The sequence below is a fragment of the Heptranchias perlo genome, unplaced genomic scaffold, assembly GCF_035084215.1.
Source record: "Heptranchias perlo isolate sHepPer1 unplaced genomic scaffold, sHepPer1.hap1 HAP1_SCAFFOLD_54, whole genome shotgun sequence".
Taxonomy (NCBI): domain Eukaryota; kingdom Metazoa; phylum Chordata; class Chondrichthyes; order Hexanchiformes; family Hexanchidae; genus Heptranchias; species Heptranchias perlo.
The window spans coordinates 5,590,835-5,662,923 of record NW_027139559.1 but is presented as its reverse complement, the minus strand read 5'-3'; the positions used below and the strand labels follow the sequence as shown (position 1 = coordinate 5,662,923).

The 72,089-nt window shown below is 43.5% G+C and overlaps 1 protein-coding gene and 2 non-coding genes across 3 annotated transcripts; all 3 read left to right on the top strand.

Moving 5' to 3' along the window:
- The first annotated feature begins 39,381 nt into the window (after nucleotides 1-39,381).
- trnar-ucg (transfer RNA arginine (anticodon UCG)) lies at nucleotides 39,382-39,470 on the top strand. The gene is given in 2 exon segments: nucleotides 39,382-39,418; nucleotides 39,435-39,470. It is a non-coding gene; the product is annotated as a tRNA-Arg (tRNA).
- Nucleotides 39,471-43,109: 3,639 nt separating this feature from the next.
- On the top strand, nucleotides 43,110-43,182 carry trnat-ugu (transfer RNA threonine (anticodon UGU)). Its single transcript has one exon. It is a non-coding gene; the product is annotated as a tRNA-Thr (tRNA).
- Nucleotides 43,183-47,333: 4,151 nt separating this feature from the next.
- LOC137315194 (uncharacterized) lies at nucleotides 47,334-68,187 on the top strand. The gene is made up of 5 exons (XM_067980073.1): nucleotides 47,334-47,559; nucleotides 53,606-53,729; nucleotides 55,002-55,156; nucleotides 64,355-64,522; nucleotides 67,256-68,187. Exons 1-5 carry the CDS (start codon nucleotides 47,334-47,336, stop codon nucleotides 68,185-68,187), a joined length of 1,605 nt encoding a protein of 534 aa, XP_067836174.1.
- Nucleotides 68,188-72,089: the final 3,902 nt, after the last annotated feature.

The following is a 72,089-nucleotide window of genomic DNA, read 5'->3' as shown; positions in this document are numbered from 1 at the left end:
TTGTTTCGTCGTTGTGAGTGTTTTACTTCCTTGGTTACTGAATGATGAAAGATGTTCTGAAATATACCTGTATTGTGTGTGAGATGTTTTCTATTAACATCCGTTCATGTTGATAAAACGATATCACCATAGCCACACCTGCGGTTACTCAGCAATTTCTACTGAACAACACTGGTATAGAGCGTGGTCGAGTGTACTGAGCCCAGACATTGAGGCTCCAGTATTGTCAGGGCGCTATTCGACTTTCGTCACTAACAAACTTTCCATAGACACAGAGGGATTGGAGGCTGCTATTACATAAATATCACAGCCAAACAAACACACTCACACATTGTATATACACATTAGAGGTTGTGCAATAGTGGGGGCACTAGTTAATGTTCTTTAAATGAGGCGGCACGTGTTGGGGTTGTATGTTAGAGTGGAGCACTATTTACCGTTGTGTTTTAGTGAGGTGCGCATTGTAACAATTCAACACATGCAAAACACAAAAACTTATTTAAGCTTTGACTGACTCGGTAAACATGTTCGGATTTCCTTCAGTCTGAAGCACAAAGTTTTCGGTTGATTAATGGCGAATAGACTAATTATTCATCTTCTTCAAAGAGTTTGCTGATGTTCTCGTAATTAATACAGTAAACTGATTTGTAAACGTGAATTCTCCGAAACGGGAATCGAAACCGCATCCCGCACTGAAAACGTTTACAGACCGCTCTCCTCTTCTGAGTTGTTCCTATAATAATTTAAAGAGCTGAGTTTGCGCAGTGTAATGTTTAGCACTCTCGCCTAATACACGAAAAGTCCCTGGTTTGAAATTGCGTTGAATTATTTTGAAAACTTTCCTCATTAAAGACGCAAAATTTCAAAAGTTGAAGAATCCATGTTGAGGTTAAATATGAATAAAATACAATATCTCACAGCCCCGGTGTATTCTTTCTTTCTCTGTACAGTACTACTCAGACAACCACCACACAGATACCGGCAGTGTCTCTCCCTCACTCCCAATCCTTGCCCTGACGATGTCGAAAACCCCTCTCAAAGCTGCACATTCAGTTGATTTGTGAGAGATCATTAATGGAACCTGCAGCGATGCCTCTGTTAATAACAATAGGTTTTAACCGCATTTCATCAGCGGCAACAAAGCCATCAGTTTTTCGCTGTTCCCCATCTCCCGGAGTGAGTGAAACCGCAAGAAGCAGCAACATTGAGGCCGCCTGTCCCGCCCCGCTCTCTTCAATCACCCACTGCCGGTAGAAAGCAGCGAATGCAGCCTCGCATTCCTGCCCCTCCCTGGGAAACAAGATGCCACGGTCCAGTCAAACCTCCCAATGCACCGAGCACATGGGCAGGAAATTTTGGGGAGATTGTATCCCAGTCACTCAGCCCACCGGAAGCATTTAACGAAGTCCGGAATGAGTGAACATTTATTTGGGTTTTAACCTGGAAATTAGAGAATGTGACCACTGCAGCCAGGAGTCTGGAGTCTGAGGCGCTGCGTTCACGTCACGTGGAGACGTGGGTTCCAATCCCAGTCCTGACGTACAGTCCTTTGCAAAGACGGAACTATTTTTGATGCATTCGGCTGGAGGGGTTTTTCGGTCTTGTTGATTTGATCCTTCCAGAAAACCAACCCGACCTGTATCCGAATCCTAACCAGGGAAACTGCTGCAATTTTCCTGCAAACAAACCGACCAACGCTGCCCTTCCTGCTTCTCCCTTTGAAATTGAGGTCACTTTCGCCCCAGACAAGCTGCTCAAACAAAATGACATTTACTGTAAGAACACGAAAGACTTGTTCAGAGAATGAAAGCACCAAGTGCGGGGAGGGATGAACATGGAATGGACAGTGAGGGGAAATACTATCACAAGCTGCTGGTGGAACTGTGTCCATTTCTAAAACCCACCTACCTGATCAACGCATCTCATTGGAAAGGTGCAAGGCATCGCCGGCCTCTCAGGCCTCATTTGAAGCAAGTGACACTCACATTTTCTGCCAGTTTCACCTGCCACCTCCTTCTGCTTCTGGCTGTTATTTTCCTCCAGCTTCCTCTGTTCCTCCAGATGCCGGGGAACTAGATGTTCGAAGCAAATACTGCGGCTGAAAAATAAACCTTTACCAGGAAAGCAGGGAGAGGGGAAGAAAGATGTTGGGCATTGAGAGACGATGGATTTTGCAGATGCCAGGATAAATAGACACATAGATCTCATCTCCCTGCCTCTCTCAGCTGCTGAAAATCTTAATGCTCAAGAGATGTTCTCACTGCCCCAGGCCCATTCTCCCGAGTCACACTGTACCTCCGATCCTGCACACGTTGCTTAGCTTTGAAACTGTCCATCACCCCTGTGCTCGCTCACCTACATTGGCTCCCGGTCCGTCTTTGCCTCGATTTTAAAATTCTCATCCTTGTGTTCAGATCCCTGCATGGCCTCGCCTCTCCCTATCGATGTAACCTCCCACAGCCCTACAACCCTCCAAGACCACTGAGTTTCTCAAATTATGGCCTCTTGTGCACTCCTTATTTTAATCGTTCCACCATTGGCGATCTTGCCTTCAGCTGCCTGGGCCCATACTCTGGAATACCCGACTTAAACCCCTCCGCCTCTCTCTCCTCCTTTATGACGCTCCTTCAAACCGACCTTTTTTGACAAAGTTTTAGTTCACCTGTCTGAATATCTGCTTTTTTGGATCTGTGTCAAATTTAACCTGATTACGCTCCTGTAAAGCGCAGTGGGACATTTAATTATGTTAAAGGCGCGATATAAATGCAAGTTGTTGTATATTGTAAGGTCTCCCACCATTTAAAGAAGTCAGGATATATCAGTAAGCTTAGTAACTCCGAAGCATCTATTGCTGCGCCCGATTCACCGTTTCCATCACCAGCCCAGGTGCACCGTCTCGAGAGGATGTATATGGTGAGACTGAGGGTATCTCACTGGGTGAAGCACCGAGCACCAGTGAGCAGGGGGAGCTCGAAATAATTATGATAATTACTGTTACACAAACTTTGAACAGCCCATACCTTAAACAATGCCCCAATATAAAACCAATCGCCACCTGCTGGAGTGACTCCAGTAGCGCAATCGGTTAGCGCGCGGTATTTATATCACAGTGTCTCAGGCTCGAGAAATGTCGAAGTTGTGAATTCGAGTCTCACCTAGAGCAGTTTCACCTTTTGCTTCTGAACATTTCCACCGGAGTTCAAGGTGCAGCTGGTGTGTTCCACAAAGCATCGCCTTCTTGGTGATCTCATGTGGGCACTTCGGGTCCTCTGGCCGGCCGTCTTGCAATAGCAGGTGTGAGTTTAGTTGTTCACAGGCGGGAGAGGGGGCGATTGCCGACAGCATGAAATGGGAAAGGAGGCGGCACGAGATCTTTAAATCTAAAGAACCGAACACACAATTCATCTTTTCGTGAAACCCTAACCCTAAATGCCCACATGAGAACACGAAGAAGGAAATGCTTTATGGAACAGACCAGTTGTACCTTGAACTCCGGTGGAAATGTTCAGAAGCAAAACGTTAAACTGCTCCAGGTGAATCTCGAAATCACAACTTCGGTATTTCTCGAGCCTGATGCTATTATATAAATACCGCGCGCTTACCGATTGCGCCACTCGAGATGGTCTCATCAAACACTCACATTTTCGGCATGTGAGACTGCATGTTCTTTCAGACAGGTTTCCGAGTGGACACATGCAGGCAACTGCTGCATGGGCAGGTCGATTTCTTGCCTGCCTTACAGGAAGCTGGGTTTCGATTACCAGCCAATGCAGGAGCATTTTCATTCTGCATTCATAACATCGCGTGAATTGGGATAAATTCATATTCAGCTTCAATCTGCACAACATCTGGAGATATTTTCTTTTCTCCACGTTAGATGCATCCACAAAACCTCGGCTTCTACGGGCAAAGGGTGGGAGACGTGTGGAACGCACTTCTGCAGACGGTAGTTGATGTAACTCACTTGTGAATGGTAAATCTGAGTTTGATCGATTTCTGTGAAACAATGGTATTAAGGCTAAGGCGGGGACATGGAGTTAGGTCACAGGTCCACCATGATCTCATTGAATGGTGGAACAGGCTCGGCGGGGTAAATGCCACTGCCACTTGCTGCCTCCCGATTTGCGCCACCTTTTCCTTCAAGAAAGCAGGACGTGTGTTTCGCTGATGTGCCTGTCATATTTGAATAGCTGCCAGTTTGTGTGACCTGTGAGTTGTGGGTGGGCGGCTTGCAACAGTGGTAATGTGTGAGGGTGAGAGAAAGCCTCTCCTTCGAAGAGTTGAGTACTAATGGAAGAGTTTGTTGGGATATGGGAGATGGTGGGTGTATTGCGTGGTGCAGTCCATAGGAGAAGCCACTTGAGAGTGGACCTCACTCACCTTGACGACTGATGTCCGAGCATTGAACTTCTTCCTGCACTGCTTCCATGTTCATGAAGCTGTGCGCCTGGCATTGACATCGTCCCCCGCTGCCTCCCGCTGCCTTTTTGATATATGTCTGGAGGACCTCTTGCACCACCCCCCACTCCCTCCCGCTCTGCGGATATAGGATGTCACTCCTTCTTCAACCTTTTGGAAGAAGATCTCTCAGCATCAGCAGAGAACCTTGGTGCATGGACTCTCCAGACCTGGTACCAACTCAGATCGGCAGATTGGTGAGGTCTGTCGTGCAGATTGGAGGATGTGGGATTTCGGAGTGCACAGCCTTTATTCAATGTTTAAACATCAGTGTGCAAACATAGGGATGCAACCTGCATCTGTGTTTTACGTGTGCAATGGCTGATCTCCGTTCGGACTCGGTGCAGACAGTAGCCTGTTATTTTTTGAGCAAATAAGATGTACCAGCTGCCTTTAAGAAATTTCGAAGAACCATCCTGCGTTTCAGAGATTGAGCTCCCCTGGTGGTGGAAAGTGTGAATTGCATTGATTCCACGTGTCAGGCCCGGAATGGAACGCTGATGGGAGCTTGTTCCTCGGTCCAGCTGAACCTTGCCTGTGCAAGTGTCATTGGGCGCGGTTAATAGCGCATTCCGCTACCTGCACCCAAAAACGGCTCTTATCCATTTTTTTCCCACAACATTCCTGCTGTTTATATTCATTATCCTGCAGAATATTAAATACTGTTCTCAACATCTTATATTCCTGACAGGAACTTGGAAGGGGGAAGAAGTTGTCGTGGGCCATCTAGGGACCAATGACGGCGGGAAGATAAGGGAGGAGCTCCTGCTGAAGGATTATCAGAAGTTAGGAACTAAATGAAAAAACAGGACCTCAGAGAGGTAATCTCGGGATTGTTATCGAGCAACGTGATAATTGGCACAGGGACAGGCAGATCAGGAAGGTGAATACGTGGCTGAAGGACTGGTGTGGGAAGGAAGAGTTCCATTTCATGCAATGCTGTCATCAGTACTGGGACAGTTTGGAGCTGTACCGCTAGGACGCAATGGGACCAATGTCCTAGCGGAAAGGATAAAAGGGTTTGTGGATAGGACCTTAAACGGGGAGAGATCTCGTGAAAATAATATAAGTCTGAAGATAAAAGAAATAGGATATGAGATTAAAGGGAAGAACACGGAAAGGAACTAAACAGTCACGGAACAAATACAGGTAAAGAATATCAGTACAAACTGACTGTTAAAAATGAAGCGAGAGGGAGCAAATATTAAAAACAAATTATGTTGCCTGTACAGCATTGTGTACAGCATCCAAAACAAAACGGGGGTACTGGAGGCAGTAATTCGAAGCGAGGAGCCAGATGCTATCGGGATAATTGAAACATGGCTGCAGAAAGAACAGAACTGGCAGTTAAATATTTCAGGATATGACGTATTTAGAAAGGATTGAGAGGGAAGGGTTAGCTGTACTAATTAGAGACAATATAATGGCAATAGAAAAAAGGGACATGAATAATATTAGGATAGAAAGGGAATCCATGTGGGTTGAGGCAAAGAATAAGAAGTGATCGACCACGGTAATAGATATATTCTACAGACTACCTAATAATGGAAGGCAAGTGGAGGAAGAAATAGGTCGACAAATCGATGAAATGAGTAAAAAACACTGAATAATAATCATCGGAGTTTCCAACTACCCCAAAATAAACTGGCAAGAAGAGGTCGGCAAAGGGGGAAGGGAGATGGAATTTTTACAGTATGTACAGGACTCCTTTCTTACTCAGAATGTGAGAAGCCCAACAAGAGAGGAATCACTGCTGGATCTAGTAATGGGAAATGAACAGGAGTAGGTAAGAGAGGGACGCATCGTGGAACATGTTGGCAATAGCGATCATAACATAATAAGGTGTAAAATAATGATTGAAAAAAACGTAAGTAAGAAAAAGACCAAAGTAATACATTGGAAAAAAGCGAATTTTGAGGGGATGAGAATGGAACGAGGGAAGTTAAACTTAAAAAAAGTTGAAAGACAAAGAGATAGAACAAAATTGGGAAATATTTAAAATGGTGATCAATAGAGTTCAGGAGAAAGATTTTCCTCCAAAAAAACAAAATAAATCCAGCCGCTAATGAAATATTTTGGATGAATAAGGAGCTGAAGATGAAATAGAAACTGCAGAAAAAGGCATATTCCAAGTTTACAGACAATAAAGGAAAGGTTGACTAAGGGGAATAAGAAGAGGTTCGGAAAGATGTCAAAAAACAACTCACAAAGCAAAGATGAACTACGAAATTAAAAGTATGAAGGACTATAAAAATAAATATTTAAAGTATTCTACAAACACGTAAATAACAAAAGAAAAATCAGGATAGGGATAGGGCTACTAAGGGATGCGCGAGATCAGCTCACAGGTAATGACAGTGAAATGGCAGAAATATTGAACAGTTACTTTTCCTCAGTATTTACCAGGGAGACTAATAAAGTGGGTATGATATCAGATGAACAGAACAAAATCGATGTAAAGACATTTAAAGTAAAAAGTAAGGTGTGGGGGTGTGTGGGGGGGGGGATAATAGCTAAACAATTCAAACATGGAGAGGATGAAACCATTGATCCAGATGGATTGCATCCACATATTTTAAAAGATGTTAGAGAAGAGATAGCAGAGGAACTATTACACATTTATAAAAATCATTAGAAAAGGGAATAGTGCCAGAGGACTGGCGGACAGCTAATGTTCTTCCTGTATTTAAAAAGACAGATAGAACAAGTTCATTGAACTACAGACCAGTTCGCTTAACTTCCCTTGCAGGAAAGTTAATGGAATCTTTACTCACAGATGTAATAGGAAAAACATCTGGAAAACGAAAATATAATACGGAGTATTCAGAACAGATTTCAGAATGGAAAATCATGCTTGATCAACCTTATTGAATTCTTTGAAGAAGTAACAGAAATCGTAGACACAGGCAACGCAGTAGATGTAATATATTTGGTTTTTCAAAAGGCCTTTGATAAGGTACCACCTTGTAAACTCATGAGTAAGGTCAGAGCATGTGGAGTTAGGGTACAGGTAGCAGGGTGGACAGCAAACTGGCTGCAAAACCCAAAACAGAGAGTAGGTGTTAAGGGTAGCTACTCAGACTAGCAAAGTGTGGGAAGTGGTATTTCACAGGGATCAGTGCTGGGATCATTGTTGTTCACAATTTACATGAAAGATTTGGACTCGCGAATCGGAAGTACAATTTCAAAATTTGCAGATGACAACTAATTAGGAGGTGTAGTTAATACAAATTAAGAATGCGTCAATATGAAAGAAGACATTAATAAACTTGCAGAATGGGGGTTTAATTGGCAAATTAATTTAAATATTGAAAAGTGTGAGGTGGTGGACTTTGGTATGTAGATTAAGGAGGCCACATATTTCTTGAATAATAAGGGAATAAATGGGGCACTGGAGCAAAGGGATCTCCGGGTGCAGACACACAAATCACTAAAAGTAGCGATGCAGGTGATTAAAGCCATAAAAAGACAAACCAAGCACAGGGCTTTATTTCTAGAGCGAACATGCTAAAAGAAGAGTGAAGACATGGAATGAACAACATCAACAAAATGAAAGCAAGAGACAGATACAATCGGAGTGTTCAATCACTTCTGCTCCGGGTTTAACATTATTTGCTGACGACTGACTATCAGTGATTGCGTGGTCAAAAGGATAAGGCGTCTGACTTCGGCTTTAATGGTGCTGTTAGCACAAAGTCTTCTTTCAACCCAGGTCGTTTCTCACACTGGGAGATAAAGTGCCCTACATGGCCTGGAACATTTTTACACCCAATCATTTATAAGAGTCCCTGGCCTGATGTAACGGAAATACATTAAAAATCGACACAAAAAAAAACAGCACTTACTTTTCTGAAACGCCATAGACCGCCCAGAATTGCTTCACATAAAATGAATTATATCTTAATTATCATATTATCATGGTAAGCACAGCACAGGAGGAAGCCATTTTGCCCATTTTACCAACGTCAGCTCTTCGAATGAGCTATCCAATTAGTCCCATTCCTGTCCCCTGCTCTTTCCCCACAGCTCTGTAAATTTTTAGTGATTGCTGTGCTCAATTGTCTCTGTGGCTCAATTGTTCAGCGTACTTATTTATTAATTAAATGGTTGGCGGTTCCGACCCACCCAGGGACAGGGACTTTTGGTTTGTATATTTATTTGTGAGGTTCACCATCTGTCACTTTCACCTTTCCAATGTGTCTTTTGGCTGCAATATTTTCCTGAGCACAGGGTGCACATTTAAAGTTCCACGAAGCAATTTGATGACTATTTCTGTACCAGATTATACAGCTCATATGATGTTGGTGAGAGGGGGGATCTGTTTAAGTAATGGGTGAATTGAAATTAAAATTCAGGTTATAGTTTAACATACAGCTTTAAAACTTGAAAATAAATTGCAAGTTCAGGAACAGTTAACAGAAACCGGAAGTTCAGTAACAGTTAACAGAAACTGCAAGTTCATTAACAGTTAACAGAAACTGCAAGTTCAGCAACAGTTAACAGAAACTGTAAGTCAGTGGCAGTTAGCCGTTAATCAGCTGTAGGTGATTGTCTGAATAGAGGGTAATTATTGTGAGCTGGAAGCTGATTGAATAGTTGTAACTGCTGTTCTCAAAAGGTGCATCAAGTTAAAGGTGTCCGCTGAAGCACAGAGGGAATTGAGTGGATTGTGAACAGAGTGGTAACGTGGGAATTTATTGAGAGGGGGCATCAGGTGTGGAGGGGGAAAGACAGTGAACAGGGAGGAAGATCTCTGAGAGACCGGGAATAAAAAGGGTAGGTTAATCGGGTTAAGTAAACAGTAAGTAAATTAATAATAATGGAGTGTCCAAAGGGAGATTAGAAAAACAAACTGAATTCAATTGACAGGAGCTGAGACCAATTGCCTGCAATTCTGGCGCCATGTGGAAACTTCAGGGCGTTTCATGTGTCCTGGAGGGCCCAATGTGCAGGAAATGCCTCCAGTTCCTCGTGCTCAAGCTGAGGGTTTCTGAGCTTGAGGGGCAGCTGGAGTCACTGCAGAGCAGAATGGAGGCTGAAGATTTCATGGATCGTACGTTCCAGGAGGTGGTCACCCCGCAGCCACAGAGAGTTCAGGATAGCAAATTGGTGGCCATCCGAAAGGGTAGGAAGAGGCAGGCAGTGCAGAAATCTGCTGGGCGTGTATCACTGCTAAACCGGTGTTCATCACTGGATGCCAGTGAGGGTGATGACTCCTCGAAGGAGAGCAGTCCTGCGCATTGCACCATGGGACAAAGGACTGCACAGGGGAACACAGTGACGTGTAGAAATGCAGTAGTCATTTGGGATTCGATAGTAAGGGGCACAGACAGGCGTTTCATTGACCGTCGCCGTGAGTCCCTCTTGGTGTGTTGCCTCTCTGGTGCCAGAGTGAAGGGTGTGGAACATTCTGCGGGGGGAAGCGTAACAGCCAGATATCGTGGTCCATGTGGGTACCAACGACAAAGGAAAGAAAAGGCATGGGGTCCTGCGGCTAGAATTTCAGGAGCTCGGAGGAAGTTAAAAAGCAGGAGCTCAACATTAGTAACATTTGGATTACTCCCAGTGCAACACGCGAGTGAGTCGAGAAATAGGAAGATAAGACAGGGTAATGTGTGACTAAAGACATGTGCAAGAGGGAGAGTTTCTGATTCTTGGGGCATTGAGACCAGTTCTGGGAGAGGGGGAACATTTTCAAGCTGGATGGTTTGTACCGCAAACGAGCTGGGACCAATGAACATATGGGAAGGTTCACAAGTGGTGGGGGGATTTGATCTATTTTGGAAGGGGGTTGGGCACCAGGATGTAGCATTAGAAAGGAGAAACGAGGTGCACAAATGATTGAAGAGAGAGAGAGATAGCACTAGAGTAAGAAATAGCACATTATTAGGTGGGATCAGACTAAGAAAGAAGACGAGAAGGTTGAAGATAGGTATAGAGTGGATGTGTGTAAACCCACGAAGCGTAGGAAATTAGGTTGGTGAGCTGCAGGCGCAAATATTCACATGGGAATATGAAATGGAAGAAGTAACAGAGGCCTGGCTCAAAAAAGTGCAGGAATGTGTACTAAATATTCCTCGATACAAGGTTTTCAGGAAAGACAAGAAAGATGTTTGTAGGGGGAGGTAGTGGCGGGGGTGGCAGCATTGATTACGGAGAATATTGCAGCGCTGGAGAGAGAGGATGTCCTTGAGGGATCAAGGACAAAGTCTATTTCGTTAGAGTTAAGAAACAATATCGGTGTCATTGCATTACTGAGTTTATTCTATAGGCCACCAATTAGTGGGGAGGATATAGAGGAGTGAATTTGCAGGGAAATTACGGAGATGTGCAAGGACTGTAGAGCAGTGATAAGAGGGACTTCAACTATCCAAAAATAGAATGGAATATTAATAGTGCATAGAACAAAGAGGGGGAGGAATTTCTGAATTGTGTTCAGGAGAGCTTTCTTGATCAGTATGTTTATGGCCCAACAAAGAATGAGGCATTGCTAGATCTGGTTCTGGGGAATGAGATGTTCCAAGTGGAGTAAGTGACACGGGGAGGGAAATTTAGGGAACAGTCATCATGGAATCATAAGGTTCAGGTTAGTTGTAGAAAGTGACAAGGAACAATCAAACGCAAGATTACTTAGCAGGAGATGGGCTAGAGTAAAAATACATAATTGGAGGAGGGCCAATTTCAGTGGGTTCAGAACGGACCTTGACCGAGTAAATTGGAATCAAAGATTGGAAGGCGAAACTATAATCAAACAATGAGCCGCCTTTAAAGAGGACGTGGTTCGGGTACCGTCTAAATACATTCCCACGAGGAGGAAAGCTGGGCAACCAAAGCCAGAGATTCCCGGATAACGAAAGAGGTAGAGAGTAAGATGAAGCATAAACAGGGGGCTTATGAGAGATGTCAGGTTGATAATACAAGTCCGAACCAGGGTGAATATAGAAAGTGCAGCGGAGATGTGAAAAGGGAAATAACTATGGAAAACAGAGAGTATGAGAATAGACTGGCGGTAAACATAAAAGTGAATTCAAAAGTCTTCTGTCGGCATGTAAATAATAAACGGACAGTGAGAGGCGGGGTGGGACTGATTAAGGACCAAAAAGGAGATCTACTCATGGAGGCAGTGGGCATAGCTGAGTTAGTAGATGCGTACTTTGCAACTGTCTTTACCAAGAAAGAAGATGCTGCCAAAGTCACAGTAAGTGAAGAGGTAGTTGAGATTCTGGATGGGCTGAAAAATGACAAAGAGGAGGTACTCGAAAGGCTGGCTGTCCTTAAAGTAGATATGTCACCCGGTCCAGGGTGGACATTGCAGAGGTGCTGGCCATAATCTTGCAATCCTCCTTATATATGGGAGTGATGCCAGAGGACTGGAGAATTGCAAATGCTACACCATTGTTTAAAAGAGAGCGTAAGGATAAACTCGGCAACTACAGGCCAGTCAGTTTAACCTCGGTCGTGGGGAAGCTTTTAGAAATGATAAAATGGGACAAAATTAATAGTGACTTGGACAAGTGTGGATTAATAAAGGAAACCCAGCACGGATTTGATCAAGGCAAATCGTGTTTAAATAAATTGATTTCGTTTTTGATGAGGCAACAGAGAGGGTTGATGAGGGGAATGCATTTGATATTGTGAATATGGACTTCCACAGGGTGTTTGATTCAGTGCCATATCATAGGCTTGTCACCAAATTTGAGCAAATGGAATGAGATGCGCAGTGGCCAGAGAGATAAGAAATAGATCACGTGATAGGAAACGGAGAGACGTGGTGAGTGGTTGTTTTTCAGACTAGAGGAAGGTATATAATGGTGTTCCCCAGAGCACCGTACGACTTTTTTGGATACATATTAATGACTTGGACTTGGGTGTACAGAGCACAATGTCAAAACCTGCAAATTACACAAAAATTGGAAGCGTAGTGAAGAGTGAGGTGGATAGTATATGACTTCAGGAGGACATCGACAGGCTGGTGGAATGGGCGGACGTATGGTAAATTAAATTTAATGTCGAGAAGTGCGAAGTGATATATTTTCGCAGGAAGAACGAGGAGAGGCAATAAAAAACTAAATGATACAATTCTAGGCGGGGGGGATGTGCAGGAACAGTGCGATTTTGGGGTATATGTTTAGAAATCTTTGAAGGCGGCAGGACAGGTTGAGAAAGTGTTTAAAAAAGCCTACGGAATCCTGGGCTTTGTAAATAGAGGCATAGAGTGCAAAAGCAAGGAAGTTAGGTTGAGCGTTTATAAAACACTGCTTCGGCCACAACTGGAGTATTGTGTCCAATTCTGGGCACTGCACTTCAGGAAAGAAGTGAAGACATTGGACAGGGTGCAGAAGCGATTTACTGGAATGGTTCCAGCGATGAAGGACTTCAGTTACGTGGATAGACTGGAGAAGCTGCGGTTGTTCTCCTTATAGCAGAGGAGGTTAAGAGGAGATTTGATAGAAGTGTTCAAAATCATGAAGGGTTTAGATAATGTAAAGAAAGAGAAACTGTTCATATTGGCGGAAAGTTCGAGAAACAGAAGACGCAGATCGAAGGTGATTGGCAAAAGAACCAAAGGCGACAGGAGGAAAAACGTGTTTATGCAATGAGTAGTTATGACCTGGAATGAGATGCCTGAAAGTGTGATCGAAGCAGATTCAATTGTGGCCTTCAAAAATGAATTGGATAAATACTTGCAGTGGAAAAAAACGTGCAGGGCTACGGGAAAAGAACGGGCCAATAGGACTAATCGGATTGCTCTTGCAAAGAGCCGGCACGGGCTGGATGGGTCGAATGGCCTCCTTCTGTGCTGTAACCTTTCTATGATGACATGATTCTATTAACGTTACAAACTATTGAATCTGCTTCCACCACCCTTTCTGGCAATTCCAGATCATAACAACTCCTGGCTTAAAAAGTCACCTCACTTCCCCGATGCTTCTTGTGCCAATTATCTGAGAATTTTGATTCATCTTTCAGACTAACGAAACAAGGACTAAGAACTAACGTCATTACAAAATGAAGGAAACTATATTACATCAACAGACTTCAAGTTCGTCAGACTAACTCTTTCGTTACAACACCAGCAATTGGGAGGGTTGCGAGCTGCAGTGTGGATCAGATTTTTCTGTGTTCCTCCATTCGTACAAGTGTACATAGGTCGCTGTCCCTATTCTTGTTCCTTTCTGCACTGCAGGCTGCATTTTTCCAATGGTCAATGTCACGCTGCCTTGGTCCCTACCACTGATGTAAAAAGGGCAGGTCTACAAGAGTAGGAGAATCTATCCACGCTGAATGGGAAATGTGAGGTTATTCACTTTGGGAGGAAGAACAAAAAAGAAGAATATTTTTAAATGGTGAAACATATTTAATTTTGGTGTTCAGGGAGGTATGTGTGTCCTCGGACAAGAAACACAGAGTTAGCATGCAGGAACATCAAGCAATTAGGAGGGCAAACTAAATGTTGGCCTTTATTGCAAGGTTGTAACAATTGCAGCAATACTTCCTTATAGTGAGGAAATCTTGCTACAGATGTACTGGGCTTTGTTGAGACCACATTGGGAGTACAATGCACAGTTTCGTTCTCACTTTCTCAGGAAGGATATACTTGCCTTTAGAGGCGGTGTAACGAAGGTCCACTAGATTGATTCCTGGGATGAGAGAGTTCTGCGATGAGGAGAGGTTGAATAAAATGGGCCTATTTTCTCTGTAGTTTAGAAGAATGAGATGTGATCTCATTGAAATATATAAGATTCTGAAGGAGCTTGACAGGGTAAATGCTGAGAGGTTGTTTCCCCTGGCTGGAGAGTGTAGAACTAATGGGCATAGTCTCAGAATAAGGGGTCGGCCATTTAAGACTGAGAAGAGGAGAAATTTCTTCACTCAGAGGGTTGTGAATCTTTGGAATTCTGTACTCCAAAGGGCTGTGGATGCTTAGTGTTTCAGTATATTCAAGGCTGAGATTGATAGATTTCTGGACACTAGGGTTCTCATGGGATATTGGGATCAGGCAGGAAAATGGAGTTGAGGTCGATGTTCAACCATGATCTTAATGAGTGGCGGAGCAGGCTCGAAGGGCCGCATGGCCTATTCCTGTTCGGATTTCAGATGTTCTGTATGCATGATCTGGGTAAAGGTAACACTGGAAAACATTTTCAGGTTTGAAGGCACTTCGGGCAACAATGTCCCTGGAACCGAATTAAAAATCACCGTAGTGGTACGTGGGGATGTCAGACAAGACATATTTTTTGCGGCTCTGCCTCACTGGAGAAGCACTGACCAAGTTGTGACCACCCGCTGCTGGCCTTGTATTATTGATGCCATACAACACTGCAGGGGACATGCGCCAATCTGCTTTGAGCAGATGCATCAAACAAGCCCCTGACTGGGGTTTGTCAGAGGAAATGTCTCAGAGTCATAGAATCTTATAGTTCAGATTTCCACCCAAGTACATACTATGGATGATTGCATTGGCATCATGGCTTCGACTGAAACTTGGCTCAAGGTTGGCGACACCTTCGGACTAAAGTAACAGGTGTTGACTATTCACCCCCTCGAGCCGTTCTTTTAGATTCTGGCTGATCTCCATCGTAACTCCATTTAACCGCCTTTGATCCAAATCCCAATGTCGTAACTGGCGAGCGTGTCCTGACAGTATTTGACTGGGTGAACTTCCTCCATTTGATGCACCACTTCGAAGAACGAACTACAGACAGTCTCTATCTTGGCACAATCTCTGGGGGTTGCACAGACTTCATTTCCTCTCCAAAGGTCTTTTTTCAGAATGAGGGTGTGTGAATTTTGATGACTATGACAACGGTGATGAGGAGGTGGCGGAATAGGGTGAAAATCCTCACTGGTCCCAGGTGATGGTCAATAAGATGATGTTGGTGATGACGCTGAAAAGATGTGAGAAGCCAATGGGTGATTTTTGACTTAAAATGGTATCACAGCCGCGCTCGTGAGGGATTTAAACTCGTATTTCAATCAGTGAAAATACCGAAGCGAAAATCAAGTCTCCTAAACCGACACGCACTGCTCCACGAGGATCCTCTTTTCACTGATTAGCGGTTGAGGAGATTATGGATTCTACCTGCAGACAAGGAGTTGCTGATGGACATGTTCGGGCTGGAGTGGGGGCCAGTGGATGGCGGAAGGCAACGGTCTGGAGATTGGGACAGATGGGAGACGTGTATAGGTGGGACGTGGAGTTGAAGCGACTGGAAGTGGAGGATAGGTTGGCCTTGGTGTTGGGGCAGCTTGGAGTGGTGGGGAAGTGTGAGGTGGAGGTGACGCAGCTGGAAATGAATGATGGGTTGGGGTTGGGTTGGAGTTGATGGAAGTGACGCGGAGTGTGGAATAGCACAGGGGCGGCAGGTAACGGTGGATAAAGTGGAGGTGGAGGAACAGATGTTGGTGACTATTCATTGAACAGGGTGAACGAGAGGCGTCAGGTGGACTCGACTCATTCTCTAACACTGTAACTACAGCGGAATTGCCTGATGGTCCCTACTCCTGTAAAATCGGCTGTGTCTGCCGAAAGCTGGACCATTGTTCATCTATAATTCCGCGACAGCGCTTTCTAACTCCTCCACCCCTCGACTTCTCTTTAGCAGAACTTCAGCACGTGGAATCCTACTTGCTCAAACCTGTGCAGCAAGTGTCTCAGCTTTATCTCTTTTCTCTACCTTTATATTTAACTCTTTCTCTGCCTTCCCCTTCTCATCGTGTACTTCCATCGCCCTATCCTCTTGTAGCTGTTTATTTCATTCCTTCAATCTTTCTCACTCCTTTCTGAGACCATTATTTGACTCGGATCTCAGCCACGAGCAGCAATGCAATTTTGGTCCTAACCTTCCTCGAGATCTGCAGAATGTCCTTTTTAATGACCTATGCTAACTCAATCAGGGACTCTGTCTTTCCCAGAAGATCACTGATCGTTAGAGATGTCTCGCCATGATGCACCGAGTACTTATCTATATATTCGCCCAGATCCTCCATATTCCGCAATCAGCTTGAAATGGGTCTGACGAGAGATGACCCGACCCAAATCAGACATTCAAATACCCAATGAATTCCAGCCCAGACAGCTCGCCAGTTAGGTTGGGTTTGTGGGACAGTCTTTGATCTTTATCATTAGTCCAAATTCGGGGGCTAGTAAATACTGTGACGTATGGTTAATATATTTTCTTCATCAATTCGATGATAAAACCCATCTTATACCTGGTCCTGTTCATAATCTTGCATTCCCACACACTCTCCAGATCACCTGGTCTTATGGCAATAACATTTCTCATCTGTTCCTATCAACTGTTAGTGAATAATGTCTGTCATACACGAGGCCCTGTCCTCGTCCTGTACGTGACCTCCTACAGCTGCAGCAAAACTAGTTGGAGTGTGTTTGTTTTACATTAGGAAATGCTCATTTGCGCCATCTGAGAAAGAGCGACTTGTATTTATTCCGCGCCTTTCACGACCGCAGGTTGTTCGAAATCACTTTTCAGCTAATGAAGTACTTTGAAGTGTAGTCATTGCGGTGCTAATGTAGGAAACGCGGCAGCTAATTTGTGCACAACAAGAGCCCACAGACAGCAACGTGACAATGATCATGTTTTTCAGTGATGTTGGTTGAGTGATAAATATTGTCCAGGACTCTCCACTGTTCTTCTTCGTTATAGCCCGGTGGGATCAATCAAGTCCACCTGAGAGGTTTAGCGTGTCAGTCAAAAGACAGCAATTCTTGACAGAGCAGCACTCCTCAGTACTGACCCTCCGACAGTGCAGCTCTCCCTCAGTACTGGCCCTCCGACAGTGCAGCACTCCCTCAGTTCTGCCCCTCCGACAGTGCAGCGCTCCCTCAGCACTGACCCTCCGACAGTGCAGCTCTCCCTCAGCACTGACCCTCCGACAGAGCAGCACTCCTCAGCACTGACCCTCCGACAGTGCAGCGCTCCCTCAGTTCTGCCCCTCCGACAGTGCAGCGCTCCCTCAGCACTGACCCTCCGACAGTGCAGCACTGCCTCACTACTGACCCTCCGACAGTGCAGCGCTCCCTCAGTACTGACACTCCGACAGTGCAGCACTCCCTCAGTACTGACCCTCCGACAGTGCAGCTCTCCCTCAGTTCTGCCCCTCCGACAGTGCAGCGCTCCCTCAGTACTGACACTCCGACAGTGCGGCGGGGACGATCGATCGGGTCGGGTGGAACATGAACCAGGATTGAATTCTGAAGCTAGAAATTCTTCCATTCCTCTCAACGTTTAATGAATTTAACAATTATAGTAATGGGATATTTCACCACATTCTTCAACTGCTCTCTGAATTTACTCTGGGTCACTGCATAAATACAAGTGTTTGTGCAGCAACTCAGGAGTTGGAGCATGAATCCAATTTCTAGTCCAAAAAGAGGTGGTTCTAAAGACATATAACCAAGATACCACGTTCGCTGAGCTATAGAGCACATCATAAACATCGCCCATAACAGGATGAAATTCCCCGAGATAACAAACATTAAAATGATGGATTTCCTTCGGCTCACCATCTCTGGGTCTCTGGGACTCTCCCCACTGTCGTGTCCCCGGAGTCTCCTGCGGGCTCTGCTGGCCACTAAAATGTGTCTGACGGTGAAAGCATTGAGCAGCAGAATCAGAACAAACGGGACACACGGGGTGAGAATATAATGAAGGAGTTCGATTGCTGTCCATAATCCTGAAGTCTTAACACGGACGCTCACATAACAAAACCAGGGGTTATTATACATCGTGTACCAAGGTTGATACATAAAGTACCAGAAAATGTTCTTTAAACAGGACAGCACACTCACTGTTCCGAGAATCACAGCCGCCGTTTTCTCGGTGCAATATTTAGTTTTCAGTTTCTGGCAACAAATGGCCACAAATCGATCAAAGGTGAAACTTACGGTGAACCAGACAGAACAGTCTGTGGCTGCGTACAGCAGGACGGCGTGAATATTACACACGGGAATTGATCGCACAATGCTTATTTGATGAGCAATCGGAATCTGCCTCAATATCAGATCGATGATAACGACCAGTAGATCCGCCGCTGCCATGGCTACCAGATAGCGAGTGACACATTTAGAGAGTCCGCACGTTCCTTGACACAGAATCTTGATCGGCACTAAGTTAACTGGTAAGAAGAGAAACAAACAGACACATTAGGAGCAGGATGAGAGCGAAATCAGAGGTTTGATTGAGTTGGGGTGAAATTTCCAGACTTGTTATTGCTTCCAATCATGGAATTGAATAACTTTCATTGTGAACAGGCTTTCAGCTGGAGACAGGAATTACAATGAAAACTAGAACTAACTGCTCAGTAATAAATTGTAAAACGAATCCGGGAGTGGGATTAAATCATGGAAACATAACACTAGGTGTAAAATAAACTGTTAATTAAACCGGACATTGCTTGAACTTCAACTCAAATCGGAAACTTCAAGTCAACTGAATGTAAAATATTTATTGAGAAACATTTAAAAACTCTTTCCAATCACAGAATCTTCAATCGACGTACAAATAATGTTCACTTTAAATAATCTAATGATATGACCAATCATGTTTTGAGAAGGGTCCACGTCCAAACTGGTGACTTCCCTCTTCTCTCCACAGATACTCGGGGTATTTATACCGACAGGTGCTGGTGTACAACGTACAATGTGGAATCGGCCGCCCATTATACACCTCGAGTCAATGGATGGGAGACCAGCCGTGGTGTACAATGTACAATGGGGAATCGGCCGCCCTTTACACACCCGAAGTCAATGGATGGGAGACCGGCCGTGGTGAAAATGTACAATGTGGAATCGGCCGCCCTTTATACACCCGAAGTCAAAGGATGGTAAACAGGCAGTAGTGTATAATGTGCGTAGAAACATAGAAATATAGAAAATAGGAGCGAGAGTTGGCCATTCGGCCCTTCGGGCCTGCTTCGTCATTCAAAATGATCATGGCTTATCGTCTAACTCAGTACCCTGTTCCCGCTTTTTCCTCATATCCCTTGATCCCTTTAGCATTAAGAAATATATCCATCTCCTTCTTGAATACATGTAATGAATTAGCCTGCACTGCCTTCCGTGGTAGAGAATTCCACAGGTTCACCAACCTCTGAGTGAAGAAATTTGTCCTCTTCTCTGTTCTAAATGGCATACCTCGTATCCTGAGACTGTGACCCCTGGTTCTGGACTCCCCAGCCATTGGGAAAATCCTCCCTGCATCAAGTCTGTCAAGTCCTGTTAGAATTTTATATGTTTCGATGAGATCACCTCTCATTCTTCTAAACTCGAGTGAATATAGGCCAAGTCGACCCAATCTCTCCTCATACCTCAGTCCTGCCATCCCAGGAATCAGTCTGGTAAACCTTCCTTGCACTCCTTCGATGGCAAGGACATCATTCTTTATAAAAGGAGACCATAACTGCACACAATACTCCAGATGTGGTCTCACCGAGGCCCTGTGGAACTGCAGTAAGACATTCCTGCTCCTGTACTCAAATCCTCTTGCAATGAAGACCAACATACCTTCCGCCTTCCGAACTGCTTGCTGCACCTGAATGCTCGCTTTTAGCGATTGGTGCACAAGGACACCCAGGTCTCATTGCAACTCCCCTTTTCCCAATCTATCACCGTTCAGATAATCATCTGCCTTTCTGTTTTTACAAAAAAAGTGGATAAGCTCACATTTATCCACGTTATACTGCAGCTGCCATGTTCTTGCCCACTCACCCAACTTGTCTAAATCACACTGGAGCCTCTTTCCATCTTCCTCACAGTTCACATTCCACCCCAGCTGTTTGCCATCTGCAAACTTGGAAATGTTACAATGAGTTCCCTCATCCAAATCATTGATATATGTTGTTTATAGCTGGGGCCCAAGCACTGATCCCTGCGGTACCCCACTAGAAACTGCCTGCCACCCGGAAAAAGACCCGTTTATTCCTACTTTCTGTTGAATGGAATCAGCCGCCCTTTATACTCCCCGAGTCAATGGATGGCAATCCGGCCGTGGTGTATAATGTACAATGTGGAATCGGCCGCCGCTTAAACACCGAGTCAATGGGTGGGAGACCGGCCGTGGTGTATAGTGTACAATGTGGAATCGGCTGTCCTTTCGACACCCAGAGTCAATGGATGGGAAACAGGCCGTGGTGTATAATGTACAATGTGGAATCGGCCGCCCTTCATACACCCCGAGTCAATGGATGGGAGACAGGCCGTGGTGTATAATGAACAATGTGCAATCAGCCGCCCTTTAAACAACCCGAGTCAATGGGGAGAGACAGGCCGTGGAGAATAATGAGCGCTAATTCCAATCACCCTTTTTAGAACATCGCAAATGATTCACATTATAACCAGCTGTGTGAATGCAGATTTCGTTCTTTGTATTTAATAATAAAATGAATATAATTTACCACCTTGGGGTTTAACAAAGTATCTGAACCCGACTAGATCAGTTCTAATCTGTACTCCTTTAACAGTTGGTGAGAGTTGATTCATTATCTGAACCCGACTCGAGCAGTTATAATCTGGAGTCCTGGAACCCTTGGTGAGATTTGATTCAGTATCTGAACACGACTAGATCAGTTTTATCCTGAATTCCTCTAACTGTTGGTTCCATATGTTTAAGTGCCTGGACCCGACTCGAGCAGTTATAATCTGGAGTCCTGTAACCCTTGGTGAGATTTGATTCAGTATCTGAACACGACTCGATCAGTTCTAATCTGGAGTCCTGTCACAGTTGGTGAGATTTGATTCAGTGTCTGAACCCGACTAGATCATTTCAAACCTGGAGTCCTGTAACTGTTGGTGAGATTTGGTTAAGTGCCTGTACCAGACTAGACTAGTTATAATCTGGAGTCCTGCTAATGTTGGTGAGATGTGATTAATTATCTGAACCCTACGAAATCAGTTCTAATCTGGAGTCCTGTATCTGTTGGTGAGATTTGATTAATTATTTGAACCCGATAGGATCAGTTCTAATCTCGAGTCCTGTAACTGTTGGTGAGATTTCAGTTAGTATCTGAACCCGACTGGATCAGTTCTAATCTCGATTCGAGTAACTGTTGCTGAGATTTGATTATGTGTCCAAACCCGACTAGATCAGTTCTAAACTGAAGCCCTGTAACTTTTGGTGAGATTTGATTCAGTATCTGAACCCGACTCGATAAATTCTAATCTGCAGCTCCGTAAATATTGGTGGGATTTCATTAATTCCCTGAACTCGACAAGATCAGTCCTATTCTGATGCCCTGTAACTGTTGGTGAGATTTGATTCAGTATCTGAACCCGACCTGATCAGATCGAATCTGGAGTCCTGTAACTGTTGGTGAGATTTAACGAATAGTATGAACCCAACTAGATCAGTTCTAATCTGGAGTCCAGTAACTGTTCCTGAGATTTCATTTAGTATCTGAACCCGACTCGATCAGTTGTAATCTGGTGTCGTGTAACTATTGGTGAGATTTGTTCAATTGTCTGAACCCAACTGGATCAGTTCACACCTGGAGTCCTATAATCGTTGGTGCGATTCGATTAAGTATCTGAACTCGACTACATCAGTTCTAATCTGAATTCCTGTGACTGTTGGTGAGATTTGATTAAGCATCTTAACCCGACTAAATAATTTTTAACCTGGAGTCCTGTAACTGTTGGTGTGATTTGATTAAGTGTTTAAACCCGAATCGATAAGCTCTAATCTGGTGTCGTGCAACTGTTGGTGAGATTTGATTAAGTATCTGAACCGGACTCGATCAGTTCTAACCTCGAGTCCTATAACTGTTGATGACATTTAATTGACTGCCTGAAGCCGACTAGATTAAAACTAATAATAAAAACGGAAAATGCTGGAAGTACTCAGCAAGTCACACAGAAAATACAGTCACACAGTTAAACAAGATTTACAACATGGATAGCAGGAGGTCGTTCCTTACCCGGGATCCCGACAGCAGCCAGGATGGGGTAGTATATCTTCTGTACGGCATGAACGGCCGCAAGTATCTGAAACTGAAGGAGCATTCCTCCCCTCTCCTTATAGCCGCTGCTCCGTGCTTGTGCTTAGGGTGATGCTCTGACTGATACCATTGAGTAATACCTTGAGTTAAATCCCTGATTTATAGCAGAGGGAAACCCTCCAGTGACTCAATTAGGGTCCATGGAGACTGACATTAATTACATTCACTGAACAAACACATTCAGTTAACCCCTTTTAAACCCAGCACTTTATATATAACTAAATATAATTGATCAAATGTTACATGGTTGTACAGAGGAACTGTCCCAGCACTATATATTAATATTAATAACAATGGGGAAGGGCAAACAATGTGAAACCCACATTCTGACAGCAGTGATTGTCTCCTTGATTTCTTCGACCATGCGATCTCCCGTGGCTTCTCGACTTCCATTTTCCCGGTCACATGCACGGACATAACCGACCAAACCCCAGCATCACTTAACATTCACATCTCCAGTTCCATTCTAACCTCACTTCCTACTGTGTCCGCCGCTGGAAAAAGTATTCGCTCGTCAAGACATTTAGAGCGACACTTTAAAACTCCCAACTTACTCGCCTTTAGTTGTCCATTTCCCAGCATATTTCTCCAGTTATCGATCTGCTCAGCCACTCACTCATCGACACCTTGATGTCCTTAACCCCAATAAAACCCTTACGCTCTTCCACCCTGATCAGTCTCCTGGCACATCCCTCATCTTCACTCCCTTAAGCCACAGAGTAACGAATTGGTTCAGCCATCCATTGCCAGATCTGCCTCGACCAGATCAAAACCTATCGGGCCTTGGTCTCCTCTGCTAAAACAGCCCACTACTCCATGATTATCCTGGGACGCAAACATAACCCTTGTCTTCCTTTCTCCACTGCCAACCGTCTCGTTAAACTTCTCTCCACTGCCCCTCCACCCTCACCATTAACAACTGCGAGTAGCTGACGGACTTGTTTGTCACTATTCAGAACATCAATTCATCTGCCTCTGGGACATACCCCTTACCCATCAAGCAAAACCTCCCCCAGGCATCTCCATCAGTTAACCCTGAACCTGGCCCTTTCTCTACTTTCTCTCCTTTCTAATTTCATACCCTCTCCCTGCTCATAATTCCCATCGGACCAAACTCCTGTTCTTTGCACCACAAAACGTCGGACCACCCAACTTCCTGGCCATCAAGTGAGCAGTTATTGTTAACGGTTTCCTCTCCTCAAATTCAAGCCCGCCTGTCCCGCAACTCCCTGTTTGAATCTCTCCAATAAGATTGGCGCCCCTGCAGCATCACTGAAACGGCCCTAATCAATGTTTCAAATGACATCTTATGTGACTGTGACCGAGATGCACTCTACCTTCTCAGCCTTCTCGACCTGTCTGCAATCAATGACAGGTTAGACCACCCCCTCCTTCACCGACGCCTCTCCTCTGTTGTCGAGCTAAGTTGGACTGCCCAAGTTTGGTTGCACTCTTGCCGATCCAATCATCGCCCGAGTATCTTCAGCAATGCATTCAATTCCCAATCCCGTGCCGATATATTTGGAGCCTCCCACGGATCTACCCTTCACCCCATCGCCCTCATATGCACGCTGCGGCTTGGTGAGATCATGCAAACACATGAGGTCAGCTCCCACATGGACGCGAATGACACCGAGATCTTCCTTACCACCAGCTCTCTCGACCCGTCCACTACCTCTGTCTTGGCAGACTGCATGTCCGAAATCGAGACTTGGATGAGCCACAATTTACTCCGATTGAATATTGGAAAGACTGAAGCCATCGTCTTCTGCTCCTTCTACAAACTCCGTACCCTCGCCAGCAATTCCATCCCGCTCTCCGGTCATTCTGTTCGGTTGGAATAGGATTGTCCGCAATCTATTTGATGCTGGGATGAGCTTCCGACCGCATATCATCTCCATCACGAAGGCAGCCTTCTTTCGCCTCTGTAACATCACTTGTACCTGAATACCTCATCCACCTGCTCCAGGAACATTCATCTATGACACTGTCACCTCCACACTCGAATATTCCAACGGTCTCCAGGCCGATCTCCCATCTTCCACTCTCCATGAACTCGAGCTCATTCATAACTTTGCTGACCGTCACCCCTGTGCTCGCTGATCTACTTTGGCTCCAAGTCCCCTAAAGATTAAAATTTTACATTGTCATCCTTGTGTTTAAATCACTTTATAGCCTCACCCGCCCTATCTCTATAAACTGTTCAAGCCATACAGCCCCCTGATAAATCTGTGTTCAACCATCTCCGACATCTTGTGGACCACCCCTTCCCGGCGACCCACAAATGGGGGCTGAGCATTCAGTCGTCTAGGCCATAGGTTCTGGAATCCCATTCATGAACCGTCCTTTCTCTCCACGTCGCTCTTTCACGTTTAAAACTCCTTAAAATGAGTCTCTTTTTCCAATCATTTAGACATCACATCTTCATCGGCTCAGAATCGATTTTTTTCTGATTATTTTTCTGTTCTTCTTGACTTCCCTCCGAAATGGCCAAGCTGTAATTTGAAGATTGTGCCTCATCGTTCTTGATTTCAGGAACAGAGGAAATCGTTTCCCTGTATCGAACCTATCGAAAATTTTTAAAATTTTAATCAACTCCATCAGATAACAACTCAATCTTCTACACTCAATGGAATATAAGACTAGTTTATGCAACCTGTCCTTATGTTTTAAGGATCTAAGCTTGGTATCCTTCGAGTGAAACTGCTCTGCAACATTCCAAGGCCAATAATCTTGAGTGTTGTTTGACGGCAATCATCTCAGCCCCAGGATATTGCTGCAGGAGATCCACAGGGCAGTGTCCCAGGCCCAGCCATCTTCAGATGCTTCACCAATGACCTTCCCTGCATCATAAGGTCAGAAATCGGGAAGTTCGCTGTTGATTGCAGATTGTTCAGTTCCATTCGCAAACCCTCAGATAATGCAGTGGTTCGTGCCTGCAAGCAGAATGATTTGGACAACATCCAGTTTTGGGCTGATAAGTGGCAAGTAACATTCGTGCCAGGCAAGTGAAAGGCAATGACCATCTCCAACAAGAGAGATTCTAACCACCTCCCCTTGACATTCAATGCCATTACCATCGCCGAATCCCCCACCATCAACATCCTGGAAGTCACTATTGTCCAGAAAGTTAACTGGACCAGGCACTTAAATGCTGTGGCTACAAGAGCAGGTCAGAGGCTGGGTATTCTGCGGCGAGTTACTCACCTCCTGACTCCCCAAATCCTTTCCAGCATCTAGAAGGCACAAGTCAGCAGTGTGATGGAATACTCTCCACTTGCTTGGACGAGTGCAGCTCCAACAACACTCAAGGAGCTCGACACCATCAAGGACAAAGCAGACCACTTGATTGGCACTCCGTGCACCACCCTAAACATTCACTCCCTTCACAACCAGCGCACCGTGGCTGCAGCGTGTACCATCCACAGGATGCACTGCAGCAACTTGCCAAGGCTTCTTCGACAGCACCTCCCAAATCCGCGACCTCTACCACCTTGAAGTACAAGGGCAGCAGGCACATGGGAACAACACCAACTGCACGTTCCGCTCCAAGTCACACACCATCGCGACTTGGAAACATATTGCCGCTCCTTTCATCGTCGCGTGCTAAAAATCCAGGAACTCCCTTCCTAATAGCAATGTGGGAGAACATTCACCACACGGACCACAGCGGTTCAAGAAGCGGCTCACTACCACCTTTTCAAGGGCAATTACAGATGGGCAATAAATGCCGACCTCGCCAGCGACGGCCACATCCCATGAACGAATTTTAAAAATATGGACATCCTGAGCTGCATTGCCCAAAACTGAACGCAGTATCTCTCGATGGGGTCTGACCAAGCCTCTATACAACTGAAGCATAACTTCCTCCCCTTTGTATTCCAGGCCCTTGAGAGTAAGGTCATTCTTCCATTAGTCTTTTTCATTGCTTTTTGTACCTGCCTACTTGCTTTTAATTATTTGTATACTGTTTAGTTCCTCGTTTCTCTCCATTTATACTCTTAAGTTATCTTTCCCAGGTCCAAACTGACTTCACATTGAACTCCGTCTGTTAAAGTTTTGCCCACTCAATTAATCTGTCTCTGTCCCTTTTCAACTTTCTGCTTCCCTCTACACTACTTACTGTTCCTCCTAATTTAGTGCAACCTCCAAACTTAAATATACAACCCTATATTCTTTCATCCAAGTCATCAATCAATATGTCGAAAAGTTGACTCCCCGGAAGAGATCCCCAGAGAACACCACTTGTCACATTTAGAAGATCAGAAAACAAACACTTTATCTCCACAATATATTTCCGACCTGCCAAACAATTCCCAACACAGATCAAAATGCCACTTCCAATTCCATACTCTCTCATTTCTGCGTATAATTTTTGTGTGGAGCTTTAACGAATGCCTTCTGGAAGTCCCTTTACACAACACCTTAAGACACTCCCATGCCTATCTTACAAGTGAACTCCTCAAAAATTAAATAGATCAGGCATTGGATGGACTATGAGTTGAACGACGTAACAGCAAGCATTGAAGACTCTGATAGGAATTGTCCACAGATCATTGTGTAGTCGTAATTTAATGGGGGATGTATCAATAAGGAGACATGGGAAGCATGTAACGAAAGCTATGTTGTTATAATGGGAGATTTTAATTTTCACATAGACTGGTGTAAGCAAAGATTTTAACATAGATACATAGAAAATAGGATCAGGAGTACGCAATTCGGCCCTTCGAGCCTGCTCCGCCATTTAATATGATTATGGCTCTTCCTCTATCTCAATACCATATTCCCGCTCTCTCCCGAGACTCCTTGATGCCTTTTGTGTCAAGAAATCTACTTGGCTCCTTCTTAAATATATTCAGCGACTTGGCCTCAACAGCCTCCTGTGGTAGAGAATTCCACAGGTTCACTACCCTCTGAGTGAAGAAATTTCTCCTCATCTGAGTCCTAAATGACCTACCCCGTATCTTAAGACTGAGACCCCTCGTTCTGGAACCCCCAGACAGGGGAAACTTCTTCCCTGCATCCAGTCTGTCCAGCCCTGTTAGAATTTTATACGTTTCAATGAGATCCCCTCACATTCTTCTAAACTCAAGTGAATACAGGCCGAGTCGACCCATTCTTTCTTCATACGACAGAACTGCCATCCCAGGAATCAGTCTGGTGAACCTTCGCTGCACTCCCTCTATGACATGTATATCCTTTCTTAGGGTTACTGTGCACAACACTCCAGGTGTGGTCTCACCAAGGCCCTGTCTAACTGCAGTAAGACATCCTTGCTCCTGTACCCAAATCCTCTTGCAATGAAGGCCAACATACCATTTGCCTTCCTAACTGCTTGCTGCACCTGCATGTTTGATTTCAGTGATTGGTGTACAAGGACACCCAGGAGCCTTTGCACATCAACGTTTCCCAATCTATCACCATTTAAATAATACTCTGTCTTTCTGTGCTTCCTTCCGAAGTGGATAACTTCGCATTTATCCACATTATACTGCATCTACCATGTATTTGTCCACTCACTCAACTTGTCCAAACCGCCTTGAAGCCTCATTGCATCCTCCACACAACTCACGATCCCACCTATTTTTCTGTCGTCAGCAAACTTGGAAATACTACATTTGGTTCCCTCATCCAAATCATTGATACATATTGTGAATAGCTGGGACCTAAGCACTGATCCCTGCGTTACCCGACAAGCCACTGCTTGCCACCCCGTGAACAGCTGGGGCCCAAGCACTGATCCCTGCGGTACCCCACTAGTCAGTGCCTGCCAACTCGTGAATAGCTCGGACCTAAAAACTGATCCCTGCGGTACCGAAGTTTACTGAGACTGTCCTGAAGTCTGTTAATGTTGCTCTACTATTGACGTGTCTTCAAATTGTAAAAATGCTCAACTTTAGCCCTTAGCTGTTCTGTGGGGAATTCTCAGTCAATTTAAAGTAGCACTGGTCCATTGGGCCAGACTTACCCGACAGCAATGGTCAGTTTCAGGATGAAGTTATAAGAGGTTTAATTTGAAGACTGCCATTCAATACTGAAGCATCTGATGAAAGAGTGGGTGAACAGTTTGTGCTGCAAAGGAAAACGCCTGGGTAAACATTATCCGAATGATGCACAAACAAAGGCAGACTTATAATTGAAGGTTTCACCTGCTAGAATGGCAATTATAGGGATAAATAGCGAAACAACAGACACGATAACAAAGTAAGGCAGACATAGTCAGTGCAACAGGAAAATTAGCTTGTTAAGTAAGGAAAATACAAATATTTTTAAGGGATAAACGCATAAATTCTCCTTATATGAAGTTGCAATTTTAACTTTTATACAATTATGTTATGCAGAATTTATGGATTGTCACGTAGACACAGTAAGAACCACGTACAAAACTGTCGGTGTGCAATAAGAGTTCGGTTCCGCAAAGGCCGAAGATACTGAGCTCAGAACTGTAACAAGTTTCCATTCACAGGTTTCTTATAAATATTGCCTTTAAAGAACAGGTTTAAGTGTTATTGCTTGTACTGTATGCTTACTACATACCCTAGAAAGGATATGTTGACCTTGGAACGAAGTTAGCTCATATTGTCCAGAATGTTACCAGGTTTCAGTGGCTTAATTTATGAGACAGTACATATAATAGACTAGTCCTCCCAGAAATATAGAAGATGTTTGATTGAGACTTCTAGGAATTTGAAAGGCATTGAGAGGGTACATAGAGATAAAATTGTTTCTGCTTCTGAGGAAGGCTCGGAAAAAGGGACATAACCTTGCAATCCGTGCCAGGCCATTGAGGAGAGAAGTTTTGAGGCGCAAAAGTTGGTAGAAGTGTGGAACTCTCTCCGACAGAAAGCAGTAGATGCTAATTCTATTCTTAATTTTAAATCTGAGATCCATAGTTTATTGTTAGCCAAGAACTTTGAGGGATATAGGTCCAAGGTAGGTGGATGGAGTTCGGATATACATGAGCCATGATCTCATTGAATGATGGAACAGGCTCGAGAGGCTGAATGGCCTACTCCTATTCCTATGTTCCTGTAAGACAACTGGCTTTCAAAGATTAAAAATTTAGTTGAGTTGAGCAGTACATTATGAATAAGAACACTTCATCAACCAGTTAATAGATAATTAGGCAATAATAGATAATGCACAGCCAAAACAGCATTCGTTAATTGTTAAATTGGATATGATAAACAATACAAAGCGGAATACATTTTCAGTTCACTGCTAATTAGGATATGATAACAAATACACAGAGAAAGGCAGTTACAGTTAATCGTAAAGCTCGATATGAAAACGGGGATATCAAGTTATTGTTAATTTGGATATGATAATTAAAGCAGGGGAATCAAGTTATTGTAAAATTGGATGTGATAATCAATAGACGGGGAATCAAGTAAATGTTAAATTGGAAATGATAATCAATAGAAGGGAAATCAAGTTCTTGTTCAATTGGAAATGATAATCAATAGAAGGGAAATCAAGTTAATGTTAAATTGGATATGGTAATCAACTGAAGGGAAATCAAGTTATTGTTAAATTAGATATGATAATCAATAGACTGGGAATCAAGTTAATGTTAAATTGGAAATGATAATCAACTGAAGGGAAATCAATTTAATGTTAAATTGGAAATGATAATCAATAGAAGGGAAATCAAGCTATTGTTAAATTGGAAATGATAATCAATAGAAGGGAAATCAAGTTATTGTTAAATTGGAAATGATAATCAATAGAAGGGAAATCAATTTAATGTTAAATTGGAAATTATAATCAATAGAAGGGAAATCAATTTAATGTTAAATAGGAAATGATAATCAATAGAAGAAAATCAATTTAATGTTAAATTGGAAATGATAATCAATAGAAGAAAATCAAGTTATTGTTAAAGTGGATATGATAAGTGATACACAAAGTAACAATATTACATTGAACTGTTGAATTGAAAATGATAACCAATACACAGTGATATAATGAATATGATAATCCACCCCTGTTTTCTTCCTCTTTGGGCTGGAAAACTACTGATAATTGAAGTTCTCTTGTACACCTTTCAGGAACTCCTCACCCTCTTTTCCTTTACACTCTTTGGTTATATTAGACTAATTGAATTCTGCACATTATCACGACTCTAAAGTTCTTGAACGTTTCTACAATCAGTCTTTAAATTTGCTCCTCTGTCTCCTTCCCACTATTTGCTGGGCTCTAATATCCACTTCGCAGCGTAATAGATCCTCTCTTGTTCCTTAATTCGAACCGAATAGATTCTATCTTTGAACTCTTAAATACGTTTTCCGCACCCTCCCCCCTCCACCCCCGCTTCCCCCGTCTGACCCCTCCTACTTTTGAACTACTCTTAACTCTACTGCTGTTCGTCTCTCCCAGTCCTCTGCGCACCTTACATTCCCTCTCTTCATCCAGGTGCTCCTCTCCCTGTCAAATTAGTTCGAGTGATTCCCATCCACGTGTTCAATTCTAAAGTTGCACCTTTGTGAGGAAAATGTTCCCACTGCTCCATTACATTTCCGTGACAAAAATATGAATCAATCCTGGTATAAAAATTCAGCTGTTCCATGTGGTTCAGTTTTCCCCAGTGAGGGAGACAGGAGGGAGCGAATCTTTCTGTGAAGAGGTTGAACCCGCCTCCCGGGGTAAGTTGCATTTTCTGCCTCAGCATCTGCTTCCCGCTCGGCAGCTGCTGAAACTTTTCTCTAGATGACAAACTGATTCTAGTTTGGAGCTAATCATTCAGGATTGAGATTAAACACAGACAAGCACCACAGGAGCGCTTCTCGTTCATGGCTACAATCCTTAAACCTGAACTGTTTTAGCAACGAGGGTAAAGAGCTGGATTCTAAATCGAATGGGAACCTAAGCACTGGTTTGACCCGATTTATACGGTTAATGAAGTGAAGTGAGCCTTCTGAATCCACTTTATCCCTTCATTTCTAACAGTGTTTATTTTGAGTGACAGATTGAAACTAATTGAAATTTCAGTTTTCCGATAACTTGGAAGCTGATGAAGGGAAACAATAAGGAAAGCGACAAAATGACACCAAAACTCGAATTAAAACAATCACCTTGTCTCCAGTTTTAAGGACCATTATTTCTCCCCAGTGACCTGTCCAATATTTATCCCCACACCAACATCATCAAAACGGATTATCTGGTCATTATCACCTCGCTTCTTTTTTTTGATCGTGCTGTGCGTATATTGACTGTCGCATTTCCCACATTTCAACTGTGACTAAACTTCAAAAAACACTGAATTGACTGAAAAGTGCTTTGGGACGTCCTGCGGAGGTGAAAGGCGCTATTTTATGCAAGTCTTCCTTTCGGTGGAGCCGTGGCCCGGATTGCAGGTTGGAGCCCTGTCGCTTGTTGATTCAGGAAAGCCTTAACCCACCATCCATGCAGGTCCGTGGTGGTGTTAGGGCTAGAATTCTGCGCCCGCAACCCGGGCTCGATTCCCACATGGAAGATTATCCTTTTGAGAACCGAATCAATTTAAAGTAACCAATTAAATTTTGAATAAGTAATAATTTTTGCAGTGTTTGGTGGTTTTCTGTGATGCAATGTCACTGAGAATTGAACTCACAATTCTTCCACAGTTTTACAAAAAATAGCATTTTTATTCTTTATTTATTACATAAGAACATAAGCAAAAGGAGCAGGAGCAGGCCAATCGGCCCCTCGAGCCTGCTCCGCCATTCAATAAGATCATGGCTGATCTGATCCTAACCTCAAATCTAAATTCGTGTCCAATTTCCTGCCCGCTCCCCGTAACCCCTAATTCCCTTTACTTCTAGGAAACGGAATTGAATTGATTTCATGCGGAAATTTTAAACAGTTTATTGCGATCAAACAAAGGAATGTGGAAGCGGAGTAGGCCATTCAGCCCCTCGAGCCTGTTCCGCCATTCAATGAGATCATGGCTGATCTGTATAATTTGTTGCATGCACCCGCCTTGTCTCCATATCCCTGATTAACCTTGGTCAGCAAAAATCTATCGATCTCAGATTTAAAATTATTAATTGAGCTCGCACATACTACTTCTTGTGGGAGAGAGTTCCACAGTTCTACCGCCCTTTGTTCGAAGACAAAGTCTTTCCTAACTTCTCTCCTGAGCGGCCTGGCTCTGATTTTAAGGTTATGTCACGTTGTCCTAGAATTCCCCAACAGCGAAATTTTTTTAATCTCTATCTACCCTATCATTTCATTTAAAAATCCAAAAATCTCAAACAAATCATCCCTCAACCTTCTATATTCCAGGGAAAATAAGCCTAGTTTGTGTAATGTCTCCTCATAATTTGACCCGTTTAGCCTTTGCATCAATCTGCTGAATCTGCGCTAAACACACCCCAAGGCCAATGTATCCTTCTGAGGTTCGGTATCCAAAGCAGAACGCAAAACTCCAGATGGGGTCTGACCAAGGCATAGTGCAACTGAATCGTCACTTTTGTACTCGAACCCCCTTGAGATAAAGGTCAATATTAACATCCAATTAGGCTTTTTGATTGCTGTTTTTACCTGTCTACCGACTTTTAATGATTTGTGAACATGGACTCTGAAATCTCTTTGCTCCTCGATAGTCCCGAGCTTCTCCCCATTTAGAAATTAGTCTGATTTATATTTCTTGTGTCCAAAATGGGTGACCTCACACTTGCCCACTTGAACTCCATTTGTCTTAATCTTGCCCACTCACTTAATCTCTCTATGTCCCTTTGCAATTTGCTGCTCCCGTCTACACTACTTACTGTGCCTCATCATTTATCCTCATCTGAAAATATCGATATCCAATCCTGCATTCTTTCCATAGAACCATAGAACCATAAAAAAGAAACAGCACAGATGGGGGCCATTCGGCCCATCGTGGCCGCGCCGGCTCGAAGGACAACCAGGTGCCCATTCAAATTTTACCTTCCAGCACCCGGTCCGTAGCCCTGCAGCTTACAGCACTTCAGTTGCAGGTCCAGGTATTTTTTAAAAGAGTTGAGGGTCCCTGCCTCTACCACCAATTCGGGCAGTGAATTCCATACACCCACCACCCTCTGGGGTAAAAAAGATTTTCCTCATGTCCCCTCTAATCCTTCTGCCAATCAGCTTAAATCGATGTCCTCTAGTTCTTGAACTCTCCGCTCGGAGAAACAGATACTTCCTATCCACTCTAACGGGGCCCCTCATATTATCGTACACCTCAATCAAGTCGCCCCTCAGCCTCCTCTACTCCAAGGAAAGCAACCCCAGCCTATCCAATCTCTCCTCGTAGCTGCAATTTTCATGCCGTGGCAACATACTTGTAAATATTCTCTGCACTCTCTCCAGAGCATTTATGTCCTTCCTGTAATATTGGATAAGATAAATATAACGAGAGAGGCAGTACAAGAGGGACTGGAATGCTTGAAAGTTGATAAGTCACAAGGGCCGGATGGATTGTTTCCTAGGCAATTGTAGGAAGCCAGGGAGGAAGTAGCGGATGCTCTGCGGATCATTTTCCAATCCTCACTAGATACAGGGGAGGTACCGGTGGACTGGAAATTTGCAAACATAGTACCATTGTTTCGAAAGGGTACGAGGGAAAGGCCGAAACATTATAGGCCAGTCAATCTTCCCTCGGTGGTGGGCAAACTATTAGAATCAATACTGAGGGATAGGATAAACTCTCATTTGGAAAGGCATGGTTTAATCAAGGATGGTCAGCATGGATTTGTTCAGGGAAGGTCAAGCCTCACAAATCTGATTGTTGGTGAGGGATCACTTTGGGACAAGTGATCATAATTCCATTAGTTTTAAGATAGCTATGGAGAAGGATAGGTCTGGCCCAAAAGTTAAAATTCTAAATTGGGGAAAGGCCAATTTTGATGGTATTAGACAGGAACTTTCAGAAGTTGATTGGGAGAGTCTGTTGGCAGGCAAAGGGACGTCTGGTAAGTGGGAGGCTTTCAAAAGTGTGTTAACCAGGGTTCAGGGTAAGCACATTCCTTATAAAGTGAAGGGCAAGGCTGGTAGAAGTAGGGAACCTTGGATGACTCGGGAGATTGAGCAACTTTTCAAAAAGAAGAAGGAGGCATATGACATGCATAGGCAGCTGGGATCAAGTGGATCCCTTGAAGAGTATAGAGATTGCCGGAGTAGAGTTAAGAGAGAAATCAGGAGGGCAAAAAGGGGATATGAGATTGCTTTGGCAGATCAGGCAAAGGGGAATCCAAAGAGCTTCTACAAATACATAAAGGGCAAAAGGGTAACGAGGGAGAGAGTAGGGCCTCTTAAGGATCAACAAGGTCATCCATGTGCGGAACCACAAGAAATGGGTGAGATCCTGAATGAATATTTCACATCGGTATTTACGGTTGAGAAAGGCATGGATGTTAGGGAACTTGGGGAAATAAATAGTGATGTCTTGAGGAGTGTACATATTACAGAGAGGGAGGTGCTGGAAGTCTTAACGCGCATCAAGGTAGATAAATCTCCGGGACCTGGTGAAATGTATCCCAGGACGTTATGGGAGGTTAGGGAGGAAATTGCGGGTCCCCTAGCAGAGATATTTGAATCATCCACCGCTACAGGTGAGGTGCCTGAAGATTGGAGGGTAGCAAATGTTGTGCCTTTGTTTAAGAAGGGCGGCAGGGAAAAGCCTGGGAACTACAGACCAGTGAGCCTGACATCTGTAGTGGGTAAGTTGTTCGAGGGTATTCTGAGGGACAGGATCTACAGGCATTTGGAGAGGCAGGGACTAATTAGGAACAGTCAGCATGGTTTTGTGAGCGGAAAATCATGTCTCACGAATTTGATTGAGTTTTTTGAAGGGGTAACCAAGAAGATAGATGAGGGCTGTGCAGTAGACGTGGTCTACATGGACTTCAGCAAAGCATTTGACAAGGTACCGCATGGTAGGTTGTTACATAAGGTTAAATCTCATGGGATCCAAGGTGAGGTAGCCAATTGGATACAAAATTGGCTTGACGACAGAAGACAGAGGGTGGTTGTCGAGGGTTGTTTTTCAAACTGGATGCCTGTGTCCAGCGGTGTGCCTCAGGGATCGGTGCTGGGTCCGCTGTTATTTGTTATTTATATTAATGATTTGGATGAGAATTTAGGAGGCATGATTAGTAAGTTTGCAGATGAAACCAAGATTGGTGGCATTGTGGACAGTGAAGAAGGTTATCTGGGATTGCAACGGGATCTTGATCAATTGGGCCAGTGGGCCGATGAATGGCAGATGGAGTTTAATTTAGATAAATGTGAGGTGATGCATTTTGGTCGATCGAATCGGGCCAGGACCTACTCCGTTAATGGTAGGGCGTTGGGGAGAGTTATAGAACAAAGAGATCTAGGAGTACAGATTCATAGCTCCTTGAAAGTGGAGTCACAGGTGGATAGGGTGGTGAAGAAGGCATTCGGCATGCTTGGTTTCATTGGTCAGAACATTGAATGCAGGAGTTGGGATGTCTTGTTGAAGTTGTACAGGGCATTGGTGAGGCCACACTTGGAGTACTGTGTACAGTTCTGGTCACCCTATTATAGAAAGGATATTATTAAACTAGAAAGAGTGCAGAAAAGATTTACTAGGATGCTACCGGGACTTGATGGTTTGACTTACAGGGAGAGGTTAGACAGACTGGGACTTTTTTCCCTGGAGAGGAGGAGGTTAAGGGGTGATCTTATAGAAGTCTATAAAATAATGAGGGGCATAGATAAGGTCGAGAGTCAAAATCTTTTCCCAGAGGTAGGGGAGTCTATAACGAGGGGGCATAGATTTAAGGTGAGAGGGGAGAGATACAAAAGGGTCCAGAGGGGCAATTTTTTCACTCAAAGGGTGGTGAGTGTCTGGGACGAGCTGCCAGAGGCAGTCGTGGAGGCGGGTACAATTTTGTCTTTTAAAAAGCATTTGGACAGTTGCATGGGTAAGATGAGTATAGAGGGATATGGGCCAAGTGCAGGCAATTGGGACTAGCTTAGTGGTATAAACTGGGCGACATGGACATGTTGGGCCGAAGGGCCTGTTTCCATGTTGTAACTTCTATGATTCTATGATTGAATTATTTGAGGAAGTGAGAATGAGGATTGATGAGGGAAGTGCAGTGGATGTTGTCTACATGGATTTTAGTAAGGCTTTTGACAAGGTCCCACATGGCAGACTGGTCGGAAAGGTAAAACCCATGGGATACAGGGAAATGAGGCGAATTGGATCCAAAATTGGCTCAGTAACAGGAAAGAAAGGGTAAAAGTCGATGGATGTCTTTGCGAATGGAAATCCGTTTCCAGTGGTGTGCCACGGGGCTCAATGTCGGGTCCATTGCTGTTTGTGGTATACATTAATGAATTGGACTTGAATGTCGGGGGCAAATTTGCAGACGACAAAAAATTGGCCGTGTCCTTGATATTGAAGAGGATAGCTGTAGACTCCAAGAAGATATCAATGGGTTGGTGGAGTGGGCGGAAAAGTGGCAAATGGAGTTCAATCCGGAGAAGTATGAGATAACGCACTTAGAGAAGGCAAACAGTAAAATGGAATACGCAGGAAACGGGAATATATTGAGAGGGGCAGAGGAAGTGAGAGACCTTGGAGTGCATGTGCACAGGTCCCTGAAGGTGGCAGTACAGGTAGATAAGGTTGTGAAGAAGGTGTACGAAATGCTCTCCGCTATTCGCCGATGTTTTGAATGCAAAATCAGGGATGTAATGAAGGAACTGTATAAAACGCTGGTAAGGCCATAAGCCACTGACCACTGATATTGAGTGTAGAGAGGGGTCAGTGTTAGTCATTGGGGTTCAGTCATTAACTTCTTCACCGGCCACGCCAGATCCTCGGGATCAATGTCGGACAAACGCAAAACTTCAAATCTAAAATGTTATTCCATTTGCACAGAAACAACGTAATGCAAAGTCATTAAACGAAACGCAGAGCAAAAGAAATGTCATTTAATTCTGGTATTTTCAAATAAGATGGTGAATCATTGCAGACCGCTGTTACTGCGGTCGCTTCATTTTCTCGGTCAATTAATGGTTCAGTATCTCAATTACTTCACCGTCTTTGTGGCGCAATCAATCAATTCGTTCGGCTATTAACTGAAAAGTTGGTGGTTTTGAGCCCACCCAGGGCCGTAAACGGAAAATTAATTGACTTTTCCGTTAGATTTACAGTCTGAACCGTTCACCGTTTCAATATGTCCTTCGGTTGTAATATTGTCCTCATCACAGGGTGTACATTTGAAGTCGTCTGGTGCATTTTTCTGACTGGTTTTTTTCCAGATTATTCAGCTCGTGTAATAAGATTGTAAATACTGATTCGGCTCAACAAGGATCGGAATAGACTGTTTACGATTTCGGTATGAAATCAATTCAAATAAATAAATAAACATTTTAAATTAAAACTATACACGAATCGGGAGTTCCACCCTCAGTATCATCGAATCTTTGAAATTCACACTCTGCGCAGGGCTTTAATAATTGTTTTTAGACTTTGATTAGTTATCTTTAATATTATTGGCTTCTCAGCTCTTTTGTAAAAAGTATTTTTTAACGTGGAATTGAACCCAGTTCACAGCAGTGAAAACATTGTGTCATAACTGGACCACCTGTCCAAATTACCGCCCAATGATTCCTGCGTGCGCTGGTCGGCAGGATTCCGATATGGGACCCGGCACATGGGGCCACCGAAAGAAAGAATGTTTTTTGATAGCGCCCTTCACACCCCAGGACGTCCCAAAGCGCTTTACAGACAATGAAGCACTTTTGGTAGTGTAGTCACTGCTGACATGTAGGAAACGAGGCAGTCAATTTTCGCACAGCAAGATCCCAAGCACAGTGATGTGACAATGACCAGATAATGTATAGTAATGACGCGAGTGGAGAGATGAATATTGAACGGGGTAGCAGGGAGAATTAATTGCCGTTAAAGGTGAAGAGAAGGTGATTGTATCAATTCGAGTTTTGACCTTTGTAATGTTTTTCTTTCCATATTTTTATCTTCTTCAGATTCAAACTGATCAGAAAACTGACAACTGAACTCTCAATGGATTTTCGATCAAACTGTCACTCAAAATGAACAATGTTACAAATAAAGAAATAAACCGGATTGAGACGGTTCACTTAACTTCACTGAAACGTCTAATTCCGGTTAAACCGGCGCGGCGGAGTCACAGCAGCTCATCGCTGATCTGCACCTCAACTCCATTTAGCGAAATAGAAACTGGAAATCTCATGTATTGAGACGAGTTTACTAATTTCCTGCAAAATGAAGATCATTAAACCAGCAAAACATTCCATGCCCTGATTAAACAAACAGCAAGGGGATGTGTCGAATATAAAGCAAGAAACCCGCGATTTTATTATGACACGGATAGAATCCCGTGCTCAATATTAACATTAACACTGAGCGCCAGGTCTGGATCTGACCCGTTTACCCCGTGGTGCGGGACCCCGTCCGCGTTTATATTTACCAAAAAAAAGAAAATCAGAAAATAATAATCACACCCAGCAGAATTGGGGATTGTTCGTATTTTACAGGACAGGATGAGGCCACTTGGCCCGTCGGGTTGGATAGTAAATTCTGTTCACAATCTCCGCTCGGTGTTGTTCTCCGTATACATTTTTAGTTTACCGATTTGTCTTTTATTTTATTTCCCCTCTCTCTATTTTTCAGGCTGAGTGCGAAAGAGATTCGCTTTGGAGGCTGAACACTTTGATCAAAGATTTGAACATTGCTAATTCTGATTGTAGGTTTCTCGGAGACCCAGCGGGAGTTCGGTTGTCAGTTTCCTGATTGGTCGGAAACAGCAAAGCCAACTTGCTGCAAGAAAGAAAACAATGAATGAACAACATCAACAAAATGAAAGTAAGAGAAAGATCCAAGCAGAGTCTTAACCACCCCTGCCCCTGGTTTAACATCTTTTGCAGAAAGTTTACAGCCCCGGCCGCGTGGCCTAATGGATAAGGCGTCTGACTTCGGTATTAAACGCGATGATATCAGAAGATTGCAGGTTCAAGTCCTGCCGCGGTCGTTTTTGCATTTTTTTCCAACGGGCGCCGGAACTGTTAAACACCCGACCGTTTCTGACAGTTACTGACCGAATGGAACGGAAATACGTAAATTCCTTTGCTGACAGAAGTGGACCCGACATTTTCAACATTGTCGATCTGGGTGCACGGGCAGGAAATAGTGTAAAAGTGACTTTATTTCTACTGTTTGGATACAGAAATGGTCGGCTAATCCATTGTTTCTGTACGTAAGGGTCCGAATCCCATCCCCGTCGTTATAGTATTGAACATTTGAGGCGGCCCTACGTAAGTTTTGAACAATCAAAATGGGCTTGAATGTTATTATTATCTATCCGACACCGGTGTTTTAAGTCTGTGTCCCTGGATTGTTTATATTTTGTTCCAATGGAGAGGAATAATTGGAATTTTTCACCTCATCTCATGGGATAAAGTTCGAGTAGAGAGGAAGGTTCGGAGAGAGATTGTTCTGTCCTTCCTTGCTGCCTCTGTGGTTTGCAGCGAATGGAAGATTGGCGGGAACAGCAAATGATATGGGAGGTGGAACATAAAGGGTTAACTTTATCCATCAAGAAGAAATCTAATTTCAAACCTTTTCAACAATCTTCAATCAGCCCAGTTATTAGATTTGTACCAAGTACGCACATATTTATCTTTTCTCTGTCTCGTCCTCTGCAAACTTTGAAATTCTGCCCCGTCCATCCAAGTCCATGTTGTACATTATCTATTTCAAGCCGACGCTATCAGGCCTTCTTTACCAAAATCGTTTTCAATGTGCGACTTGCGTTATCAAGTAAGACCTTGCAGAATGTATGAGGTCAGAAACTGCATTATTGTCTGTATGTGCAACGTAATAAAGTGCTTCCTGATTTCACCAGTGAAAATCCGAGCTCTAATTTTATGCCCCGCCCCACCCCGACCACCAGAGGAAATAGCTTCTCTGTATCTACTCTTCCGAATTGTTTTATCATTTTAAATACCTCAATCAGATCAACCATTCAAACTGAAGGCGACAGAATCCGAGTTTAGGCAACATGTCTTCATAATTTAAACCTTTAAGACCAGGTATGATTCTTGTAATCTGCGCTGCACCCCCTCCAAGGCCAATATATCCTTCCTGAGGGGCGGTGCCCAGAACTGAACGCAGTTCTACAGATGTCCTGAAGCATAACTTCCTCCTCTTCATATTCCAGTCCCCTTAAAATAAAGGTCAACATCCCTTTAACCTTTTTGATGACCTTTTTTATTGTCCAATCGTTTTTAGTGATTTGTGTACATGGACACACAAATCCCTTTGCTCCTCCACTGTTCCTAATCCCTCGACATTGAGAACATTTTCCGATTGATTGGATCCAAAGTGAATTACCTCACACTTCCCCACATTAAACTCCATTTAACACAGTTTTGCGAGTCACTTAATCTGTCTCTGTCCCTTTGTACCTTTCTGATACCATCCACACAGGTAACGGTGCCTCCGATCTAACTGTCATCTGCAAACTTGGATACAAAACTTTCTATTCATTCATCCAGGAAATATTTGGAGCACATTCCCGAGTGTTCACTGAAATCCGGTTCTTTAATATTTTGAGGAATCCTTGAAATCCAACGTTGTTTCCCCACAGAGGTTTCCGTGAGCACTGCAGTAAATCTCGTCCACGGGACATGAGTGAAAACCCTCATTTTTTGCTGTTCAATCAGAATTGTCTTTGCATCCCGTGCTGGCGAGTCAGGGATTCGTGTTCCAAGAATCAGGACTATGATCTGGAACCACATCTTGCCCACTGCGCTCCTGGAGAAATATGAGTTCGACTTTTATTTTTGATCCGCTCGATCAGATTGAATTTGACCCAGAAACAGGAAGCGGTTTTGGTGAAACTGATCCGAGGAGGAATCTCGAAGGTGGTTGAAGCGATGAACTGCTCAGTGATTGGATCCAGTCCGTGTGGCTCGGGATCCCGGTCTGGTCTCGGTCGCCGACACTGTTTTCTTCCTGATTGGTTTCCCTCTGCTTTCACCAATTGCCCCAGGGACCACCGTTTACATCTGGATTCAGCACCAGGCAGAGAGATAGAAACAACTGTCTGGTGTTTATTGACCTGATCGAGAGGTTAATGTCACCGACGGCTGATTCACTGAGATCTCCAGGCCTGTTCTCTGCCGCTATTTGCTTTGGTTCCCTGTTCGACGCTTGTTCTCTCCGTGTGAAGGAGACAGATTTTCTCTTTCACCAGTTTGTTACAATACTGGACCTGCCTCATTTTCTGTGTGGATAACTGGGATAAGTGGACAGAGCAGGGACAGAGAAAGGCTGTTGGAACCCGGAGCGGAACAAGGTCTCACTGTTGTCGGACCAGAATTATTTCATTATCATTCTAATCCTGCAATTGCTGGGACCTCGAGCCACAATGATGAATTCACAGCGTGCGCCATTATCGATAGGTAAATGTTGCAGAAAGTGAGATACGGGAATTTGTGATTTGCCCAATAATTTCTGGAACATTTCCGCCGCTCCTCCGAAAGACTCGGTTAAACGATAAAAGTTGTTTTCGTCGCTCAGCCCACGGTTGCCGTCAACGGCGATCGCCAATTCGCTGTATTTACGCAATTATTCGCGCCGCAGCCAATTAAGATTGGACAATAACGGCAAATAAAGTATGAGGCAGCAAGAAGTGACTGAGAAAAGTCACAGACTTCAGCCTCTCAGCTTCTCTCCTGCCATCTCACTCTCAGGCTCAGTCTTTTGTTCCTTTTCAGTCGAGTTTATTTCTGCTCCCTCCCATCTTCCTTCCTTCTATCCATCACTGCCAGCTTTCGTGGAAAAATACGTTCCTGCCGTCTGCAGCTCTGAAAAAATCTGAGACGCCAATTGGTGATTTTTCACTTAAAATGGAAGCGGAGTGGGACTTAACTGGGATTCGATCTCCGGACTTCTCATTTATCAATCAGTGAAAAGCTCAAAGTGAAAATAAGACCCGAAGTTCAAGGAAACGCTGGCAATTGACCATGCAGCCATGTAAAACTTCGCAGCCACCCACAGCCGATCAGCCATCCTTTCAGACGGTACCTGTTCATTCAATCTCGCTTTCTATTCCGATGTACAGCATCATCGAGTTGTACACTAATTATTTCAAGTAAACAATATCAACATCTCGTCACAAAATTTTGAATGTCCAATTTGTCTTATCCATTAAGACTTACTAAAATTAAAATGATCTGAAGCAAAATTGCCCTTTGTGTGAGAATAGGTACACCGGGTAGACTAGCGCGAATACACATTTCCTAATGTAAAACCAACTATTGTGCAGCAGTTGTCGGAGGTCACCCACAGGAGGAGGTCAGGGCCGGGTGTCTCACACACAGTACTCACCAACATTTCGTGGGAAGAGATCAGAAATGCAATAGGGTAAGACCAGATAGTGTGGATAGAGTGTGGGATTAAAACAGGATGAATAGGACTAGATATAAGATGTACTGACAGGGGATAAGGAAGAGAAGGTCATGACTGATATCCATGGTTTCTCAGGCTGAGACCGTTGAACAAAAGATCGATGTTATTGCGCAGACGCTCTGAAGGAGAAGGCTCAACAAAGTCGCTTGACAAAGGTATCAATACCATAACGTTGGGAAAGATTTGTACAAATGTGGGCGCCGTGGCTCAGTGGTTAAAGCACCTGTCTTGTAAACAGGGGATCCTGCGTTCAAATCCCAGCGGTGCCTTCAAGTTCATGTTGTTTGTTTCTTTGCTTCCATTTTTCCACCCGTTGTGCTCCAGAGCGCAGCGAGATCAATGTTTCCTCTTCCTCATTGGCAGCCTCCAGAAGCCCTTCGTTTTTGCTTCCCAGCCTCTCTGTGTTGACTGCCGATTTAAATTAGTTCCAGAGATTCCCATCCACGGGTTTCCAATTGCATCGAATCATCTCCGTGAGGTTAAAGTGCGCCCTGCTCCTTTATATTTCCATCAAATAATATCAATCAATTGCGGAATAAAAATTCAGCTGTTCGCTGATATTCTGTATTTTCCCAAATCAAGTCGACAGGAGGGAACGAATCTTTGTCTGAGGACGTTGGACAAACTGATTCTCGGGGAGAGCTAAACATTCATGGTGGAGATTAAACACAGACCAACACCGCGGGACCGCTTCTGGTCAACGACTTTAATTCTTAAACCAGAGTTGTTTTAGCGAAGGGATTGAAGAGCTGGATTCTAAATCTAAGGGGATTCAGACGCGCCGGTTTAACCGGATTTACACGGTTCACTTCACTTCAACAGGAAAACATTCGACAATTTCAAAAGTTTCATCCCCTCATTCTCGAGACCGGACAGGAAGTGAAATTTCAAATTGGTTTTTCAGTTCCAGCAACAAGATTCTTCTCAATATAAGAAAAACGGAGTGTTTCAAACTGCAGGGAGTGAATTAACCGCAGATTCGGAGCCAGCGCTCTCCAGTGTGTTCTTATCTACAACACTCTTAGAATTATAGAGTCATAGAATGGTTCCAGCACAGAAAGAGTACATTCGGCCCGTCGAGTCCGTGCCGGCTCTCTGCAAGAGAAATCCAGCTAATCCCATTTCCCCGCTCTATACTCGAAGCTCTGCATTTTTTCCCCTTCAAGTACTGATCCAATTCCCTTTTGAAAGCCACAAGTGAATCTGCCTCCACCACCCCCTCAGGCACTGCATTACAGATCACAACCATCGCTGTGTCAAAAACTTTTTTCTCATGTCGCCTTTGGTTCTTTTGCCCATGACCTTAAATCTATGTCCTCTGGTACTTGATCCCTCCGCCAATGGGAACAGTTTCTCTTTATCTACTCTGCCTGGACCCTTCATGATGTTGAATACCTCGATCAAATCTCCTCTCAAACTTCTGGCTCAATGGAGAACAGCCCCAGCTTCTCCAGTCTATGCACGGAACTGAAGTCCCTCATCCCTAGAATCATTGCAGTAAATCTCTTCTGCAACCTCTCTAAGGCCTTCACATCCTTCCGAATGTGCGGTGCCCAGAACTAGAAACAATACTCTAGTTGTGGCTCAACCACTGCTTTATAAAGGTTCATCATAACCTCCTTGCTTTTGAACTCTATGCATCTATTCATAAAGCCCAGGTTCCCGTATGCTTTCTTAACCGCTTTCTCAACCTGCCCTACCATCTTCAATGATTTGTGTACATAGACCCGCAGATCTCCCTGTTCCTGCACCCCTATTAGAATTATACCGTTTAGTTTATATTGCTTTTCCTCGTTCCATCACTCTTCCCTTCCGCCGATAATTCTCAGGACTGAAAACTCAGTTTAATTACACCGACTTATCATTTTCTAATTTATCCCGTTTCTCTCCCTCTCTGTCTGTATCGAACGTGGTTTCCTCACATGTTGCGACCCCGCCCGCACTCCTTCCGTCTCTGTGTTCAGACAAAGGAACTGGCTGAAGTGTCACATTATCCTGGGGGATTTCAGCGTGTAAGTGAGGCTTCCGCGGACACTGGATCCCGTTCAAAGAGTTTCATCAAGAGGTGTTTCAATTCGGTGAGATGATCTTTACTTCCTGGAGATTATAATGTCCAGACGGGCAGTGAGACTGAATGGAGTCTGAGTGCTGAGATTGGAATGGGAGGCCAGCAAATTCACTTTGGTCTGGCCATGTTTTAATTTCTTCTCTATGAATCCCCTGAGCTGGAGATCAGCCTCCTCCTTGAGAGCGATTCGCCAATCCAGATCAGAGGGAATTAAGTGTCATGAAAGTCGAGTGGGACTGGAGCCCCTTGTTTGACTAATTTATTCGAGTTTTTTGAGGATGTCACCAGCAGGGTAGATCAAGGGGAACCAGTGGCTGTAGTTTACATGGATTTTCAAAAGGCATTCGATAAGTTGCCACGTAAAAGGTTGTTCCATTAAGTAAGGGCGCATGGGGTTGGGGGTAATATATTAGCATGGATAGAAGATTGGTTAACGGAGAGAAAGCAGAGAGCAGGGATAACGAGTCATTCTCAGGTTGGCAGTCTGTAATTAGTGAGGTGCCACAAGGATCGGTGCTTGGGCCTAAGCTATTTACAATCTATATTAATGAATTAAATAAAGGGAACGAGTGTACTGTATCCACCTTTGCTGACGATACAAAGCTCGGCGGCAAAGCAAGTTGTGAGGAGGAGACAAAGAATCTGCAAAGGGATATAAAAAGATTTACTGAGTGGGCAAGAAGGTGGCAGATAGAGTATAACGTGGAGAAATGTGAAGTTATTCACTTTGGCAGTCAGAATAGAAGAACAGAATATTGTTTCAATGGTGAGAATCTATTAAAGGTTGGTCTTCAGAGAGACTTGGGTGACCTAGGTCATAACATTTATTACGTGGGTACAGCAAGCAATTAGGAAAGCAAATGGCATGTTGGCCTTTATTGCAAGGTGGTTGGTGGACAAGAGTAACGAAGTCTTATTGCAGTTGTGAGGGCTTTGGTGAGACCTCTCCTGAAGTACTGCCAACAGTTTTGCTCTCCTTATCTAAGGAAGGATATACTTGCCTTGGAGAACGTGCAATGAAGGTTGACTAGATTAATTCCTCCGATGAGAGGGTTGTCCTATAAAGAGAGGTTGAGTAGAATGGGCCTAAACTCTCTGAAGTTTAGAAAAATGAGAGGTGATCTCATTAAAACGTAAAACATTGTGAGGGGGCGTGACAAGTTAGGTGCTGAGAGATTGTTTCTCCTAGTTAGATAGAAATGAACCAGGGGCATAGTCGCAGGACAAGTGGTCGGTTATTCAAGACTTTGATGAGGAGGAATTTGTTCACGCAGAGGGTTGTGAAATTTGGAATTCTTTACCCCAGATGGCTGTAGATGCTGATTCATTGAATATATTCAAGGCTGAGATAGAACGATTTTAGGACTCTCGGAGAATCAAGGGATATGGGGATCGGGAGGGAAAGTGGAGTTGAGGTAGAAGATCAGGTATTATCTGATTGAATGACGGAGCAGGCTCCAGGGGCCGTATGACCGACTCCAGCTCTTGTTTCTTATGTTCTTAAAACAGGAAGCGTCGGGATGGCTGTTTGCCTTCCATGAAGGACATCGGTGAACAGCTTGGGTTTTTATTACAAGGTCCCACCCTTCAGTATCATTACTATGTAGCCGTTATCTAAAATACAACGCCAGTGGGATTTGAACCCACAACCTTTAAAACCGTTTCATTTACTCACAATGACGTATACATTGCGTCACAGAGCTAAAAGCAGCAAGGTCAATTTTGCTGAGTGCTGAACCGACCGGGCAAGCCGTTCGGTAGATTTGCACTTCCCACAGATTTTCCGTGTGGTTTCACACGCACGTTTTTATCAGCCAAACATCTAAACAGAGCTACAGAGCTACGACAGCAGACTGAGAGATGGAGGTTGAGGGATATTGTGAGAAGCTTGATAAGTGGGTTGAGAGGCATGGAGAGAAGGACTTAGTTGGGTTTGATGGATATGGTGAAAACTGGGAAGCTGGGGTTAGATGGAGAGTAAAGCTCCCTCAACAATGTCCCGTCAAACACTCACAGGGCAGGTACAGCACGAGTTAGATTACAGAGTAAATCTCCCTCTTCACTGCCCCATCAAACATTCACAGGGCATGTACAGTACGGGTTAAATCCAAAGTAAAACTGCCTCTAAACTGTCCCATCAAACACTCCAAGGGCAGCAGCACAGAGCGGCCGGGATATCACAGGATCATTGTCGGTGCAGCACAGGAGGAGGCCATTCAGCCCCTCGAGTCCGTTCAGCCATTCAATTAGATCTTGGCTGATCTGTACGTAGGAACAAATGGAAGCGATTCATCTGGTCGAGCCTGTACCATCATTCAACTATAAGGAACCGATCCCACCATCAAACTCACCATGGACGACTCTTCAGAATCGTTTTTTTTCTTGGACACACAAATCTCCATCAAAGACTGGCATCTCAGCACCTCACTCTACCGCAAGCCCACGGACAACCACACGAAGCGCCACCGATCCAGCTTCCACCCAAACTCCGTCAAAGAGGCAGGCACTGCGGATACACAGGATCTGCTCAGACGAGGAGGAACGCGATGGACACCTACAGACACTGAAAGACGCCCTCGTAAGAACGGGATATGACGCTAGACTTGTCGATCGACAGTTCCGACGGGCCACAGCGAAGAATCGCATAGACCTCCTCAGAAGAAAAACACGGGACGCAACCGACAGAGTACCCTTCGTCGTCCAGCACTTCCCCGGAGCGGAGAAACTTCGCCAAGTTCTCCACAGCCTTCAACACGTCCTCGATGACGGCGAACACCTCGCTAAGGCCATCCCCAAGCCTCCACTACTCGCCTTCAAACAGCCACCCAACCTCAAACAGACCATCGTTCGCAGCAAATTACCCAGCTTTCTGGAGAACAGCGTCCACGACACCACAACCCTGCCACGGCAACCTCTGCAAAACATGCCAGATCATCGACACAGATACCACCATCACACGAGAGGACACCACCCACCAGGTACATGGTTCATCCTCCTGTGACTCGGCCAACGTTGTCTACCTCATACTTTTCAGGAAAGGATGCCCCAGAGCATGGTACATTGGCGAGACCATGCAGACACTGCGACAACGGATGAACGGACACCGCACAACAATCGCCAGACAGGAGGGTTCCCTCCCAGTCGGGGAACACTTTAGCAGTCAAGGACATTCAGCCACCGATCTTCGGGTAAACATTCTCCAAGGCGGCCTTGGAGACACACGACAACGCAAAATCGTCGAGCAGAAATTGATAGCCAAGTTCCGCACCCATGAGGACGGCCTCAACCGGGATCTTGGGTTCATGTCACGCTACACGTAACCCCACCAGCGGGAAAAAAAAGTTATCTGTTTTTAATACAACTGGACATTCTCTCTTCTCTCTCTCTGCCTTTCGGGTCTCTTTCTCTTCTTGTCTGTGTAATTTGACCCTTGTGTATTCAGTATACTGGGACATACTGTTTTCCGTGGCTAACCTGTCTGAACACCAACGACACCTTTGAATCCCAGCTTAATATAAGATATGCGATTTGAGAACCTCTCATTCACTCACTCACCTGACGAAAGAGATAATCTCCGAAAGCTTGTGATTTTCAAATAAAACTGTTGGACGATAACCTGGTGTTGTAAGATTCCTTTCATTTTTCCACCCCAGTCCATCACCGGCATCTCCACATCATCATTCAACTAGTTCCTCGCTGATCTGTACCTCAGCTCCATTTACCCGTCTTTTCTCCACACCCTCAGACAACCTGAACCAACAAAAATCTCTCGATCTCAGTGCTGATATTTTCATTACATGGAGTCACCACAGCCTTTTCGGGGAGAGAGTTCTAGATTTCACGGAAAAACAGTGCCCGTGACAAAAGCTGCTCTCGGTCTACAAACCGCCTCCTCAATGTACCCGGTTTACTGGACGGGCAGAGAAATTGAGGAGCAGCAGATCCTTACAATTCCTGCGTTTAGCTCTAACACTAAACAGCAACTCCCCAATGTTAGAGAAAGAGTTTTCATTCGACATTCTAATTCCCTTGTATTTGAAATGTGCTGTTGAGAATACAGCACGTGCAGACAAAGGGACAGGCAGAAATGCAGATTTGGCAAATAACAATGCAAAATAGATCCTCACAAATTAAACACATTGTGCAAGGAAATGGGGAAAATGATAAACAGTAACGATAATAATGAAAATAACGATAATAATCCTCATCATCGTCATATTGGAATTAATCCAGAAGAAGAATTAATTGTGGGGAATTTCCGAGGAACGAGTTAAATCATTGGTCAGAGCGCAGTTGATCAGCATCGCCTCAAGATTTCGGCCACCGAGATGCACCGGTAGCTTCCAAAAGCCGTTTTATTTCCTTCTTTCTGAATCCAAACAGTGGGAATTAAGTCACCGGTACAAAATGTCCTGCCCGTGCACCCAGATCGACAATGTTGAAATCGCACAGTCAGGAAGACAAGGAATGTGTGTGTTTATATCAAGTCTGTTCTGGGACTGTTAGAAATGGTCGGATGTAAAACAGTTCCGGCCCATGCAGAACACGTTATCAACCAGTGTGAAAACCGACCACAGCAGGACTGGAACCTGCAATCTTCTGATGACATCACGATGAAGAGCGAAATCAGATGCCTTTTTTATTAGACCACGATCACCAAATGATCTAAAACCCGGAACCGTGTTCATTAAAGCCTTTACTTCTCTCTGTCTCTTGCTTTCACTTTGTTGATGTTGTTCATTTAATTGATTATCTCTTCTTTTACCAAGTTGGCCCTTCGGCTTCCGAAATCGAAATAAATCTTTCAGAAAACTGACAACTGAACTTCCGCTCGGTCTCCGAGAAATTTACAATCAAAATAAACTATGTTCAAATAATTGATCGAAATGATTAGCCGCCAAACCGAACCTCTTCCACACTCAGTCCGTAAAATAGAGAAGAAAAGACAAATTGGTGAACTGAAAATCTATACTGAGAGCAACACAGAGCAGAGTGAGCGAACATAATTTAGTGCGGGCCCCGAGGGGCCGAATGGCCTCTTCCTGTTCTGTACAATACGAACATTCTCTAATTCCACTGGGCGTGATTACTATTTTCTGATTTTCATTTGGTATTAAATATGAACGCAGTGTATTTGTGAGAGTGTGTGAGTGTGGTGGGGGTCCCGGAACCTCGGGGTAATGGGTTCGATTCAGATCTGGCGCTCAGTGTTAATATGTGTATTCTCACTGTTTCATAGTTAAATCGCGGGTTTCTTGCTCTGCACTCAACACATGCCCTGTAATGTGTGTTTAATTTCGACAGGGAATGTTTTGCGAGATTGATAATATTCAACTCGCGGGAAATAAATAAAATGGGAAAGAATAGTTTTTGCCAAAATGAGAGGGCACGCAATTGGAGCGAGCCATTTGACTTGGGTTGAACATTAGTTGGGATTTAGGAGGCAGAGAGTGGGGATAAAGTTTAGGTATTCTGATTGGCGGGATGTGACAGTGATGTTCCCCAGAGTTCTGTTCTGGGGCTTCAACTCTCCACCATATTTATAATGACTGCGATGAAGGAATACAGGGTTGGATATCCAAGTTTGCAGGTGTGACTAAGTGAGGACGGACAGTAAGTGAAAAGGGGAGCAGGAAGTTGCAAAGGCGCATAGACAGATTAAGAGAATGGACAAAACTATGGTAAATAGAGTTCAAAGTGGGCAAGTGAGAGGTCATCAACTTTGGACACATAAATCGGCGAATTTTCTGAATGGTTAGAAGCTAGGGATTGTAGAGGAGCACAGAGATTTGGGAGTCCAAGCACATAAATCATTGAAAGGCAGGTAGAGAAAGCAATTAAAAAGTCTTGTGGTATGTTGGCCTTTATCTCAAGGGGGCTGGAATACAAAGGTGATGAAGTGAAGGTTGAATTCTATACAGCCTTGTTCACAGCCCATTCAGCGAACTGTGTTCAGCACAACGCCTCAGAAAGGATATTTTGGCTTTGGAAGGGATGCAGTGCAGATTCACCAGAATGATACCTGTCTGGGAGGGTTAGTTTTGAGAGCAGTTTGCATAAATATAACTTGTAATCACTTGAGTATAGGAGATCGAGGGATGGTCTGATCGAGCTTTTAAAATGATAAACGATTCAATCGGGTAGACACAGAGAAACTATTTTCTTTGGTGGGGTAATCAAGAACAAGGGGACACAAACTTAAATTAATTCGAGCCCTTTCAGTCGCGAAATCAGGAAGCATTTTTTTGCACGAAGGTCAGTGGAAATTTGAAACTCTTTGTCCCAAAGGCTGTGGCGACTGGGGGTCAACTGCAGTTTTTAGCACTGAGATAGATAGATTTCTGTTAGTTAGGGGTATCAAGGGATCGGGAGCAAAGGTGGGAAAATGGATTTAAGGCGCAGATCAGCCACGATCGAACTGACTGATAGAACAGGCCAGACGGGTTGAATGGCCTCCTCCTGTTCCTAATGTTGCTATTGTCCTTGGCGTGAGCTATTATAATACCACAGGATACAACAAAGTTAAACTCTCTGGAATGGATAATAATAGAAAATAATGAACGGAGCAGAAACTGGAATCCCCACCGTAGCCCACAGAATCCTGGGGATGTGGATTTCAGTCGAGCTTCTGCTTCATACTTGTGACAACCTATTCCAATATTGTCCAGGTCGCGATACCTCGGGTAGCGCTCATCAAACAGAAAGCTGTCAGTTTTATCATCATCTGTAACCTTTAAAGATTCTTCATGTCAGTGAAACGGAGGTTATTTCAAGCCCTTGTCTATGGTTACATTACTCCACCTGAGGTGTTCGGGCAAAGCCCGATGTTTTCCCGTCCGAAATACATAAATCCCTAATTCAATGACAAGCCTGAGCGCCCACATTCAAACAGATGGAGAAATGGTGCAAGACGGTGGGCTTCAGATTCTTGGGGCATTGGGATCAGTTCTTGGGCAGGAGGGATCTGTTCAAAATGGACTTGTTGCACCTCAATAGAGCTGGGACCAATGTCCTCGCGAGGAGGCTAACTAATGCAGCGGGGGAGCGTTTTAATCAAATTGGCAGCGGGATGAGCACCAGAAGGAAACAATGGAGAGGAGAAACGAAGTACACAGAGGACTGGGATGGTCAAATAACACGACAGTAAAAGAGAGTTCAGAAATAGGAGGGATCAGACAGGGGCAAATCCAAAGTAGTCTAAGATGAGTTTGGAGTGCATATGCCTAAATGCACGTAACGTGGCAAACCAGGTTGGTGAGCTGCAGGCTCAAGTCGCCAAATGGTTCTATGATATAGTGGTAATAACAGAAACCTTGCTCAAAGAAGGTGAGGATTGGGTGCTTAATATTCTTGGCCACATGGCATTCAGGAAAGATAGGGAAGGGAAGAAAAGAGGGGCAGCATTGATCGAATATACTATTATAGCACTGGAAAGGGATGATGTAGTGGAGAGGTCCAAGACAGAATCTATTAGTTTAGAATTAAGATACAGCAGAAAAGCTATTACGCAACTGGATGTATACTGTAGGCCAACAAATAGTGGGAAGGAGATAGAGGAGCAAAATTGTGGGCAAATTACGGAAAGTTGCAAGAACTATAGAGTGGTGATAATGGGGGATTCAATTATCCCAATATAGAATGGGATATTAAAGAGTTTCAAGGGCAAAGTGGGGAAGGAGTTCATGAAATGTGTACAAGAGAACTTTATGGGACACTGTGTTTCTCGCCCAACGAGTAGGGAAACAATGCTGGGTCTAGTTCTGCGGAATGAAATTGGGCAGGTGGAGCATGTTTCAGTGGGGCAGAATTTGCCGAACACTGATCATAATATCATTAGGTTTACAATAGTTATGGGAAAGGTCAAGAAGGAGTTGGTTTCCGGTACAGAGTAGACACATCACTGCGAGGTTCTAAGGAAGGGCATGGAAAGCGAGAGGTCCCCGCAAGGCTAATGATACTGAGAATAAAATGAAACAGAAAAAGGAGGCTTATGAGAAATGTAAGGTTCGTAAAACAGTAGAGAACTAGGCTGAATACAGAAAATACAGAGGAGATCTAAAAAAGGGAATAAGAGGGGTAAAGAGAACATGAGAATAGATTAGTGGCTCACATAAATGGAAGACAAAATTCTCTTATAATCGTATCAATAGTAAAAGAGTAGTAAATGAAGAATCGGACTGATTAGGGACAATAAAAGAAGGTCTTCTTGTGGAGACAGATGGCGTGGCTGAGGCACTAAATGAATACTTGAGATCTGTCACACGTCTGTTCAGAAAGTGTAAAGAAGGCAATTAGAGGCCAGTCAGCCGAACATCGGCGGTGAGGAAACATTTAGGGAGAATAATCTGGGAAAAACTTAATTATCACTTGGAAAAGTACGGGTAAATATGATAAAGTCAGCACGGATTTGTTGAAGGAAAATCGTGTTTGACTAACTTGATTGAGTTTTTTCATGACAAAGCGGAGAGGGTTGATGAGCGTGGTGCAGTTGATGTTGTGTAAATGGACTTTAGAAGGGGATTTGATAAAGTACCATATAATAGACTTATAACCAAAATTAAAGCCCGTGGGACTAAAGGGACAGTTGCAGCGGCAGAGTGTCGTGGTGAACGGTTGTTTTTCAGACTTGTGGGAAGTATACAGTGGTGTTCCCCAGAGGTTAGTATTGGGACCACAGATCTTTTTGATATATGTTAATGACCTGGACATCGGTGTGGATGGTATAATTTCAAAGTTTGCAGATGACACGTAAATATAGTAAACAATGTGGAGGATAACAACAGGCGTCAGGAGGACATAGACAGATTGGTGAAATGGGCAGACACATGGCAGATTAAATTTAACACAGAGAAGCGTGAATGGATACATTTTGGAAGGAAGAATGAGGAGAGGTAATAAAAACTAAATGGTACAATTTCAAAGAGGTGAAGGAACAGAGAGAGCTGGAGGTGCATATACTTGCAGAACGAGTTGAACAGGCCGTTAAAAAGCTATGTGATCCTGGGCTTTATTAACAGAAGCATAGAGTTCAAAAGTAAGGAAGTCATACCAAACTTTCAGAAAACTCCGGTAATGTTTTCAATTCTGGGCGCCACACTTTTGGAAAGATGTCAAGGCCTTAGAGAGGGTTTAGAAGAGATTTAGTAGATACTAGGGATGACGAAATTCAGTTTTATGTGGAGATTGGGGAAGCTGGGTTGTACTCCGTGGAACAGAAAAGGTTCAGGGAAGCTTTGACAGAGGTGTTCAAAATCATGAACGGTTTTGATCGAGTAAATAAGGAGAAACTGTTTCCATTGGGAGAAGGGTTGGTAACCGAAGGACACAGATACACAGATTTAAGGTGATCAGCAAAAGAGCCAGAGGCGACATGAGGCAACATTTTTTTTTACACAGCGAGTTTTAATGGTCTTAAATGCACTGCTTGAAAGGAAGCAGGTTCAATAGTAACTTTCAAAAGGGGAATTGGATGAATACTTGAAATGAAAACATATAGAGAGTTACGGGGAAAGAGCAGGGTAATGGGAATAATTGTATAGCTCTTTGAACGAGCAGGCACAGGAACAATAGGCCGAATGGCCTCCTCCTGCGTTGAAACATACTGTGATAATATGATGCTATGTGTTTTCATCGCGCAGCAGTGTAAACCCTTGAAGGATTCTTGAGAATTCTTGGCATTGAGTTGTTGCATCGACAGGAGTGAACCGCGTCATCTAACAGAACAGAAACTGAACCTCCTTCTGTTTAACGTGTTGCAGTGATGCAGTCAGAGTCCGGCTTTCAGTGTATTGTTGGATTGAAACGTGAAAGAAATATTACTTCAAACTTTGGGCTATATCATTTCAAAACACTTGCAATATCCTTTGGAATTAATTAGTGCAGCACACACATTACAGTGAAGGGAATTGCGTGCTGTTCGAATGACTGGAAGTAATGACAATGCTGCTGCTGTTCCCCGATCCCACTGGAGGTTTCCCTCGATTATAAATAATGATTTTCTCTTAATCTCTTATCTCACAGAGTCATTTGGAGCCGTGTGTCCAGCGTCAAGATTCACCATCACTTCTCAGACAGAATGAGAGTTCCATTCGCCGCGTATCCATTTACCGTGTTACCGCCAATTATACAGACAGTAATGATTTACTATCCGATTATAGCAGCCATTGGAGTCCCCGGTAAGTTATTATATTCATTTCGTAAATCTATGATTCAGAATTTCAACGTATTATTGCTCTTATCTCGGTAACTGTCCTTATTTCACTGTGTTATTTCCAAGTTATTTCAATGCAGAAATTCAGTGACTGGACTTCCCGCTTTATCTTGTTCCTTGACTGCTCATTCTATTGACATTCTAATGTTGTTGTTCATCTGCGTCAAAAGCTGCAGTTTATTTTCTTCATCAAATGTCTTTCAAATTGATGTATTTTAAATGAGAATCCTTGCATTATGGGATATCGTGGATATACTGAGATTTCAAGTTATTTCCCGTGTTCCCAACAGACTGCCTCTCCTCTCCTCCGTCCCATGATCTAACACGTGGTAATATCCGTTCAATACCTGAATATGTAACAGTGAATCCGGACAATCAGGACTGGGATTTGTTCACTGCCATTATTCAGAATTTTCCGCCTGTTTTCGGTCTTTTCCTACCAAAGTGTTGATATTATTCCTGGTGATCACAATCCATTTCGAGGGTGGGTTTGTGCTCCATGCGGAACACGGAGTCCCACCCTGATCTTCTCCCATGACGGGTTATCAGCCTGTTCTCAGCCATCTCTTCACCAATCGGACCGGCATTTTGCTGCCTTCAGCCGGTGGGAGACAGCTGGTTTCGGACACACCCCTTGCTGTAACGATACAGGTGAGACTGGGAATCCAATGCAGTGGGAGAGCGTTTGAAACCGCGGAGCGGCGCTCGGTGAAACTGTTCTGGATTTGTTCCAATTTGGGAAACCGGTTTCGGCTTTCACCATCCGTATTTTACCCATAGCATCGATTCGATGCCGGGTGATGGCCCCTTTATACTAACCGGACAGTTTTTTTCATTGGATCACTCACTTGCAGGTTGATACAACTCCTGCTGCACTTTTAGCAAATCTGTCCGCCCGGTCAAAACGCTGCTTGATACAAATTCACCTTTAATATCACTCAGATCCTTAGAGTTAGAAGATAGTTCTGATCACATTTACCCAACCTGTCCCCATATCCCTTCATCACTCTTCCTCCATCCACCTATCCAATCTACTTTAAATCATGGCATATTTTCTGCCCCGACCATCATTCCAGGAACTGAATTTCACCGCCTCCCAACTCTTCTTGTAAAGACATTTCTCCAGCTCTATGTTCCAAATGTATCTTGTATCTATGGAACCTCATTCCTGACCCCCTCATCTGTTGGAAACATTCTGCTTCTAATTACCTTCTCACATCCTTGCATAATTTCAAACAATCCCATATTATCGCCCTGTAATCTCAGTCTATGTTACACTGCTCGACCTCACATTTACCGTTTATTATGACATGTTCCAGTTTATGAAACAGGTGGATTTTAACTTTTTCTGTAGCACGGACTCAAATTTCATGTTTCAGTTGGAAAATGGAAATTTCACATTTTACTGAATTCCAATCACAGGGTGATATTAAACCCTGGCACCTTCCACCTTTATTTTAAGAAGAAATGTGATCGGAATCAACCACTAATATTTCGGCTGTTCGATTGTGAAACTCTGTAAAGTCTATTTAAAGATGTTGCTCAGTAAGAACTGAGTGAAGTGAGTTGCCTGACTTCCCGCTGACTGTCACCAATCTCAGTGTCAATGCAGCCTAATGCTCCCACTGGATGAATCGCGGCTGTATTAATCAGGGTTTCTCTGAATATATCAACTCACAGGGTCAGTTGTAGCTCGGTGTTCCGCACCCAGAGTCACCATCAATTCTCACACACGAATGAAGTTCAATTGATTGTATATCCGTTCGCCGTGTTCCAGTTCTCCAGGTGGTGTTTGGTGTTCCCGATAACTGATTCCAAACAATTACTTATTTTGTGAATCAGAGTTTAACTGTATCACTGATCTTCTCATGTGTCCGATAAATTGCTATTTTTTTCTGAAGCATTTGTGTTTCTGTTTCTCTCTCAATATCAAAATTTCATTGAGTATCAAATCTGTGTTTTCCTCCACCTTCCTTGTGTGATATGTTCATTGAGATCATAATGTCATTGTAATGTCTAGTAAAAGCTTCAAACGGTTATCTTCATTGAAGGTGCTGTCAGCTGATGTAATTTTAACTGAGAATATCTTCAGTTCAGGGTGAAATGTCATGTAACCAACCACCCCCCAACCCACCACCCCCCTCCCCAAGATATTTTCAAGTTGTGTTAGAATGTCAATTATTTCCGTGTTCTTGATCAGTTTTCGCACAAGCGAGTGCCCAGAATTGGAGTTAAACTTGTGAACTGAGTCGGTAATTTGTTGTGAGGAAGGAGACAGAGAATAGGGATCGATGATCGATGTTAACGGAATGTTGGCTTTTATCGCAAGGAGGTTTAATTGAAAAGTGTGGAAATGATACTTCAGTTGTAAGATCCTTGGTCAGACACTATCTGGAGTACTGTTTTTAGATTTGGGCACAGAATCTCAGGATGATATATTGGCATTGGAGGGGATGCAGCACAGATTCACCAAAATGATACCGGGGCTTAAAGGGTTCAATTATGAAGCCGGGTCGCATCAGCGTGATTGTATTCCCGTGAGTTTAGATGGTTGAAGGATGATCTAATCTAAGTATTTAAAATGATAAAGGGATTCAATCAGGTAGATGCAGAGAAACAATTTACTACGGTGGGGTCCAGAAGAAGAGATTAAATTTAACATTGGAGCTCGGCCATTTTTGAGTGAAATAAGGAAACACTTTTTCACAGGAAGGATTCCGGAAATCTGGAAATGATCACTGAGATCCATAGATTAGTGTTGGGTCAGGGCACCACACGGACTGGAGCGGTTCAAGAAGGCGGCTCACCACCACCTTGTCAAGGGCAATTAGGGATGGGCAATAAATGCTGGCCTTGCCAGCGACGCCCACATCACGTGAACGAATAAAAAAATGGAGATCGGGTACAAGTCTGCCCTGATCCAATTCAATGGCGGAACAGACTCAAAGGGCTGAATGACCTACTCCTGTTCCTATGTCCTTTGGCAGCAAGAATAGCAAAGCAGTATATTATTTAAATCGAGAGAGATTGCAGAACTCTGAAATGCAGAGGGATCTGGGTGTCCCAGTACACAGCAAGTTAGGATGCAGGTACAGCAAGTGATTAAGAAGGCAGATTGAATGTTATCATTTATTGCAAGGGGAATGGAATATAAAAGTAGAGATATTTTGCTATAGTTGTAGATGGCAGTGGTGATACCACAACTAGGATACTGTGTGCAGTTTTGGTCTCCTTAAGGACATAAGAAAGGACATAATTGCTTAAGACGCGTTTCAGAGAAGGTTCACTCGACTGATTCCAGGAATGTGGGGGCTATCTTATGAGGGAAGATTGGACAAGTTGGGTCTGTAATCATTGAAGTTTAGAAGAATGAGAGGTGATCTTTTTAAACATATAGCATCCAGAGGGGACTTGAAGGGGTAGATGCTGAGAGGACGTTTCCCTTTGAGGGAGAGAATAGAACTCGGGGCCACAGTTTAAAAATAAGGGGTCTCCCATTTAAGACGGAGATGAGGAGAATTTGTTTCTCTCAGAGGGTCGTGAGTCTGTGGAACTCCCTTCCCCGGAGAGTGTTGGAGGCAGAGTTATTGAATACTTTTAAGGTTGAGTTAGATAAATTCCTGATTAACAAGAGAGTCAAAGGTTATAGTAGGTAGACGGCAAAGTAGGATGGAGGTCATAATCAGATCAGCCACGATCTTATCAAATGAAAGAGCAGGCTCGAAGGGCAGAATGGCCTACTCCTGCTCTTAATTCGTATGTTCGTATGTCCATTTCCAGAGTAACTGAAACCTCTACAGGTACAAATTATTTCCTGTGTTAATCTTGCAGACCTTAGAGTTTCCAGTGAATCATTGTGACCGGTTCCTGTTTGTATAAATCCAGGTCTCACTGTATCACTGCTGCTCTTGCGTATCTGGTAACTTGCTCTATTTGTCCTGAAGTGATTCTTTTGCTGATTTCGGTCGAGTGTCAGAAATTCAGTGAATATCACGACTTCCCTTTCCTCCATCTGCCTTGTTCGATGTGTTTATTGATATAATATTGCTCTTTTAATCTCCAACTAAATATCCTGTTATTTTATGCTTTGAATTTTTCAAGGTGATCAGGTTCTAAGTGAGAATATGAGCAGCATTCACCCAGTGGGATGTTGTTAGTTTATGAAGTGGTTCCAGTTAATCTGTGGCAGCGAAGGGGCTTCTGGCCAATGTTCTCCAGCTGACTGTCTCTGGTTATTTCTCTCCCTCGCCTTAAAGTGTAACAGATAGTAACTGTAGTTCAATGCAAAGTGAAATGTTTTGAATTCACATTCAGTTATAGTGGAAGGTATGCTGCCAAACGGAAGTAGGTATCTGCCGACAGACATCGAAGTCCCAGATTAACACTGATAGAGGGTAACTTACAAGTGTTGTATTGCACTGTATTTCTAGGAAATTAAATGAACAGCATCATGTGGGAGTTTGTGGAGACCAGAGAGATCCCAGGCAATCACATCTATGGTAAGTGTCTACAGTTCAAGGAACTTCGGCTTGGAGATGTTGAGCTGGAGTCCGAGCTGCAGACACTGCAATGTATCAGGGATGGGTGTTAACTGGACAATTTGATCCAGGAGGTACTCACACCCCTTAGATTAGGTAATAGTTTAGATTCATCCAGTATTCAGGGACAGGAAGGTGTGACTGCGAGCCAGGCGGGTATGGGGACCCAGGATCTAGTGAATGACGAGCCACAGCCCTTGAGCTCATCTAACAAGTACGAGGTTCTTGCAACCTGTATGGATGAGAGCAAAGACTGCAAGGAGGATGTGCAAACTGACCACATTACTGTAGTACAGGAGGAGTCGGGAGAGTAAAAGGAAATATGGTAGTGGTCGGGGATACTTTATTCAAGGGGATAGACACTGTTCTCTGCAGTCGCAACCGAGATTCCCGTACGCTGTGTTGCCTGCCCTGTGCCAAGGTTAAGGATATCTGCTCTCGGCTGGAGAAGAACTTGGGGCATGTGGGGGTGGATTCAGTAATCGGGGAACATGTCGGAACCAACGACATAGGTTGAACTAAGAAGGAGGCTCTGCTGAAACAGTTTGAGGAGCTCGGGTCTCAATTAACAAGCAGAATCTCAAGGGTAATAATCCCTGCATTACTACCTGAGCCACGCGCAAATTGACATAGGGACAAACAGATCAAAGACTTAAATGCGTGGCTCAAAGATTGGTGTGGGACACAGGGGTTTCGATTCATGGGACACTGGCACCAGTACTGGGGAAAGAGTGAGATGTTCCATCTGGACGGTCTCCACTTAAACCGGGCTGGGACAAGTGTCCTGGTGAGTTCAATAACTAGGGCTTTTGATAAGGCTTTAAACTAAAAAGGAGGGGTCAGGTGAGGGGAAATTTGGAAATGTAATGAAAGTCAAGGCAACACAGCAGTGTAGTGATTTGGGTAAAGATGAACAGAGTGTGGAAGGAAAGGACAGAGAGTTTAACGCTAATAGTGCATCAGCAAATAAGGTCAAAGCAGAGAAAATGATAAATGGAGATAAATGGCTTTGACCTAATTGCCATTAGAGAGGCATCGTTGCAAGGTGACTAAGATTGGCAATTAAATATCCCAGGGAACTTGACGTTCCAAAAAGACAGGCAGCGTTGAAAATGAAGGGATGCAGCCCTGATGATAAAGGATGCCATAAGGACACTGGAGAGAAAGGATCGTGGCTCAGAAGAACAGGAAATAGAATCAGTCCGGGTAGAAATAAGAACGAACAACGAGCTGAAAACACTGATGAGAGTAGTTTGTAGGCCTCCTAATGGTAGCTATACCGTTGGACAAAGTATTTTTAAAGATATAATACGTGCTTGTCGCAACGATAATGCAATAATCTTGGGGGACTTTAATCTAAATATAAACTCGACAAATCAAATTGGCAAAGGTAGTCTGGAGGACGAGTTCATGGAATGCATTCGAGAGAGTTTCCTAGAACAATCCGTCTTGGAACCAACCAGGTAACAGGCTATTTTCGACCTTATACTGTGTAATGAGACAGGATTAATTAGTAATCTCACAGCAAAAGATCCCCAGATGATGAGTGATGAAAATATGCAAGAATTTCACATTGAGTTCAGATTGACGTACTTTAGTCAGAAACTAGAGTATTAAACTTAAATAAAGCCAATTACATGGCTATGGGGGCGAGTTGGCAAAGGTCGACTGGGAAATTAGATTAAAGGGAATGACGGTAGATAAACAATGGCAAACATTGAAAGAAGTATTTAAACATTATCAACGAATGTACTTTCCACTGAGAAATCAAAACTCCACGGGAAAAGTGATTTATCTGTGGCTAACTAAAGAAGATCAGGATAGTATTAAATTAAAATAATAGACCGGTAATAGTGCCAAGAAGAGGAGTAAGCCTGAGGATTGGGAAAGTTTCAGAAACCAAATAAATGATATAAAGGGAGAAAATAGGATATGAAATTAAAGTAGCAAAAAATATGAAAGCTTCTACAAGTGTCTAAAATGATAGAGAGTTGCAAAAGTAAACATTGGTCCCATTAGAGGCTGAGACAGAAAAAAAGATATAATTGGGAATAAGGAAATGGCAGAGGCGATAAACAAATATTTTCTATCTGCCTTCACAATAGAAGACACACAACATACCAAGAATAGTGGGGAACCAAGTGTCTAATGAGAATGAGGAACTTAAGGTAATTAACATCAGTAGAGAAAATGTACCGGAGAAACGAATGGGATCAAAAGCCAATAAATTCCCTCGACCTGATGGCGTACATTCCAGCGTTCTACAAGAGGTAGCTTCAGAGATAGTGGGTGCATTGGTTGCCATCTTCAAAAAGTCCCCAGATTCTAGAACGATCCCAACGGATTGGAAGGCTGCAAATGTATCCCCGCTATTCAAGAAAGGAGGGAGAGAGAAAACAAGGAACTTCAGACCAGTGAGCCTGACATCAATCGTCGGGAAAATGCTGGATTCCATTATTAAGGAAGTGGCAACAGGGCACTTCGAAAGTCATAATATTATTAGGCAGAGTCAATACGGTTTTATGAAAGTGAAATTGTATTTGAATAAAAATATTTGAGTTTTTTTCAGGATGTAACTAGCAGGGCAGATAGAGGGCGAACAATGGAAGTAGTATATTTGGATTTTCAAAAGGCATTCGATAAGGTTCCATCTCAAAAGTTGTTACACAAGATAAGGGCTCATGGGTTGGGGGTAATATATTAGCATGGAGAGAGGATTGGTTAACAGACAGAAAGCAGAGAGTAGGGATAAACGGGTCATTTTCAGGTTGGCAGTCTGTCACTAGCGGGGTGCTGCAAGGATCTGTGCTTGGGCCTCAGCTGTTTACAATCTATATTCGTAACTTAGAAGAAGGGAACGAGCGTAATGTATCCAAGTTTGCTGATCATGCAAAACTAGGTCGGAAAGTAAGCTGTGAGGAGGACTCAAAGAGTCTGCAAAGGGATATATGCAGGTTTAGTAAGTGGGCCAAAAGGTGGCAGATGGAGTATAATGACGGAAAATGTGAAGTTACTTACTTTGCTAACATAGAATAGTTTTTAAATGATGAGAATTTATTAAATGTTGGTATTCAGAGAGATTTGTGTGTCCTCGTACATGAAACGCAAAAAAGTTAGCATGTTGGTACAGCAAGCAATTTGGAAGGAAAATTGCATGTTGGCCTTTAATGCAAGGTGGTTGGAGTAAAAGGCGAAGGAAGTCTTACTACAATTGTACAGGGCTTTAGTGAGACCTCAACTGGAGCAATGTGTACAGTTTTGGTCTCCTTATCGAAGGAAGGAAACACTTGCCTTAGAGGCGGTGCCAAAAAGGTTCACTAGATTGATTCCTGGGATGAGAGGGCTGTCCTCTTAGGAGAGATTGGGTTGAATGCTGATCTAATTGAAACAGATAAGATTCTCAGGGCGCTTGACAGGGTAGATGCTGGGAGGTTGTTTCCCCTCGCTGGAGAGCCGAGAACTATGGGGCATTGTCTTAAATATAATTTAGGACAGAGTTGGGGAGGAATTTCTTCACTCAGAGGGTTGTGAATCTTTGGAATTCTCTACCCCAGAGGGCTGTGGAAGCTGCCTCGTGGAATATATTCAAGGCTGAGATCGATAGATTTCTGGATTCCCGGGGAATCAAAGGATATGGGGATGGGGCAGGAAAATGGAGTTTAGGTCGAAGATTAGCCATGATCTTATTGAATAGTGGAGCAGGCTCAAGGGGCTGCAAGGCCTACTCGTGCGCCTATTTCTTACGTTCTTATGTTCTAACTTTGTAGTAGGTAGGTCGCTGTTAACACGATTGGTTCTCAAGGATTTGGTGAAACCAGTGTGGTGATGTAATATATTCCGAGCTGCATTCGTGCACAAAAAACAGTTATGGCCTATGGCCGCAAATGATTAGAATTGTGCAGTCAGTTATAAAACACATTAAAACGTTAATATTCGGGACATTGGACCAGCAGTGAACCGTGAGACACTTAGCCAATTTCGTATCTACCACCCTTTGAACCCCGTGGTCTTCCATTTTGTTAAGAAGTCTATTATGTGATACTTTATTCAACAACTTTTGAAATTCCAAACACAACATCAACCGCACGACCTTCATCACCCCTCTCCGTTACTTAATCAAAGAACTCAACCAAGTTAGTAAAACACGATTTTTATTGAACAAATCCGTGCCGGCTGTCATTTATTAACCCCTATTTTCCTTGTGCCAATCATTCTTTCCCCGAATTATTGTTTCTTAAATTCTCCCCACCGACGTTAGCCTGACTGGGCTGCAGTTGTTGGATTTATCCCTGGTTTACTAAATCATTAAAAACTGCTCAAGTTGTTAAGTGGAGAGGACTCAGTTAGGGTGCACTGAATCTTTCATCCACATCAATCAATCTTTGCACCTCAGGCAATCCAGGTGGTCATTTGTGTACACATGAAATGTTATGGAGTGCTCGCACTCAGACCTGGGACAATCCATTCCGTTTAATATGCCACCGAAAGTTCAACAACTGCAACTCTGTAATTGTGCACATTATAAAGCCATCTTGGTTGGATTGAGTTAGGGTTTCACCTTGTCCACCGCACGAACGTTCTGAGAGTTAATTGGCTTGGTGATCCGTTCGCTACTCTTCCATCAGGTGACGCTATCCTACCGACAATCCGCTCAAAGAACTTGGAGGTTGAGCAGAGAAGGCTCTTCGGCCGTAAACGCGCTGCAACATTATGGCACATGGAGTTTAATGTGGTCAAGAGTGAGGATATCCACTTTAGACCTAAGAAAGATAAATCGAAGGAGATTCTGAATGGTGAGCAAAGAGGAAATGTGGAGACGAGCAATTAGATTCGGGAGATCAAGTACACAGATCTTTGAAAGCGAGTGGACAGGTGAAAAAACAATCAAGAAGGCTAATGGATTGTTCGTCTTCATCTCAAGCGGGCTGGATTACAAAGGGTGGGGGGAAGTATGTGTTCAGTTTTGGGCACTCTTCCTCAGGAATGATATAATGGACTTGGAGGGGAAACAACGTATATTCACTGGAATGACTCCGGGGCTTAGAGATTTAAATTTCGAGGACAGGTTGCATAAACTTGGCCTGTGTTCCCTTCAATATAGAAGATTGAGTGTGATCCGCTTGAGGCATTTAGCATGTTAAAATAATTCGACAGGGTAGTTACAGAAAAAAAATATTTCTTCTGTTGGGGGAATCAACACGACACATTATGGTCTCAGTCAATTTGAGGCAAGTTGAAATCTCCACTTACTATAGTTGGCCCCTCACCAGTTGCCATCCTTATCTCATCCCATAGTTTTGGATCATGGCTTTCACCCCGATATGGTGCTCTGTGGTATGACCCCAGTAACAGTTTATCTATGTGACCATCTATTAAATCTACCCAAAGTGAGTCTGTGTCCGCCCTTTCCTTTTATATATCCTCTCTGACTTGTGCTTCAATCCTGGAGTTTATATATATTGCAACACCTTCTCACTCTCTCCTGACACGGTCTACTCTAAACAGTTTATAACCTACCAGTTATGTATTCCATTGATTGGAATCTTTCCATCCTGTCTCTGCAATGCTATTCATGTCCAATCTACCAACCGCAGCAATACCTTTCAGGTCACACATCTTATTTATCAGAGTTCTTCCATCAACACAAGCTCAGCTTTTTTAGCTTTTTCTATATTTTTAGCTTTCCCGTTAGTTTATCAACAGTTTAACTGTGTTTACCTCCGACTACTGGAATTGGTCATTGAACTTTGATTTGTGTTTTCACTGGTAAACCTAGAAGTTTGCTCCAATCGGGAGGGATATTTTCTTTCAATTACTGCAAACACTCCCGCATCTAGTTTGAACCTTACCCCATCATTCCAGCTCTCTTACCTCCAGCCCCAACCACCCCCCAACCCCGTTGAACAGGTGGAGGCCATACGATTTGTAAAAGCTCCCCCTGTTGCAAAAGGAGTACCACTGTTTGAGGAACCGAAATCCTGAGTCGCTGCATCAGAGCCCTCGCCACGCGTTGGTGCCTAATTACCCTCAGTCTCTCTTCACTAGCAAGTGGCTCATATTTGCCGAAGTGCTCAGTCACTCTGTCCCTAATAACAGAGTCCAGTAATTTTCCCACAACGGACTTTAGACCGACAGGCATTTTGCTACATGATTTCTCTCTCCTGCCCTTATTAAATAATGGAGAGTTTATTGTAATTTTCCAATCCAACGACACAATTCCAGAATCATGAGATTTTAGAAGACTATTTATTAACGCAGCTGCAATTTCCTCAACTAGGCCATGGAGACAAATTCTTCATAACGCTCATTTGTCGGAGTGATGTTACAGATGCATTCAAATCAGTATGACGTTCCCAGCGAGGCTTTCTGAAGCTGAATCTCGGCAGGTACTTTGTTTCCCTTGGTTGAACTGCAGCCTCTATTATCTCTTGCACTGGTCTATGCTGCGATCTGATGGTCCGAGTGAACTGCAGTCTCCATATTCACTTGCACTGGTCTATACTGTGATCCGGGGACCAGCGGGTTGAACTGCAGTCTCTATTTTCACTTGCTCTGGTCCATTCTGCGATCTCGGGATCGCTGCCATCACCTCCACCTGAGGGCGGGATTGTGCCCCTTGTTGCATCCTGTAATTTGGAAGGTACATTTGATTTTTGGGACAATAGAGCAAGATAAAGTTGTCTGTTGCTGCTCATTTCTCACCTTTTGCCCCTTGTGGTCATTGTTGGAGTTTCCCCAGATGGTGTTGGCCTGTTGAAGTTGCCTTTGAGAAGACATGGGTTTTGCAGTGAGGGAAAGTCTGTTGACCATGTGACCGGTTCACCTGGGGGTTTGAAAAACGAAAGTGCCGCATCTTGGTCGAGTTCAAACTTAACAAGTCCCCTTGTATGGTGGTGTTTGACAGCAGAATTATGCTGCAATTTTTTTCACAACCTTTGAGAATAAAATCTGACAACTCCGACCATTTCCTATCACCACCTGGTCCACTCACTCCTCCTGCTCACGGATCCAAACCCAGACAGTTGAGCTCACCCTTAATGGTCCCCATTTTGTATTGACCTCATTTCGGGCTGGCTTCATTTTCATTGCTCCGCACTGATCAATTATCTCCCAATTTATAGTTCACTATTTATTACTTATCAGCAAAATATATGTTTACGTTTTCTTTCCATTATGTGATTTGATCTTCCGAATTACTGCTCATTGTAATCATTAATAACATATGACCTCGCTTTGTTTTTGCTGATTTTAATCAGTGGCCATAAACTTCCTGGGTGCTGCGCTGGCTTTACATTGCTCCTCTGGCGAAGTTACGGCGTCAGAGCGGGAGCAGTTCCGAGTAAATTCTCAGAGAATGTCTTTGATTCATTTCTTCCTCTTTACTCGGAATATTTATTTGTCATTATTTAATCAGCAAACTCATATACTCTCATAAGCTGTATGTTTCACACAAAATACTGTGGAACTCACTCCTTTGCTGTAACCTGATGCGTGATTCACTGTTTTTGTTTCTTTCCCTTTTACAGCTAACGTGATGACGATTGTAATCCTGTCTCGGGGAAAGTGCGGTCTCTCGAAATGTGTCACTCGCTACCTGGTGGCCATGGCAGCGGCGGATCTATTGGTCATTATCAATGACGTGGTACTGTTTCGGATCAAGGAGTTATATTTCCCGACTAGCTTCCTGTTCCTCACCCCAGTGTGCTCTTTCCAAATTACCCTTAACCATGCTGTCTCAGACATCTCTGTCTGGTTAACAGTCGCTTTCACTTTTGATCGTTTTATAACCATTTGTTGCCAGAAGCTGAGGACGAAATATTGCACCGAGAAAACTGCAGCCGCGGTTATAGGAACGTTGTGTCCGCTGTTCTGTTTAAAAAACATCCCCTGGTACTTTGCATTTGAACCCTCCATTACATTGGACAACGTAGCTTGGGACTATCGTGTAAAACCAGACTTTTATACTTCAGCTGCATGGGTAGCATTTACATGGATTCACCGCTGTTTGACTCCACTGCTCCCAATATTCCTGATATTGCTGCTCAATTCTGTTACTGTCGGAAACATTTTGGCGGCCAGTAGAGTCCGCAGGAGGCTTCGGGCCAGCAAGAGTGATGCGAATCACAATGATCCGGAGATGGAGAACCGAAGAAAATCCATCATCTTACTGTTTGCGATATCCGGCAATTTCATACTGCTATGGATGACGTATATTTTATTTTTCCTATCAGTGCGAATTACAAACCGTTATTATTCCACAGGTTTCAATGACACGATGTTTATCGCAGATCAAACCAGCTACATGCTCCTGCTGTTGAGCTGCTGCACAAACACGTGTATTTATGCAGTGACCCAGTATAAATTCAGAGAGGAGCTGAAGAATGGGGTGAAATATCCTCTCAAATTAATATTTAAATTAGTTAAACGAGGACAAGAGCGGCAGAATTCCCAGCATTAGAACTGTATTCCGTCTCATATCCCATCCTGTGCTCCTCGATTGGTTTAGCGGATCCCAACAGGCGGGCTCTGATTCCCGACGTTTCCCAAACACAACACTGGGAAATATGTGACAAAGACCGCATGTTCTATACATAGGAACATAGGAACAGGAGGAGGTCATTCAGTCCCTCGAGCCTGTTCCGGCATTCAATGAGATCAGGGCTGATCTGTATCCTAACTCCATTTACCCGCCTTGGCTCTATAACCCTTAATATCCTTTGTGGCTAAAATCTATCGATCTCAGGTTTAAAGTTATTAATTAAGCGAATAACTATTGATTTTAGTGCGAGATATTTCCACACTTCGACCACCCCTTTCCTAAATTCTCTACTGAATGACCTGACTCTGATTCTAAGGTTATGCCCCCTTGTCATAGATTCCTACAGCAGCGAAAAATGTTTCTCTCGATCTACTGCATCAATTCCTTTCAAAATCCGAAAACAAAACAATCAAATCACCACTTAACCTTCTGCGCCTGCGTGAGAGCTCAAAGAGGATCTGCCAACATATCGCCTGTGCGAGAGTCCCAGTTCCCCCTCCCTATATAAACTCTCTGATGTTGCTTTACTCTGTATGCACAACCTCCCTTAGACTCATTATCGTTTTATTTCTTAAATGCTCCTAACAACGCTTGCTGCGTTCCTTTAAGTTGATCACATATTTTTGTCTCCAACCAAACCTTTTGAATTATGTTCTTTTCATAACTCGCATTTTGTTCCTTTTTGTCACCCAGTAACATTGATAACGTATCCCCTTTTTAACATGTTATTAGCTCAGACCTCTCTGTTTATTCATGGATCTCTTGGTTTGCAAAACCCAATTGTTTCATATTGGGAGAATGTTTAAGTTGCACCTCACTCATGTCTTATTGAACCTTTACCAATCTGTGTTCACATTTATCTCCTGAAAATGCCACCGCAGAGTTTATAACCATTTATTTAATCTTATTTTGTCACAACCTCCCTGATTATTCCTGGAATCTCTGTCAGTGATGTGAACCATTCAGCCTTTAACCTGTTCTTTATCCATTTGGTATTTAGCCGGACCCACAGCTGGACCCGTTCAATTTGCTTTCATTCCAGCCGATGAAAAGGGGCCAGTTCCACCATCAAGCGGGTCATTTCCTGTTAAGCATCATTATCTTCAAAACCCCCTTTCTTTGCAAAGAATGATGGGATCATTGGGTGTTACAGGATAATTTAACCAGCCAATCTCCGCCGGTGTGTTTCCCGCTTGATAGTGGAACTGGCCCCATTTGATCGGCTGGAATGAAAGCAAATTGAACGGGTCCAGCTGTGTGGCCGGCTAAATACCGGATTGATAAAGAACAGGGTAAAGGCTGAATGAGTCACATCACTGACAGAGATTCCAGGGATAATCAGGGAGGTTGTAACAAAATAAGATTAAATAAATGGTTATAAACTCTGCGGTGGCATTTTCAGGAGATAAATGTGAACACAGATTGGTAAAGGTTCAATAAGACATGAGTGAGGTACAACTTAAACATTCTCCCAATAGGAAACAATTGAGTTTTGCAAACCAAGAGATCCGTGAATAAACAGAGAGGTCTGAGCTAATAACATGTTAAAAAGGGGATACGTTATCAATGTTACTTGGTAACAAAATGGAACAAAATGCGAGTGATGAAAAGAACAGAATTCAAAAGGTTTGGTTGGAGAAAAAATATGTGATCAACTTAAAGGAACGCAGCAAGCGTTGTTAGGAGCATTTAAGAAATAAAACGATAATGAGTCCGCTGTCTATTGTCGTCCTGTTCTCCCGTTCGCTCCTTTTAACATTTATTCCATTAAATTGTCAGCCTTGGCTCAGCGGTTGAATTCTCGATTCTGAGCCAGACGGTTATTGTGTCAAACCGCAATCCAGAGATTCGAGCAGATAATCGAGGCTGATACTTCAGTGCAGTACTGCCTACAATGCTGCCTATCTTTTCGCCATCGGCAAATTTGGATATGTGGCTCTGTATCCCGTCATTTAAATCCTTAACAAATGATCCCTGTGGGACACCATTAACCATATCGTGCCAATTTGAGCACCTGCATATTATCCTTACTCTATGTCTGCTGCCGCTCACCCAATTTTGTAACCAGGTCAATAAATTGCGCTAAATTTCATGAGCTCCAACTTTAGCTAACAGTCTCTTATAATGGACTTTATCCAATGCCTTCTGGAAGTTCATATAAACAACATCCATAGACAGTCAACTGTCCATCACTTTAGTCACCTCTTGAAAAAAATCAGATTTGTCAGGCGTGACTTACCCGTTACTAATCGATACTGTGTCTCTCTGATCAGCTGAAATGTTTTAACGTGTTCAGTTGCTCTATCCTTAAATATAGAGTATTGTAATTTCACGACAAGAAACATTAGGCTAACTGGTGTATAATTCCCCGGTTTCCATCTCTCACCTTCCATAAATAGCGGAATAACATGTGCGATTTTCCAATCAAGAACTTCGGAAGATTATAGTTAGGGCATCTGCAATGTTCTCACCTACTTCATTTAAACCCTCAGATGGAAATCTTTTGGTCCTGGCGATTTTTCACTCTTTCGTGTCATTATTTTCTTCATTGCTGTTAATTTGCTCGTCCCCGTCCCTGATGCAAAATTAATTCCCTTGGGTTGCTCTCCTCTTCCTCCACTGTAAATGGTGACGCAAAGTAATGGTTTAACATCACGTCATTTCTTTATTTTCAATTACAATGTATCAGTTTTTAAGGGGCCCACATTGCTCTTGTTCACCCTCGTTTTCCTATTATAATTGTAAACATTTTTGCTGTTGATTTAGATATCCCTTGCAAGATTCTTTTCATGGACCCTTCTTGTGGCTCTTACTATCTGTTTTGTCATCCTTTTCTCTTCTTTGTATCTGTCCCATTCGCCAGGATCCGTGCTATTTTTTGCTTTTTTGTCTGCTTTTTCTTTTATTTTTATGTTGTCCCTTACCTCTTTTGTCGCCCATGTTTTTTTTGGCAAGTTGAACTCTCGCCCCTTAAGAGTATAAATTGGTTCAGTATCACGTTAAATTCTTTTTTTTTTACACCTCCCACTGATCATCTTTATCTTTACCCATTAACAGATTTGCTCAGTTTAATTTGGACATTGTCTGTCTCATCTCGTTGAGTTCGGCCTGACCTAGACTTAGAATCTCAGCAGCTGTTACGGGTTTCTCCCTTTCAAACGCAACGTTGAACTCGATCATATTATGATTGGTATTAGATAAATATTCACGTACGTTTCGGCTGTTAACTAAGTCTGGCACTTTAATAATTATTACAGCTGATATGTCCTGTCCCCTTGTTGGTTCCAGGAAATATTAGTAAAGAAAGCTGTTTTGAACACACTGAAGACATTCGCTGCTTTCTGAAACGAGCTCGTCTGCTTATCCCAATCTATATGAAAGTTAAAATCCCCCAATTAAACCAATCTGTCTTTGCAACATGCTTGTCCAATATCCGCATTTTTACATCCGTAAATTCTGCACTGCCTACTCACATCCAGCTATTTAATTGCTTTGATGCTTTGATATGGCGTTGTTAACCTGCATCGATACTTTTAGTGATTTGAGTATCTGTACCCCCATATCCCTGTGTCACTTCACTGCTGCTATCTGCAGGCCTATAGATCGCTTCAAATACAGTCTTAGCCTCTCTCATTCCTCAGATATAATGGCATAATGGACTTAATGGGGGACTTTAACCTTCACATAGATTGGGAAAATAGACTAGCAACTGTCGGAAAGGTAGTGAATTTCTTGATTGTGTCCTGGATATTTTCTACAGCAGTATGTCCTAAAGGCAACAAGGGGTCAAGCCATGCTAGATTTAGTAATGAATAATAAAG

Excerpts from the sequence above, each read along its gene's own strand:
- LOC137315194 (XM_067980073.1), top strand. The coding sequence starts at position 47,334 with ATGGACGACTCTTCAGAATCGTTTTTTTTCTTGGACACACAAATCTCC. Across the intron at positions 53,730-55,001 it reads TCAAAGTTTGCAGATGACAC|AGTCATTTGGAGCCGTGTGT; the intron begins GTAAATATAGTA and ends CTTATCTCACAG. Across the intron at positions 55,157-64,354 it reads AGCAGCCATTGGAGTCCCCG|GTGACGCTATCCTACCGACA; the intron begins GTAAGTTATTAT and ends CTCTTCCATCAG.